Source organism: Lactuca saligna, chromosome 8 (assembly GCF_052625555.1).
Source record: "Lactuca saligna cultivar CGN05327 chromosome 8, ASM5262555v1, whole genome shotgun sequence".
Classification (NCBI taxonomy): Eukaryota; Viridiplantae; Streptophyta; class Magnoliopsida; order Asterales; family Asteraceae; genus Lactuca; species Lactuca saligna.
Window position 1 is genome coordinate 287,129,013 of NC_136424.1, and position 72,089 is coordinate 287,201,101.

Below are 72,089 nucleotides of genomic sequence, written 5' to 3' on the forward strand. Positions count from 1 at the left end.
AATGCAGGGATGGAATCTTGGATTTCTAGTTTGATTTTGAGTTATGTGGTGGAAATTCATCCCGGGGGATGTTTGGAGGTGTCATCAGTGTATTGAGTTTTCCCAACCCGAGGATGCTAGGGCCAGTTCAGTGTGGTTATTGTTGGATAAGGTGTCTAAGTCCATAACTATTTCTGGTATGTACTTGACCCGACCCGGCATGGTCCATTTGGGTTGCATGGCACCATGCAATTGGATAGACTAAATGAGAGAAATAACACTTGGAGATTATTAATATATTATAAGTTCTAATATATTAATAATATTATTTGATTAGTTTGATCAAGAATTAATTTAGAATTAATTAAGTGATCAAAAGATAACTAATTAAATATATGGGTTGATTATGTAAATCAACCATATCTTGTATAGTGGGCTAAAAGGCTCCATGGACCATCAAGTTGGGTTCCACCCATAGGATGCTCCATGGATGCTCCATGGGAGTTACAAACCCATGGGTCATGGAAATGAAGAGTCATGACACATTAGGGTTTAACCCTAGATGTGTCAACACTATATAAGTAACATATTCTCCACCCAAAATTGGCTACACTAAGAATCAAGAGGGCTTGGCCGATTTTGAAGAAGTGAGTATTCTCTCATAAGTTCTTCCAAGAGCATTTGGTGTTGTGTGAAGCATTTGAGGCATCACACTTGGGGTGCTAGGCTCACAAGGTTTCAAGGAACACAAACAACAACAAGGTAAGTTATTCTATCTATACTTTATGTTAAAATTGTTCCCCATGTATACTAGATAGGAATATAACCTTGGAATTCAACTTTGCATGACAATTAGACAAACATAGATCCAAGGTTATTAGGGTTGCATGTACACTTAGGAAGTGTTAGAATGCTCAAAACCCATCAGTGGTATCAGAGCCTAGGCTTGTTTGTTCTTATTTGTGCTTAAAAGTTGAAAACAGAATCGGAAATTTTGCTGTCTGCGAATGGACTCGTCGAGTCTATAGGGGGGACTCGTCGAGTCCATGAGTATCTTCAACCAACTCGGCGAGTCAGTTTATGCACTCGGCGAGTAGGGTCGAATGAGTGCAGAATTTCGATTCAGTTGCTGAAAAATGAATTAGAAACATTACCCTAAACTGTTTTGGTAATTGAAAACTTGTTTTTTATGGTGTAATGTCTTTGCTAATTCATTTACAACAACTAGTTATCAAAATTACAAAGTTTTATGTAATTTTTGATTGTGTTCATATTCATGTTCTTGTTCTTATGATGTTTTAGATGATCATAGGAATTATTTGTAACCTATTTGGTAGTTTAATTCTTGATCATAATGTGTTTTAATGGAGTCCATAACTTATCCTTAAGTTATGGAAAACCAAGAGTCACACTTGAGTTAAAACCATTAAGAAAACACAAGATTTAGAAAAATGAAGAGTCTTCATTTTTATTACTCTATTAAACTCATAAGTTACAAGAAATGAAAAGTTTTGAAAGTTACAAAACTTGCCCTCAAGTTTTGGAACAAGTAAAGTTAAGTTAAAACTTTAAGTTCCAACCCCTAGAATTTTAAAAGTTAAAATTCAACCCTTATACTTATATTATGATGATTTTATAATTATATATATATATGTATAAGAATAAAGTCGTCTTACCGCTAGTACGCCTCATTCATGAAGCCGGTCTATAAGGTGGGTATAAGGTTGTTGCCTATAAAATGGTGACTTAATGGGTGAATATTCTCACCCACCGCTTGCTTGACTAGTGGAGGGTCGTTAGCCGAACGGGTAAGACAAGGACTTATAAATTCTCATTCAAAGTATGATGAATATAATAAAGTAACTAAATGTTTATTAAATTCCCAATCTTAGTTACTTTAGGAAAAAATGTGAATAAGGTGCTAATCCATGAAATTACACTTTACACTTTGTCTAAGTCGTTGGTGGAGCGTGTGTGGTTAACCGGCACACTAACTTGGACTTAACAAGGTAGGTAAAGGGTGACTTAAAGTTTATTATAGTATCGGTGGAGCGTGTGTGGTTTACCGGCACATCGATTGAGTGATAAACTTTAAGGGTACCAAGTGATTTGCATGGTTACTTCACACCTCGTTTTGTGATCCTCGGCATCCCAGTCACAAAACCTGGAGGGCACTCCCGAGATTGAAACATGCCTTTGAAAAGTTCATTGGATCTCAAAGAATCTAGGAATTTCTAAAAAAAACCAATAAAAACCAAATATCTAATATTTCGGTTTTCGTGGTGGAAATTGGTGAATCGTCATTCACCTACCTTTCAAATATGGTATAGCTTAGATTACGACATACCTCTTCTAGGTTATATTATATTGTGATTGGATCCTAGCCTTAATATTGCATTTGGGTGTTTTATTAAGGACTCTCTTAAATCTAAAACTAAACTTGTTCTTCTTTTTCAGATGTCTTCAAATAATGCTTCTGGCTCGAATCCTAATGGCTCCTTTACTCTTATGAGTCTGTGTGGGAAAGTCACCTTTGATGGATCCAACTTCAATAAGTGGATCAGAAACATCAGGATGATTACCCGCTACGAGGACAAAGAATATGTCCTTGACAAGGAGCTTAAGGAAATTGACGAGTCCACTGCAACTCCCCAGGAGATCGCTGACTTTCATACTCATGAAAGAGATGCAACCAAGGTGGCTTGCATCATGTTGGCCACCATGACAGCTGAACTCCAAAAGTCTTATGAAGATTTCTACCCTTATGAAATGCACCAAGATTTGATGGAAAGATACCATCAAAGTGCACGACAAGAGAGGTACGAAGTCATCTGCTCCATGATAACAACCATGATGAAGGACGGAGAGTCCGTCACGAGCCACATGAAGAAAATGAAAAGGTATGTGGATCGTTTGCTGAAGCTCAATGTGAACTTCCCTGAGGAGCTTGCAATAGATATCATTTTGCACTCCTTACCATCGTGCTATGATCAATTCCGCATGACATGTCACATGAACAAGGAAGAGGTCACCCTCAGCAAACTTCAGGGACTTCTCAAGACCGCAGAAACAGGTCTTAAGGGGAAGTCGGTTGCTATCACTCCTACTCCAGACTCAACTCCGGTCTTGGCAATCGGGCAAAGTCGAGGGAGGAAGAGAAAGAGATCTTCAAAGGGTACCAAGGCTCGGACCCTTGATGGCTCTTCTTCAAGTGGAACCAAGAAAGGTTTCATTACTCCTTCTTCTGACCCAAAAGAGGCTGAATGCTTCTATTGCCATGAAAAAGCTCATTGGAAGCGGAACTGCCCAAAGTACCAGCAGGATGTAAAAGATGGGAAAGTCAAACCCAACCATGCAGGTATTTACACTATCATTTCTAATAACTCACCCCATTCGAAATCTTGGGTCCTTGATACCGGTTGCGGTATTCATATTTGTTGTGAGTTGCAGGGACTAGGAAGAAGTGAGAATGTGGAGCAAGGAAGAATAAACTTAATCATGGGGAATAGGAAAGTTACACCTGTCACCAAGATTGGAGTTTATACTTTATCGCTAAGTAGTGGGTTAAATTTAGATTTGAATAAATGTTGTTATTCGCCAGAAATGGCAAGAAATATTATTTCCTTTCATGCATTGTACAAACAAGGTTTCACCTTTTCGTTTGATAATGAAGTTGGTTCGATTAATGCTTTCTTTAATAATGTACTTTATTTTAAAGCATTACCTTGTGATGGTGTGTATGAAGCTGTATCTATTGTAGATAACTTAGGAAATAATGTTTTGTGTATTGATTCTACTAATAATAATAACTTGGATAAAGCATCATTATGGCATTGTCGTCTTGGACATATAAGCAAGAAACGCATAGGCCAACTCCAAAAAGATGGAGTCTTGGAGTCGTTTGACCTAAAGTCAAATGATAGTTGCGAATCATGCTTACTTGGAAAAATGACAAAGTCACCCTTCACAGGCTCGTGTGAAAGGGGTGAAGGTTTGTTGGACCTTATACACACGGATGTGTGTGGACCATTCAAACATGCCACAAGGGATGCTAATCGTTATTATTTGACTTTTACTGATGATTACAGTAGATATGGATATGTCTACTTAATCAAGCATAAGTCAGAGACTTTCGAGAAGTTTAAGGAATTTAAACAGGAAGTCGAGAATCAATTGGGCAGGAACATTAAGATGCTTCGATCCGATCGAGGTGGTGAGTATCTTAGTTCAGAGTTCCTCGACTATCTAAAGGAATGTGGGATTGTCTCACAATTGACACCTCCCAGGACACCGCAGTTGAATGGTGTGGCTGAGAGGCGTAATCGAACCTTGTTGGACATGGTTCGTTCCATGATGAGTCGAGCTTCGCTACCAATCTCATTCTGGGGGTATGCCTTAGAGACTGCCGCCCATATCCTTAATCTAGTCCCTACAAAGAAAGTTGCCAAAACTCCTCACGAGATGTGGACTGGTAAAGTACCTAAACTAGACCACATCAAGATTTGGGGTTGCGAGGCTTTCGTGAGACGCGAGACTCATGATAAGCTCGAACCCCGAAGCGAGAGGTGTATTTTCATCGGCTACCCACAACAATCCTTTGGTTACCTCTTCTACAGACCTAGTGACAATGTGGTCTTTGTAGCAAGAAGAGGAGTCTTTCGAGAAAGAGAGTTTATAAGCCAAGGAGACAGTGGGAGGCAAGTTGATCTTGAAGAAATTCAAGAGTCAAGTGGTGAAGGAACTTCAAACTCTAGCCCTCAACTTGAGGAGGAAACTCCTGTTGAGCCAATTGACGAATCTATACCTCTGAGGCGTTCCACGAGAGTTAGGAGTGCACCTGAGCATTACTATGGATTCCATATTACTGTAGAAGGTGAGACACTAATTAGTGATGAGACACTAGTAAGTCAAGATGACCCTAACAGCTACGAGGAAGCCATGGCAGGCCCCGAGTCTGCTAAATGGAAAGAGGCTATGGATAGCGAGATACAATCCATGTATGACAATCAAGTTTGGAACTTGGTTGAGAATGTACCAGGTCGAAAGACTGTAGGGTGCAAATGGGTCTTCAAGAAGAAGACCGACATGGATGGTAAAGTACACACTTATAAGGCTAGACTGGTTGCAAAGGGCTTCTCTCAAATTCCTGGAGTGGATTATGATGAGACCTTTTCTCCGGTAGCCAAGATTAAGTCTATTCGGGTTCTGTTAGCCATAGCCGCATTTCATGACTATGAAATTTGGCAAATGGATGTCAAAACCGCTTTCCTTAATGGGAAGTTGGCTGAAGATGTTTACATGAGTCAGCCAGAGGGTTTTGTCAGCAACGAGTACCCTAATACAGTGTGTAAGCTTGAGAAATCCATTTATGGATTAAAGCAAGCACCTCGCAGATGGAATCTTTGCTTTGATGAAAAGGTCAAGGAATTTGGCTTTTCTAGGAGTGAAGATGAATCTTGTGTATATGTCAAGGCTAATGGGAGTATAGTTAGCTTTTTGGTATTGTATGTGGATGACATACTACTCATAGGAAACGACATTCCAACCCTGCAGGAAGTAAAGTCCTGGCTTGGAACGTGTTTCGCTATGAAGGACCTTGGTGAAGCTGCCTATATTTTGGGGATAAGGATCTTGAGAGATCGGAGTAAAAGACTAATTGGACTTAGTCAAAGTACCTACTTGGATAAGGTTCTGAAGAGATTCAGAATGCAAGACTCCAAGAAAGGAGAGTTGCCCATCCAGAGTAGTGCCAAGTTGAGTAAGACACAAAGCCCTAGCACTGAGGCTGAGATAGCACAAATGAGTCGAGTACCTTATGCTTCGGCTATAGGTTCGATCATGTATGCTATGACGTGTACTCGACCTGATGTAGCCTTTGCTTTGAGCATGGTTAGCAGGTTTCAGGGGAACCCTGGCAAGGCACACTGGACTGCGGTAAAGAATATTCTCAAGTACCTACGAAGGACTAAGGACTGGGTCCTTACCCTCGGTGGGAGTGATGACTTGAGAGTTGTAGGGTATAGTGATGCTAGCTTCCAGACTGATAGGGATAACTTCCGCTCTTAGTCGGGCTGGGTCTTTACCCTAAATGGAGGAGCAATTTCTTGGAAGAGTTCCAAGCAAGAGACAGTGGCAGATTCTACTTGTGAATCAGAGTATATTGCAGCTAGCGAAGCGGCAAAGGAGGCGTTATGGCTGAGGAACTTCATTGGAGACCTTGGAGTTGTACCAGCTATTAAAGAGCCAATGGAAATTTTCTGTGATAGTGAAAGTGTTGTTGCCTTAGCCAAGGAACCAAGGGATCACGGGAGATCCAGACACATCGACAGAAAATACCATTTCATCAGACATCGGATCGAAGAAGGACTCCTCGTGGCAAAGAGGGTATCATCAGATGAGAATCCGGCAGATCCCCTCACGAAGGGACTGACTCGGGTTAAGCATCTCCAGCATGCTCGGAGCATAGGGCTGAAGGATGATATTAGATTTAGTAGTTAGATAATCTCGAAATTTGTAAAGTGTAATTGACATTTGATGATGAATAAAAGTGTTTTATTTATGAGTAAAGTGTTGCTATCTCTTGTCGATCGTTTACTATATTTCTTTTGCATGTTTTGACTTCCAGAATAATTTTGTTTAGTATAACATATTATTCAAACCTCCACAGTCGGTCATATGTCGGAAGTAGGTATGAATCAAGACTGTCATGTTTGGTTGTAGAGGTCTGAGACAAGGCTACAACAATCATGAGTGCTCATAAGTTCTGAGCATTGGACTCAACCCACGCTCACTGGAATCACTTCATGGAATTCTATCTCGAGTGATCGTGAGACGGTAATATCATATAAGTCTTTAAACCTAGAGATATGATTTGTTACTTACAAGTTGGTTATGCATTGATTGTACGAAAAACGCATTGGTAACTCGATGTTATAAAATCACGCTCTTATGTGTAATCCAATGAGTAGTAGAACAAACATATGAGTCGAAGTTTATCTGTTCCTTCTTGGATTAGAAGCTGATATCTGGGCCCCTCGATGATTTTGTTTTGACCTATGTATCGGGCCCGGTCAGAACTAAATTGATGTGTTCAATGAAGTTCTTTGTCAAACAAATCGGAAATCGGGAAACAAATGTTGGACAATAAGTAAGACATTGTTCCATGTATTTGTCCGACTGATATCTAGAACAGAGGATTATATGATCACTTATCTTAAATGGCGTACCATCATTTTCTCAGTTTCGAGAAACCTTGTAAAGAGCTACGATTGCCGATCGGTTCCTGAAGTCATACTTGCAGTAATAGTTATTAGACTTATCCAAGTGGGAGACTGTTGGATAAGGTGTCTAAGTCCATAACTATTTCTGGTATGTACTTGACCCGACCCGGCATGGTCCATTTGGGTTGCATGGCACCATGCAATTGGATAGACTAAATGAGAGAAATAACACTTGGAGATTATTAATATATTATAAGTTCTAATATATTAATAATATTATTTGATTAGTTTGATCAAGAATTAATTTAGAATTAATTAAGTGATCAAAAGATAACTAATTAAATATATGGGTTGATTATGTAAATCAACCATATCTTGTATAGTGGGCTAAAAGGCTCCATGGACCATCAAGTTGGGTTCCACCCATAGGATGCTCCATGGATGCTCCATGGGAGTTACAAACCCATGGGTCATGGAAATGAAGAGTCATGACACATTAGGGTTTAACCCTAGATGTGTCAACACTATATAAGTAACATATTCTCCACCCAAAATTGGCTACACTAAGAATCAAGAGGGCTTGGCCGATTTTGAAGAAGTGAGTATTCTCTCATAAGTTCTTCCAAGAGCATTTGGTGTTGTGTGAAGCATTTGAGGCATCACACTTGGGGTGCTAGGCTCACAAGGTTTCAAGGAACACAAACAACAACAAGGTAAGTTATTCTATCTATACTTTATGTTAAAATTGTTCCCCATGTATACTAGATAGGAATATAACCTTGGAATTCAACTTTGCATGACAATTAGACAAACATAGATCCAAGGTTATTAGGGTTGCATGTACACTTAGGAAGTGTTAGAATGCTCAAAACCCATCAGTTATGAGATTACGGTGGAGAACTCGTGGGAGTTGCTCTGAGGCTGAAGCATGTGTCATCCTATCAGCAAGAAAGGGAAAGTTGGGTTTCGGGTTTCGATGGTCGTGTCTTGAGGAACCTGGTCCGGTGAATGCCAGATGGTGCATTGCGGGGGCAGTTCGGGAATTGAGTAGCAGCAGGCTTCGAGAACGAAGCCTAATTTAAGTGGGGGAGAATTGTAAAACCCCGTTCTTAAAATATTTAATTATGTGTCCCTGAGATTTAAGAGGAAGAGTAATTTTGGTCCTTTTATGGGAAATGGGCTTTAGCCGATAAGGTTTTGGACTGGTGTATGTTGATAGAAGCATGGGGCTTCTTGCCACCCTCGTGTGAATGTAAAGTTTATCGAGAGTGGGTTTAAAGTTGAGGAGTTACGGCGTTTCGAAGGTGATATCAATTATAGCTCCTTAGGGGAAATTAGAAAAAGGTCCCATGCATGCCATGCATGCGTGCTTGAGTTTGGCTGGGTACGCCCAGCGTAAGCTGGACGTACGCCCAGCGTAATGAGGGAAAGAAACGCGGGTGATGGTCGAAGTACGCCCAACGTACTAGAGGTACGCCCAACGTACTCTCAGAATCCCCAAAACCCTAATTTTAAGGCAACCACTATATAAAGAACGTAAAGGCTTCCTCCTTAGCCTCCATAAACACTCTCTTAACCTCATGAACCCTAGATAGCCGTCCCACCTCCATTGTTGGGTGTTTTTGGTCTTGGAAAGCTTATTTTGGCAAAAGAGAAGCTAGAAGAAGAAAGGAGAAGTTGTCAAAGAAGGAGAGGAACGATTGGAGCTTATAGATCTGGAAAGACATCATCCTTTGGAGTCTATTTGAGGTATAATGCTTCTTGATTGACATTCATATTGTGTAGATCAATGTATTGTGAAGCTTTAACATCATTCTTGTCCCAAAAGTCCTCATCTTGTTGCATGTTTCGAGTTGGTCAAAATTATTTGTCCTTTCAGACCTTAGGAGAGGTCTTGAGTGAGAAAAATGAGGTCCCAAGGGCTGTGGTTGTTCCATGTGTGAGATAAGTAGGTCTTAATGGATTAAGACCATAGATTAAGAGCTTTATGGACATCCCAGGTGATAAAGTTCGAGACTTTATGGATCCTAGGCATATTTGGCCTAAGGATCTGAAGTTTGGGCTTAAGAGCTTAAGCCATTAAGCAGTTGTATGAATTTGTTGAGCCACATGGTTACTCCCCACGTAACCTATGAGTACGCCCCGCGTAGAGAGTAAGTGCCCCGATCCCCTTTGCGAATCAATTTTGTACGCCCAGTGTACCAAAGAGGGTACGCCCAGCATACTCCCCCTGTTGGATTTTCATTTTGGGCCTTAGAGCTTGGGTTGTTATTGGGCTGTTGGATTTATGGGCCATGATTGGACATTATGGATAGAGTACTTTGGGCCCAATTATTATTATGGACCTTGGATCTAGGCCCATTTGGTGAGGAGGGCCCAATTTAGTAAATTGGGCCAATATTGGGCTTTGTAGAAGATTTGGACTTTGGCCTTGGCCCAATAAATGGATGTATGTTTGGCCTCATGATTATTTTGTTATGATGGTTAGTTCAGGATTTTCGGTGAGTCGGTGATTCAGGAATCTGCTTCTTCAGTTCAAAGCTTCGGCAATCTCAAGGTGAGTTATCCTCACTATATCAACAGGGTCTAAGGCACCAAGGCCGACCCTTTATCGGATTGTAATCCGGGTATCATTGTTATGGTGTTTCCTTGTTATGTTTGCATCCGGGAATTAGGATGGTATATGCTAGTGACCTATTAGGTCGGTATCCTGTTTAGAGCATGTTATGATACGTGATCCGCTAGATCGGTTTGATTGAATGAAAATTGTTATATGATTGTATGTTTATGTGCACATGGTTGTTTGACTGGGGTTGGGTGTGCTGTAGGCCAACATACCCAGGGCGGACCAGTTATTCCGAAGGCCCAACGAGCGATCCAGATAGGTTGTAGGCCCCACGAGGGCGGACCAGACATGCTGAGGCTCGGAGAGTAGACCAGGCTGACTGAAGGCCCGATGCGGGCAGACCAGTCATACTGTAGACTCAGAGAGTGGACCACGTGGGTTGAAGGCCCGGTGCGGGCGGACCAACCACACTGCAGACTCAAGGGACATGACTAGACTCGGAGGGTGGACCCGGTGGACTGAAGGCTCGATATGGCGGACCAGTCACACAGTAGACCCGATAAGCATGGTTGTTCCGTGATTTGTTATGATATAGCATGTTATGTTTGTATGATATATGTGGTTGGTATTTTGGGGGTATCTCACTAAGCTTTCGGGCTTACAGTTGTGGTTTAATGTTTTTCAGGTTCTTCAGGAGACCGTGGCAAGGCAAAGGCGTGATCGTATCACTCATCGCGTTTATGTTTTATGTTATGGTTCTGGGAAGACTCTGATAATAATTGTATTGAAAACCTTTTTGTAATAACATTATGAAAATAGGTTGTTTTTGAAAAGTTAAAATTTATTGAAAATTTATGGTCGTTACAACAGATCTGAGTTCCCAAGGCTCAATAACTACGTAAAGGTTCAATCTTTACACCCATTTAACACATATAAGACTCCTTTTGGTGAAATAGCTTCTAAAATGGAAACCTAGGTTCATATCTCTAATGAAACAACATAAATCAGGGAGGTTGGAGCTCTCTGGACCTCTCAAGGTCAAGATCCAGTGTTTAACACTCAAGGGACATCATAAGCATCATATCCAAGCCAATAAAGGGTAGAGAAAACCCTAAATTCAAGGGTTCTACACCAAAATAGAAGAAGGATCGATTTAATACCTCAAAGATGGAGTTCCTTGCTTGAAACCACATAATAGCAACCCCCTTGACCTTCTTTTGCTGGAATCTCCTTCTTCTTTGCGACAACCACACCAACAAGGATCAAAATAGCCCTTCTTCTCACACCACACGCTCAAGCTCACTATGGTCTCTCTCTGGATTGCTAGCCGCAAATGAGGGTCATAAGGTCCCTTAAATAGGGGCACAGGCCCGAGGATTTAAGGTTTCTACCCACAGCGTGGAATCGTCGAGTCCACCCATCGACTCGTCGAGTCCATTCATTAATCCAGTCAGCAAATCACGATCCTACTCGAAGAGTCTAGGCGTCAACTCGTCGAGTCCCTCCTCATAACTCAAAATAAACAATTAAATACGGTACCTGGAAATCCGGATGTTACAATTCTCCCCCACTAGAATCAGACTTCGCCCTAGAAGTCTCATTCTACAAACAACTCTAGGTGTTGTTCCTGCATCTCCGCCTCCGGCTCCCAAGTCAACTCGGACCCTCTCTGATGTTGCCACTGGACCTGAACCAGGGGCACCTTCTTGTTTCTCAGAACCTTGATCTTTCGATACAAGATTGAGATTGGCCTCTCGACATAATTTAGGCTCGCGTCCACCTGAATATCCTCTAATGGTACTACCACCGACTCGTCGGCTATACACTTCCTCAACTGAGACACATGGAAGGTATCATGTATCTAGCACAACTCTGCAGGTAGCTCTAAACAATACGCTACCCTGGCCACCTTCACGGTCACCCTGAAAGGACCAATGTACCGGGACCCCAACTTTCCCCTCTTCCTGAATCGGATCACTCCTTTCCAAAGAGATACCTTCAGGAGTACGAAGTCTCCAACCTGAAACTCAATGTAACACTGTGAAAATTTACAACTAATTTAAACTTTTCAGCAATGTTTTAGTCAGCCAAGAGTATGGGCTGGTATGAGTAAGTGACAGACAAATGGGGCAGGGAGCAAACCACGGTTTTAGGAAAGGTAGTGGTCGATGTGAGGCCTGGGTCTAGGCCATGGAAAGGATTACAAGAACGGAACGGGAGTTCGGAACCCCAAGAGGGCTAGAACAGTATGTACGGGAGAGATTCCTGGGAAGGATGGTTCAGGATGACGTAAGAGAGTTTTGAGCGATCCGGACAGACTGAAGGCCGGAAGGCATACCAGTCATACCGAAGATTCGGGGAACGGTTCGGACATGATGAAGGCCCAGGAGGGCGGTCCAGACATGCTGAAGGTTCTGAGAGTGGTCCAGATAGGCTGAAGGCCTGGTAAGGCGGTCCAGTCATGTTGAAGACTCTGTATGTGTTAGTGGATCGGTATGAAGAGAATGAAGGAATATATCGCTAGGAAATGGTAATTGATATGGTCTGGCCCCAAGTATTGATCATGTTTATGGAAGGCAGTGCATGGAACTGAGAGTCCTTACGAGCAAATTCAGAGTATATGGAAGTTCGAGGACAGCAGTTGCTCTATATGGATAGTGTAGAGTGAAGTTTAGCTCAGTGGCACGTGCAGGTGCGCTGAGTTGTTGAGTGGATTTCCTGGAAAGGAAAGGTACGTAGCTTCGGAAGGAGCGAGGGTCCTCCGTAAGGGGAGGAAGTGGATTAAATGGAAGACCGACATGCTTCGGTTATTGGTAGTAAGTACAAAGCTTGTACCAGATGTATGGAAGCACCTATGAGTTGGCCGCTCGTGGAGGTAGTGGTAATGTTGAGTGATGTGTAGGCATGTTTCAGTTCCCTCAGAAGAGGATGATGATAGTGGTTCCAGAGTGGAGACCGGAACAAAGGAAGGTGAGACAGCGGGTTAACAAACTCGGGGGTAGTCTGGACCGATGTTGAGGACCGTAGGAGGATATTATGGTCGGAGGTCAAGGACCTAGAAACCGTGATAGGGAGGTGTGAGTGATGCTTGCGGGAGTTGAAGGATGCGGTATTCTACCCTCGTGCAAAGGATTGATTCAGAGGGGGAAACATGATTAGTTCCAGGTTGCAAAATATCAGAGTTATCGCCAATTTTGGGGCAAAAGGAGATGGATTAGTGTCTTAGCAGAGCTCAGTGGGTGAGTGTGGTATCTAGCGATTCACAGGTTGCGATAGTGTATCCCTGAATTGGAGGGACAGTATCTTTGGGTGATACGTGGACGAAATGTGGTGCATCGAGGTATCCGAGTTTAATGCCTTGGGTTTTGGATAATTTTGAGTCTTGAGTGGAGACGGCAAGTGATGTGTCTAGCATCTATGGATCCAGTGGGAGCCCTTCGGCCAATGGCATCAAATGAGATTATTTAGAAATGAGGATTACAGAGGGGAAAAGTCTTTTGGTTATGGCGGTTGTTGCCAGAAATATTGATGCATGATTTGGATGAGTGTGGGCATCTATTTATGTTAGATCGTAGAGCATGAGTTAATGGACGTAGTGTGGTGATGCTACGGGGAGCCGTAGTACTCACTAGTCAGAGGGTGTGGTAATGATACGGGGAGCCGTAGTACTCACTAGTCAGAGGGAGGTTGTTGTAATACTACAGGGAGTCGTAGTATTCTCTAGTCAGCGAGATGTGGTTATGAGGGAATACTCTTTGATCACAGCACGGCACATGAGAATTTTAGGCTTGGGTAGCCCTAATGGTTGGGTTTTGGGAGCCTGGCGGTCAAACCAGGGGTGAGACTGGGGTCTCCATACTTGTCGGAAATCGCGATATTTCAAATTAAGTTGTGGTTGTCGCAACCAAAGGGATTTAGGGAGGTGGTTTGTGCGCACGATGCGAGTCATGAGTTATGTGATGGGTGTTTTGTTGGAATGAGTAATTCCAACTTTGGGGCAGCCCCAAACTCCCAAGATGAGTTGGGTTGTGGTGATGCGTCAGGCACGCGGTGTGAGTTTTGGATGTAGAGGTGAATTCCGTGTTAAGAGGGGGGTTATTGCTGTCACCCGATATCTTAGACCTGAGCAGGGTCAGTTCGTTGGTACGGGATATACCATGGGGTACATGAGACGATTCTATTTGAGAGTATAGTATTCGTTTGGAGTAAAGAGAACTTTGTGACTTGTGCGTTACTGAGCAAAAAGAGATGATATAAGAGGGAATTTCGTGAGACATTGGATCATGGGATGGGTAACCATGAAGGTTCAATGTGTGGGTTGAGGTCAGACCTCGTGTGGTGTCAAAAGGGATATGGGGACTGAAGTTGCGGCTTATGAGAGTGATGTCTGAGGACACTTTTGATCGAGCATGGTTATTATTTTGTTCTGAGGGCAAAGTGTTAGGGGTTCCTTTCGGATGGGTGCAAATAGCAGTTAGTGGGTGTATGATCCCTAGTCAGGTGTGGACCTTTCTGTGCTTGGGCTGAGATTCGGATCATTTAGCAGGGTTGGTATGAGGGAGCATTAGCCGATTTTGGGTTTCAGTCTCGTCAGAGTCAGAGGATCAGTGAGTTCAGGGTTTGACATTCGAGGATCGAGTATCATGGTGATCATTGGAGTAGGCGGTCTGGCGATGGATCAGGCCACTAGAGTTTCCAGATATTGGGATTGAGCATATCAGCGTTAGACTGGTTGGATTAGTTTTGATTTTGGGAGTTCTGTGTGGGTTCAGTTGTCCATGGAAGAAGTTTTCGGTGTGGTATGAGATTCATTCGGTACGTGCCTTCCAGAGATTGAAATATATGTGGTTAAGGAGTGATTTCGAGGGTGAAATATAATTCAAGTGGGGGAGAATTGTAACACCCGGGAATTTGGAGTATATATATTTTTTAACCCTTCTTCTTCTACTAAATTGTCAAGTTTGACCCATAGATGAGAATTGTCATAGATGAGTATGTTGGGCGTACAAAGGAGTACGTTGCTCGTACTCATGCGATCAAGGTGGATGCGAAAGCCACATGGTACGTTGGGCGTACCTTAAACTACGTTGGGCGTAGTGAGCCCAGACTAAAAAACCCTAATTAAGAGAGGTGCCTTATACGTAGAATGAGAGGGTCTCATTTCCAGCCGCATTCTTCAGTCAAAAACCCTCTCAAACCTTTATATACTCGTTCTTGAGCTTGTTATGTCCTTGTTGAGCTTATATGTGTTCTTGTGGACTCTTAAGAGTTAAGAAGGAGCATGGAAGAGAATGAAGTTGAAGTCTAGGCTTTGGATATGAGCTTTCCTGGGGCTAGAGCACCATTTGAAGGTATAAAGTTCCAAGCTTTCCCTTTTTTTTGTTTTGTGCATATTAGGGTCCATTTTAGGGTTTTTAGTCCCAAATTTTGAAGTTTTGTGAGTTGTTAAACTCCAGAGCCCTTTAGTTGTCCTTTTGAGTGTTTTTGATGGAGTAGTTTCATAAAAATGAGATCTTGAAGGTTAAGATCAAGTCATGCATGAATGGAGAGCTTAATGAGTAAAGAGAAGGAGTATTGTGTGTGTTGCGATCACTTCAACCATGCAAAGGCTAAAATTTTATGACTTTATGGAATAAGGACTGTTAGGAAGCCTAGATCCAAGAGATGAGCTAAGGTATTAATGGGTTAAGACCCATAAAATGGATTTAGCAAAACCGAGGTTACGCGCCGTGTAATTCTAGTACGCCCCGCGTACTGGATTGAAGTCCCCGATCAGTCCATGGGCGTTTGTGTGTACGTTAAGCGTACCAAGGAGGTACGCCCCGCGTAACCCCTCTGTGGGCTTTTGGACTAGACTTGATATTTGGGCTTTAAGTATTGGGCTTGAATCCTTGGGCCTGCGTAGTTGAGCATATGAGCAGAGAATTAATTGATGTCTTGGGCCTCATGTTGGGCTTATCTTGTAGGGTGAGGTTGGGCCGTGGGGAAGCCCATTTATTATTGGACCTTAGTGGGCCCAATGGATTTAGGGCAAGAATGGGTCGGTAGATGGTCTATCTTTAGACCTAGTAAGCGAGAGGTTGGACTTAGTTCCTAATTGGGTTAATTGTGGGATTTGACACAGAGTTAGAGATCGGTGTTTAGCAGCAGCGTGACTAGAGGTTGATTCTTCATGCAAGGTGAGTCTTCTCACTATACTGTACCTAGAAGGGTACCTATGTGTGGCCGGAAAGTCTGGTATGCCAAAAGATATATGCATTGTATGTTATTAGTTGCCTGATTTGTATGCGTTATGTATGCTATGCTTGACATGGGCCGGAAGACATTATGTTATGGGCCAAAAGGCATTATGATGTAGACCGGAAGGTCGACACGGGAAGGACCGGTAGGTTTACTTGGTTGGGACGGAAGTCCCCTAAGACACATGGACCGGAAGGTCATGGCCTGGAAGGGCGTATGTGTGTAAATGGTATATTGGGGAACTCACTAAGCACTTATGCTTACAGTTGTTATGTATGTGTTTCAGGTACCAGTGATGATCGCGGGAAGGCGCCGGCTTGACTCATACACACACCTGAGGGATTTGATATGTTTTGATCTTGGGAGTTGATATATTTGTTATGAATGAAATTACGTTTTTATAATGAAAAAATTGTTTTGAAAAATCCGAGCGTTACAATGTGTATATGATAGGGTATTATGTGGTAGTGGTAAGGGTGAAATAGTCCCCGACTACCAGTTGAAAGAGACCGAAGGGGTATGCCAGCACCCTGATATGCTAGGCGGTTACCGATTGAAATATACCAAAAGGGTAGGCCAACATCCTGATATGCTAGGTGGTTACCGGTTGAAAGAGACCCAAGGGATAGGCCAACAACAGGATATGCTAAGCAGTATGTGTATTCTATGGTATGTGGTATGATGGGAGAACTCACTAAGCTTTGTGCTTACAGTTTTCAGTTTTGGTTTTAGGTACTTCCTCTTTCGCACATGAGATCTTTGGGAGTCATACTCTGATATTGTTTTAACATGACATGTTTTGACTATTGATACATTGGTTTTGATATGAGTTGATATTATGGATGTTTTCAAACAAATGGTTTTATAATTAATAAATTAAGAATGAAATTTTTGTCTTGAATTTTGGGATGTTACAATAAGGTGGCAATCCCAACCCAACCCGAACCTAACCTAATAAATAACAGTTTGGGTTGAAATTTTAAACTCATTTACTTAAATGGATTAACTCATTCAATTAAACGAGTTGTGTTAGGGTTGAATTCCTAACATGTTTACAACCAACCAATCTGTTTGAAATTTTTAAATATTTTTTAATTTATATTTATTTGGTATTATTATAGTTGATCATTATATTTTAATTATTTTTTATTTATAAAATACCATGGGTTAGTAAAAGTGATATCGAGTTGTATAGAATTTAAATTAGAAATTAAGCATTTATAATGTTTTATGGTTGTAAACACTTATTTGTATTTGTGTTATAGACCTATAAAATTATTGTTGTATAATTTGTAAACTTGAACAATTATTAAACTTTTAAATTGTATATAATTTTATTGGATGGATTATTTGATTTTTAAGGGTAGTTTTGTGAAATTTTAAACATATCAACCCTGGTTTAACATACCTAATAAATAGGATGGGTTGAAAAAACGATTATTCAACCCATTTACTAAAAAAATGGGTTAAATTGGGTTGGGAATTCTCAACCTATTAAATTATTAAATTGAATAGAGATTTTCAAAGATCAATCCGACCCAACCCAACTTATTGCCACCCCTACTTTTAGGATGAGATGATAGCAATGAAATCATTGCCATGATATATATATATATATATATATATATATATATATATATATATATATATATATATATATATATATATATATATGTGGTAGGTCGAAAGAACTTGAGCCCACCCAGTATAAAAGGAATGAACAAACTCAGACACGCAGTAGTATTTATACATGTATAAGCGACCACCTAGAGTATCAAATCACATAACGTGCCACTAATTTATTGAATTGGGAGTGCGCGTACATATTTACTATATAAGAAAATAACAAACAAACATAAGAAAATCATATGATTACTTAACCTACTACCTCTACAGCTTTGGCAATTTTGTCAAAATGTTACAAAACCAGAATACGCAGAGAATGCGACAATTTGGTGAGATGGAATCTTAAATGGTTGGGTTGTAGCATCAGGATTATTAAGCCGGTTAGCCATGTATGTGATATTCATATGTAGTTGTTAAAGGGGGCAGGCAAGAAAGAAGCTCTCTAATCATCAAACTGATAAGTTTGGTAAACTTGAAGCAAAAGGTCGCGGCAAGGTACAACAGCACCAATCTTTATGCAAGCAAGGAAAGCACCAGCAAGCTTGCGATGTAGACTATAGACCTCATCAGGTGGTGGTGTCAATCTGTGTCTCAACATGGTCCCACCAATGTTTGAAAGGCTTTGAGTTATGTTGTTAGCACGGAAATCATAACCCCCAGGATGATTTGCTGCAAACGGCAACCCTACAACAAAAGCTGCCTGAACATGAGCCTCCAACATTATCTCTGATTCCTTCCCTGTCAGAAAACCAAGCCTCTCCGACATCTCCACTACCCCTTCCCGGTCACTATTTGCACACGCAACCACCTAACAAGTAACAATTCACCACACACACCTAATAAGATATCATCTTATATCTTTTTTTTTTTAATATTACTTTTTAAAAAAAGTAACATAACACGTCATTTTACACAAGTTTGGTAGGGACCATTCTTGTAAATTACTCTTATTTTTTATCAACTTCTGTTTGAATCCCTTATCAGAATGAGAATTACAGAAACAAAGAAAACCTACCATCCTCAAGTAATCATCAACAAAACGCTTGGGGTAATTTCGAGCTGCTCCAAAGTCTATGAGATTTATTGATTGTGTAGCCTCATCGTACAAAAAATTGCTCCAGTTGGGATCAGTCTGCATAAGATACATCAAAAAAACTCAAGGGGGGGGAGCTGTCCAAATAATCAGTTCTACATAAAGGTGTGCTAGTATATTGCCATTTAAAAAAAACATGTATTTTTAGAGAAGTTGAATGCGGAAGCTTAGACAAAATAGAAAACTAGCATAAGAATTTCAAAAGATTTATCAGATGGCTACAAGTTAAAGTTGAGGATCTTTTTCACATGGAAAGAATTAGACAAGGAGGAATTAATTCACACAATTGAAAGAGTTAAATATAAAACATGCCTGCATGAATCGGAAGACAAATAGCTCCATCAGTGTGAGCTCGAGCAACTTTTTCCCAACATTATTACGAGTCTCTTGATCCAGAACTGCAACCTTATCAATAGGAATTCCTGCAGCATGAAAAATATCAAAACAAGTTCATTTCCTAACAGAGATAGCATAATATTGAAGTGTGTAAAATTACTTAAGACCTCAGGACAGGAAGCATAGTTGACTTTACCATGAACAAGTTCCGTAGCCAGAACTTTTTTACTTGATAATTCATCTACCACCAATGGAACATAAAACCCTTGTACATTTGATAGTAATCTGCGGAATGTTTTCTGATTTGAAGACTCCAACTCGTAGTCGCATTCACGTGATAACTCTTCTTTCGCCACCTGTTTTCAAATGCAACATAAATTATGCTTCTTCAGTCTTCATAATCTAATAAAGCTCCTTGCACTTGTGTAGGAGGTGGTTATAGTCTTTTGGCTATCTGCTCTAATCTTTATGTGTGTATGGGAGATAGCATTTGTGATTAGTAAGTAAGTTACCTTCATAGCTCTATCGAGATACAAATTCTCCGGAATCAGATTTGTATAGTCTAAGAGCAATTTTACGTTGTCAATGTCACTCTCAATGCTATCTGCGACACCAGGATATTGAATTTTCATTGCAAGTTGCAAACCATCCTTGGTGACAGCTTTGTGCACCTAAGAATTCATTTCAAGCAGTTAGCAACAAAATATAAGAAATTAATGCATGTGTTATTAAATGACAAGCATTTCAGCATTCAAGAAGATATTGTTTCATTACTATGAAATACTCATATTACTACAACTTATATTTCAGAAGAAGGTGAGACCTCTATTTATGTACAAAACTAAAAACCAAATACCAAAATAGGAAACTAGGAACAACAACATTATGAATAGATATATACATATTCTAATACTCCCCCTCAAGATGGAGTATAGATGTTAACCATGCCTAGCTAAGCTTGTTAAAAATGGTAAGAGATTCAGGCAACGCTTTCATGAAGACATCTGGCAGCTGACTTCTTCGATGTGTTTAGTTGTTTCATGGGATTATTTGCAATGTGAATGGTCGCCTCATTATCACACCAAGAGGTTCATCAGTTTAGATTTTGTGATCAAAACCCAATCTCACCTTAGCAGGTTTACGTAACCATATCAGCTCACAAGTGCCATACTTGTATTCAAATTTTACACTTGACCGGGAAACATTTTGTTTCTTAATTTTCCATGAAACCAGGTTTCCTCTAACCAACACGCAGTAATAATAGCCTAGCCTGTTTCTATTATAGTCGGCATCTATATACCCTTCAATCACGTGATTACCATGATTTTGGTATAACATACTTCAGAATGTGAATAACCATGTCCCAATGACAACAAGTCCTTGGAGATGACATAAACCGACTTACAGCACTCACCGGGAAAGCAATGTAATAGTCAAATAATTTAGTTTTCCCAATTCTTCTCTATATTCTCAAGCCTATCTCCATCTTCTGATTTCAACTTCACATTTACAAGCATATGGTTTTGTCTCAATCATATCAGTCATTCAAAATATCGAGACAAACAAATTCCTTTACGAGTGCAAGAGACCTCTCAATCCCTTAAAAGTAGTACTTCAAAGGGCCTAGCCCTTTTTTTTTGTTTGTTTGTTTAAATTAAGATCCAAGAAACTCTTCCAAATTCTCAATCCAAGTCTCATCACTCCCAGTAATCAACATATACAACCAAAAAAGTGGATGAAGTAAGGAAAACATGATGATCATATGCGTTTTTTCATAATCCAAACTTAGCCACCACAATACTAAATCGCCCAAACCAAGCTTAAGGAGAATGTTTTAAGTCATATAAAGATTTTCTTAGTATGCAGACTTGAGCAACAAACCTAGGTGGTTGCTCCATGTCATGTAACTCACCATGAAGAAATGCATTCTTAACATCAAGTTGATGAAGTGCTGAGTGGCTAGAGAAATGAATAGGTGCACTGCACATAGGATAATTTAGCTATAAGAGAAAATGTCTCGGAATAATCCTCCGCTCTGAGCATAACTTTTGGCAACTAGAATTTCCTTTAAACAAATATGGATTAACTTTTATAGTAAACCTTGCCTTTTTTATTAAGAGGTAACTCGACCAAACTCTTGATATACATTTCGTCAATCATAACCAGCACGCCAGAATGGGCTAAAGCCTCACAAACAGTTTTCGTGATCGATATCGAGTCTAATGTTGCAACCAATAAATGGGAAGATGTAGAGAGCTTGTCATATGAAGCAACAAGGTAAGTAAGTACATGAACGCTAACATTTCCGAAAAGCTATAGGAATATCAAGATCCAAAAATTATGTATGGGAAGTTGGGGCCTCATCGATTGTTGTATCAGAGGTATCATTTGTCGATATTCTATATATATACATGAATCATTAATGGTCTTGCATGCTTTGGTTTGGTGACGGCTGAGAGTTAGATGGTGATAGGAATTAGATAGTTAAATACCTAAAGGGGTAAAAGGGTAATTCCTAAGAGAGTTTGGTAAAGGTTTGCTACTAAATAGAGGGTAGGATTGCATTGTTACTGAGGCAGAAATATTGTTAGATTTGAGTTAGTCTCTAGAATGAGATTGGCTCTTTGAGAGAGGGATTCATCCTATCAGGAGATTGTATTCTCTATTTTGTTTCATTCATTCAATCCTCAATATCAATTCCAGTTTTCTCTAATCAATCATCCATTGTTGTTTGTTCTGTTTCAATTCTTCATTAACCACCATTCAACTGTTTTTTTTTTTTTTTTTCAGTGAGTAATGATGGATAACAGGTATAGCAATGGGGATCCGAAGCACTGAATTCCTGTTCTGATAGCAAAAAGAGAGAAGTCATGGGTTTTGTAAGCAATGAAGTAAGAAGGATCAGATGCATCTTGATAGGGGAAGAGAAATCCCTCTTGGTACACAATGAATCTCCATTAGTGGTTTTTGGGCCATATGTAAGCTTCATGGACCCCCTGAAGTTGGAAGCATACCAAAACTTAGCCCAGAAAATTCCATTTGGCCACCAACTGAGCCAATCCCTAAGATGATGACTCACTCACTCCTTCCAAACTAACCCTTGAAGATGAGCCGACACTCCTTGATATCTCAAACATGAGGTTTTGAGCCAAACCCTTCTTAAAACCATGTCTAAATGCCCCTCATCACATATCCAAAATATAGCCTTCAATGATAAGACAATCAATATAATTCAGGCCTTTTTGACCAACAATCGAGCAGCCCCACTTGTTTTCTTCCCCCATTATTTTTGCCATTAGAGACCAATCACAAGTTTCATTGACTTTTGAAAGTAGAATCTCCTAAACTTCTTTTTATAAAATTTCTCTTCAGAATTTAACCCATCTTCCCCACAATTCAGTTATTGCACAAAACATATGTCCACTGATACACAACTAAAGTCACCCATACCATACAAGTTAAGATCTCATAACACAGATAAGAGCAAACTTATAAACAACAATATCTTAGCTACGTAGCAATGAAGGGACTCTCAGGTCTGAAAGTTGATTAAGGACCCCAATAGAACAAGCAGCAAAATCAACAACTAAAAGGAAAACCAAAACATCAAGAGTGCGTTCAGTTGTGGAAAATTTTCCAGTTTTCCATGTAAATGTGTTTGGTTGATTCAATTTTCAAATAATCTGTTTTCCAAACTGTATGTAAATTATTTCCAAAGTTTTCTAAAATTCTAAAACAGAAAACGAAAACTCCACCGGTTTCAACCAAACACATTTTCATTGAAAACTAAAAACGAAAATTCAAGTCTGTTTTCTGAAAACATTTTTCTAGAAAAATGAAAACAAATTTCCACAACCAAATGCAGTCTAAGCAAATGAATCGACTTTGACTCCCACTGACCTGGCCTATGCTTGCAGCAGCAAGAGGTTCATAATCAAAGCTTTTCAACTTGGAGGACCAATTGGGGCCTAATTCAGATTCCAAAACTTGATTAAGCTGACTTCTTGGCATAATATCAGCACCCTGACGCACAATATCCAAAGCAGCCAAGATCTACAAGGAATAAATAATACATCAAAGATTCAGAACCATAAACCAACCACAAATAAGATTTGCATGTTCTGGGAACAAGAATTACACCTAGTTAAAAAATACTACCAGTCCAGTTTGTACATATTAAAATACATATACACACACAAATTACATCTAATTTACATAAAAATTTTGTGTCTAACAGATATACAATGTGTGTGTATAGTCATATAATACTTAATTTTGGGTGGAGTAGTCAACGGTTCTTCAATCAGCTAGTTATCTTGGGTTAATGACTCAGTTTCGTACGCATTTAATTTTGGGATGTCATTCATCAACATCAGTCTGCATGGTCGTCGATTTGTTGGGTTCTCATGCCCACCGCTTTTGGGTTTTCATGCAAGACTCAAGTTTTTTAGGTTTTCTCATTCAGGTTATAAGGTTTCTGATTCATCAGTGTAATGCATGTTTATCTTACTAATGGAATCTAAAGATATTCGTAAAGCAGCAGCCTTTAAAATCATTATGGACAGAATAAAAATTTCTTGCCTTTTGGTCTTCCTAATGCACCCTCCACTTTCTAAAGTCTGATGAATAGTGTTTTCAAGCCTTACTTCTTACTTAAGGAAGTTCATGTTAGTCTTTTTTAATGACATCCTAATATATATATAGATATATCCTTTGCTCCTTTGATGAGATACATGAATACGAATACATAAGCTTTAAACTTACCAAGTAGTTATGGTTTTAACATTTAGCATAAACATTTAATCAAATTTAATGCAAAAATAATAAATAATGCATTCTTTCTAGGGCAATCAAAGAAGAAGAAATTACGGGAGCAGGAACAAGGGATTCATCTTGGATGCTCAGCATCTGTCCTAGTTTGAGTGCTGCCCCACGCATCCTACATAGAGCCAGGGCCAGCCGTTCTGCATTTTTTTCGGATAAAAAAGGCGAAAGGGCAGACTGCTTGTTTTCTGATTTAGTTGTACCAAAGACGAGTCTCTTAGCAGATTCCTGTACAGTTCCCCAGGCAAGCCCAGCTCCTAGTCCAGCAAACCTTAACAACTTAAGTTAGCAATCAAGGCAGCAGTTTGCTAAAAAAGTAATAAATATTAGCATGCAATGCAATGCATATCAGACTGGACTTGTAAGTTGCATCTTGTTCCCAATCCCCCCGATTCCAAAACATATACAGCATGTCATTAAAAAGGTACAAAACATTAAAAGGAGGCGTACAAATAAGTAGAAAAACTCTTGATCTATATTCAGTGTAATAAAGGTAGAGCGGTTACTTAAAGGCTCAAAAAGAAGGGGAAGTGATTTGTACACAAATTTTTTTTGCCGTGCACAACAATTTATGCATTATAGAGTTGTACAATACAATACTTTAAAGCACAAATTGTTGTAAACCATTTGTTGTAAAACCAGAAGTTCATTAAAAAAAACTGACAGGTTATATAGTAGAGCATTCCATGGATATGAGAGGAAATACTAAGCAATAGAACAGCGCAATCCAAATTGTGCTAATGTCTATGTTCGCTGTGATGATATTGGAAAAAAATAGCTAGTGCCTAGTAGCAAGAGATAAAGTAACTCACCCAAGCGCTCTCGAGAACGGGGTGGAAGGAACCCTCCTCTCCTTGCGCCGCCTCTGTTTATTTATTAGTGATGGTGCTTTAGGCGGCGGGGAATTGGTCAAAGGAACAGCCTTTCCTTCTCCAACTCCAATTGCAGCAGCATTGTTATCCAAAGTAGCCGGAGGAGGAGTAATGATCATAGTCTGAAGGGACCCCGATTCGACATCACCTTCCCACTTTGCATTTTTTGGATGGTTTATACGAGCATCCGCGTGGACATTTCCATTGTCATATATAAGGGTAGGGGTAGGGGTAGGAGAAGGGAAATGTCTCTGCGCTTCTTTGGGGGTGTTTGGGTCAGAAGTAGTAGGCGACAGTGCATTATCGGACGAAGAAGCTACCTCCTCCCCAAAATAGACAACGCTGCTGTCTTGTTTGATACCGTCCGTATCACCAATGGGTTTGTTACCGGTGATCACGAAATTGCGAACCTCGCCTTTAGTGAGACCGGATATGTCGGTGGCTGATAAGATGGCTCGCCGGATTAGGGATTGCAAGTCTGGCTTATCGATACCCCGTCTCATGGCCTCCTTGGCGACCAGGGAAAATCCATTCACGAGCTTGCCGAGGTCTTTCAACGATGCCATATCCAGACAACGATTTCAACAACGCGGAGGCGTCGTATCGATCAATTAGTGTTTATTCAAAGGCAAAGACGGTCGTATAGGGATTTCTACTGTAGAAACCTATGATAAAAAGGGGCAACCCAACGGTGGCTAGTGTTTTTCAGCGAAAGGTTTTACGATTTATTAATTATATTTTAAATTAAATTTATTTATGTGTTAATATTTTTATACATATTAGTAGTTGTGGCATCATATATATATATATATATATATATATATATATATATATATATATATATATATATATATAGTTTCATTTGAGATCACCTATATTTTGTGAGACCGTGAGATGCATTTTTTTATTTTATTTTTATTTTTTTTAGTTAATTCAAGTTCCGAAAATAATATTTAAAAAAAGAATTTTTAGATTTTTCCATTTATTTTGCATTTTAAAACTATTTTTTAGAATATGTACAGTGTAATATTCTATTAAAATATTTCATGTATTTAAAAAAAAAAAAAAAACGGGATTTTTTTTATTTTTTTTAGTTAATTCAAGTTCTGAAAATAATATTTATAAAAAGAATTTTTAGATTTTTCCATTTATTTTGCATTTTAAAATTATTTTTTTAGAATATGTACAGTGTAATATTCTATTAGAATATTTCACGTATTTTTCAAAAACACTGGGATTTTTGTTGAATTTTTTTTATTATTATTATTTTTTTTAGTTAATTCAAGTTCCGAAAATAATATTTAAAAAAAAAGAATTTTTAGATTTTTCCATTTATTTTGCATTTTAAAATTATTTTTTAGAATATGTCAATGTAATATTCTATTAGAATATTTCACGTATTTTTCAAAAAAAATAGGATTTTTTTAATTTTTTTTTATGTTTTTTTAGTTAATTCAAGTTCCGAAAATAATATTAAATTTTTTTTCCATTTATTTTGCATTTTAAAATTACTTTTAGATTTGGTCTCACGGTCTCACAAAATTAGAATGGTCTCAAATGAACCTGGAACTATATATATATATATATATATATATATATATATATATATATATATATATATATATATATATATATATATATATATATATATATATATATATATATATATATATATGGAAAAGTGAATACACCCTTAAGGGTATATAAGCTTAGGTACCCAAACTCACAATATTACATCGTTTTGTATGATACATACACATTGTAATTGTCCAATGTTCTTCTAATTCAACTTTTAACTTGATTTAATTCTAAGATTTTTACAAATTTTACATTTATCTTCCTTTTATATAATTTTTATTTTTAACTATAATATATATAGCCTAGTAGGTGTTCTGCATAAATATGTGATGTAAGAGAAAAATAATAGTGAAATTTCGAAAATCCTAGAAGTACATCAAGTTAGGGGTTGAAGTTTAAGAACATTATAATGATTATATCAAACAAAATGACGTATTATGGTGAGTTTGGGTACCTAACCTTATATACCTTAAGGGTATATTCACTTTTATATATATATATATATATATATATATATATATATATATATATATATATATATATATATATATATGATGGTTCAATTGAGAAAAAAAAAGTTGAGAATGAGGGAATCATTCTCAGCCACTCATTTATTTTTGCCGCAAAAGATTCCGTTATACCAGCAGAAATGGGAAAGGAATAGACATGTGTTTTCCAACAAAACATGTTTCCTTAAACTATGCTAATCATTACCTTAATATATATACAAAAACATAATTTTTTTCGTTTTTTTTTAATCTTTAAGAAACTATTTTTATCGAAAAATGATTTTAAATATACCAAAATTCATGATTTTTTATTCTCTACAAATAGACATCCATATTGATATAGTTTTAAGATAAAATAAAAAATTTATTTTTCTTATATTTTCAGCTATCGTTATTCATAATTGAATAAAAATGAATCAGGTTTTTACTACAGTACATTCGTTATTCAGTTATGAATAAAAACTATGATTAATTTTTTTTTTTACAATTTAAGTATCATTCATATATGAATATAGCATATAATAAACATAGTATATTCATATTTAAATATTAGACGATGCATTCATTATGAATATTACATAGTAATTCACTTGTGAATATTAGATGGTATATTCATTTATGAATATTAGATAACTAGGTGTAAGACCCGTATGTTATACGGGTTTGATAAAACAATAAACTTAAATATGAAAGTTTAAATAAAATTGTATTTAAATTTGAAATTTTAGATTTGAAATTTAAAATTTAATATTTGAATTTAAAATGAAACATATTAATACTATATCAATACTAATATTGTAATTTATTGGTTATTTTCAATTAAGACAATTATTATTTGAGGTGTAAATATGATGTGTTAATTAAAAAAAATTATAAAAAAATGAGAAAATGATAAAGGGAAAAAACAATTATTCAAAAATACCAAAAAATGACATGTGTCCAAGTTAATGAAAGAATGACATGTGTCAAAATTATTTTTATTTATTAGGAATGATATTTTCATATCTGAATATTACATAGTATTACATTGTATATCACATGTGAATATTACATAGTATATTAATTTGTGAATATTAGATGATATATTCACTTATGAATATTACACAGTATATTCACATATGAATATTACAAGGTATTTTCACAAATATATATAATTTTTATATGTTATTTACATATGAATAACATACAGACTAGCATATTTGTTTTTATTGTTTTAATAATCATATACTGAGAAAACATATTCATATATGAATATAACGTGGTAATTTAGTTTATGCATTTCATCAAACATTTGGAGTGCATACAATTTAACTTTTTTTTTTTTAAATGTTAAAAACATGATATTTTGACTATTTAAATCTTACAAAAGAGTCGATTGATAGAGAATTATATGAAATTTTTCAAAAAAAAAAATGATTTGATCTTTTTCTAACCTCAATTTTGAAGTTTTATTTGATAATCGATGTTGAATGAATGATATGAAGCGGATTTTTGGTTGATTATCGATGATGTTGATCTAATAACGTTGGGAGTATAATTAATCATAGATGTTGAAGATCTAATCGTACTCAAGCACAATTGAAGGTTGAATTAAAAGAACCAAAAACAAATTTTTGTTGTTAACTATTGAATCATGTTGATTATTGACGAAGATCGATGATTGATTAGCATTGGATGATGTTGATGATGGTTTAATTGAAGAAATCTAGATGATTGTTGACAGTTGGAGAAGTACTTTGGATGATGAATGATGAATGGGTTTGAACTGTAATCTAATTCTCTACAGATACGTATTTGAGATTGAAGGTTGTTATCATATTTACAAGTTTGCCACCGTGTCTTTTTATGCTTAGATAAAATGAGTGACTGAGAATGATTCCGACATTCTCAATTTTTATTTTCTCAATTGAACTCACCTCTCTCTCTCTCTCTCTCTCTCTCTATATATATATATATATATATATATATATATATATATATATATATATATATATATATATATATATAAAGCTTTGAATTTATAAAAAATAAAAAATAATGAATTATTATAATGAACATGTTTTTTATCTTTTAAATTTAAATAAATAAATAAAAGAAACTAATGAATTTTAATTTTGAAAATTTTGAAATTAAAAGGTAAGTTAATTAATGAAATTGATATATATATTTATTAATATATTTATTGCAATTATTATATTAAATATTATGTGAAATTAAAAAAATAGAAAAACTTATAAAATTACATGTGGAAAAAAAAGTTTAAGTCAAAATAACCATAAAATGATATTTGGCAAATTGAATGAGAGTGTGACAATTGGCAAAAAAAAAAAAAAAAAAAAAAAAAAAAAAAAAAAAAAAAAAAAACTACATTTATTAGAATATATTACATTATTAGATAACAAATCTCCATTTGAAATGGGAGGGGGTTGTGAGTTGTAACTCATAAACAAAATATTAAGGTGGTGTTCACTATATAACCTTGTTGGCATCCACATCAACATGTAAACAAAAATATTGAGATGGTGTTCACTATAGAAGTCTGATGGCATCCATACCAGCATAAACATCTATTTTGTCTCACATTGAAGTCTATAGAAGTTTGATGACATCCATACCAGCAGAAACATCTATTTTTGTCTTACATCGAAGTCTACCTGGTATCTTTGGAATTGCTATCAAGAGACATCATTTAGAAGTTACATACTAGGAGACTCTCCTACCTCCTATTGGTATTTGCTTCGGATAATAGTTTTCTTCTTCTCTTGCTACGTTCCCTCCAATATATCCATCATATTCCCCATTTACTAATGTTTTAAAAATTGGTCTTTTAGTGGAACCGGATCAGACGTTGCCTTAACCTTATTTTTTTATTTTTCTATATATATGTTAAAGATCAAATGAGAACCCCTAAAAGTTAAGAACTTTAAGTGTAACACCCGTTTTTTCAGACTGGATCGATTTAGAGTTTTTATGAGTCAACATCTTGACTTTTGGAGAGAATCGAGTGTCACGATGTGACCATAAGGTGATCACGACGTGACAAGCAAAACACAAGAGGTGCGTTTTGGAACCATCCTCACGACGTGAGACATAAGGTGTCACAATGTGAGACCTGCTGCAACCCAGTCCCATGCTCTTTTAGGGTTTTCTTTGTATTTAAGCCGCTGTAAGTTGATTTTAGGGTTTATTATTAGCCTCCAACACCCTTTTACCTTAGAAAAAACCTAACCTAAACTATTTTGATGATTTTTGGCCTTTTGGAGCATTTATTGGCTTGAGGAAGAAGAGAAGAAGGGGGAGAAAGTGTTCTATTAGTGGAGCTCGCAAGGAAACATCATCATCATCATCTTATATTCTTGATGGTCATTGTAAGTGGCAAAGGCTGAAACTTTATTACTTAAAGTAGTTAGATCTAAGTTGTTGTCCCATGTCATTCATGTTTAAGCAAGTTTGAATGGAATGAATACATAAAGTTGGAAACTTTATGCATTCTAAGGGTCCGTTGAGTATGATAATGTTCAAATATAGTAGTTGGTTGATTATTGGATTCATGCATGAGAATTTTGGTATAATATATTCATTGTGACCTAGAATGTATGGAGGACATGCATGATGTGACAACTGTGAAAATTCGAGTCAGTTCTAGATTTGATAAATTTAGTTATACATGTAGGCACGACACATATTAGATTTAGTAACTATAAACTAAGTTATAACCTACTAGAAACTTGTAAACAATTAGAATCAATGGATAGTACACTTAAATTTCACATTGATATGTGAATTCTACAACTACTTAACTGTAGTGAATATCCATATTCGGGTCACTCTTTGACTCGAACACCTTCTCATGAATCATATACACACATCATGAATTTGACCTGGTAGTAGAAATTAGGTCCGAGTCTCATTGGAACTTAAGTTAAAGTTGAAATCTAGGACTAGTATACTTGATTCCTCAATTTCACTTGAATCTAGAAACCACTACATAGAATGCCAAAAAAACGATAAAATAAGTTACAAAAATTATTTATAACTATAAAAGAGTTACAATACCATAAGATAAATTGAAGTCTAAAAGATACTATTAATTTTGATATCCAAAGATTTATTAAATCTCAAAACCCTAAAAGCCCTAAAACCTAAATTTTATAAAGTTTAACATCAAGAATTCTATAAAAATAGTTATGAAGCTTATAATATTAACTTAAAATAATTAAATTCAGGGAAATATAATCAAGGAAAATAAAATTTTAAGTCATTAACATTTACCCTTAATTTATAAGTCAAAAATCAAGGTTTCATGAATAAAAAGTAGGTTAGGGTGTATATTTTATAAAAAGTTTAATATTTTTATAAAATAATTGAAATTTTTATAAAAATAAAAGAGAAGGAGGACATTATACCCCCAAAATTTTGGCCTCCCCTCTCCCAAAACACTCTTCCTCATTCCTTTTCAAGACTCATAATCATTCTTCACCTCTCTTACACTCCATCTTCTCTCATCTCTCTCTTGTTTCTCTTTCACAATCCACCACACATTTTCTCTCATCCTTTCTCTATACCCATGAATTTTTCTAGACAATATGTCCAAAAACACACCTCAAACTCGAAATATTCATCATCTTGTGGTGTTCTTGAAGGTAAAATCGATTTCTACTTCACTTTTCCTTCAAGTTTTGTTATTTTTCTTACACTTTCTTCTTCTTCTACTCCGTTCTATTGTAAAATCATGAACACTTACACCTACTCACAGTTTTGATGATGATGGTGGTAGGATTTCACCCAAAAACAACATGTATGTTGTAGATGGTGAAGTCCCATGACCTAAACCTAAGTCAAAATCAAGGAAATGCACTTTTTGTAACGTCATGTTCTAAAAAGTGTTCGTTATGGATTTCAGAGGCCAAGGCTAGGGGCATTTTGGTCTTTTATAGGCATTGAGGTTATTTGAGAAAGTTTCGGGTCGGGGTTGTGTTACTAGAAGCGTAGGTCTTCTCACCACCTTTTCATGGATATAAAGTTCGTCGAAAACGGACTCATAATGAAGACGTGGCGATACTTTGGAAATGTTGCCAATAATAGTCCTTAATAAGGAATTATGACAAGGTGGTCTTATGCATGCATGGAATGCATGTCTGTGAAGTAGCTGGGTACGCCCAACGTAAGTTGGGTTACGCCCAGCGTAGAAGCGGAAGTGAACGCGGGTGCGGAGAAGCGTACGCCCAATGTACGTGTAGGTATGCCCAGCGTACGCTCAGACTCACTAAACCCTAATTTTTAGGGTATGTCACTATATAAAAAATATAATGCCCTGGATATCAGCCTCCCTCTCATCCTAAGACAGCTACCACTAAACCTTAATCCTCCCTTAAGTGTTCTTGGAGCTTTGGTGGCCATTAGTGAGCATCTTGGTGTTATAGGACCATTTTCCAAGCAAAGAAGAAGCAAGAAAGGTGGTGGATCAAAGAAGGAGGTGTAGATCTGGGAATTGATGGGTTTTGGCCATAAGAACATCCTATGTGCTCATACAAACCCTAATGCTTGGATCTAGGTTTAGTAAATGTTATTCATCCAAGACTATAAACCCTAGATCTAGCATATGATAATCAATATTATATATAAGAATGGGTTTAAGATGTTACCTTGATTGTTATGTAGCAATAACAATCACAATTCCTTCTTGTATTGACTTTAGAAAGCTTAGAGTCACAAATGTCACTCCTCTAATGGTTCACAAACACCAAGAGCAAGAGGATGAATAAGAGAAGAGAAGGAGGTTGCCCAAAACGTGTGGAAACCCTAGAGAACAAGTTCACCACGTTTTTGGGGCTTAAGGGTTCTTTAAATAGTGAGGCTATTAGGGTTATCTAACAAGGAAACCCTAATTTGGATGCTTAGGCCCTAAGCAACCCATGGACTCCTTCCTTAAAGGACTAGGACGATTTCTAATGGGTTTCCCCATAGAATTCGTGCACCCCTTTAATATAGAGTCCATTAGCTCAATATTTAACTATCATACAATTGACAGTTTTAGTCCCTTAAGTTTAATTAATGTCTTTTAGCCACAAACTTAATTCTTGTTAATTCTTGACTAATATTAATTAATCAATATGATTTTTCCTTTAATATATTATTCTCATAATATATTAATAAATCATAATTAATCGTTTCTCTCCATAATTCATCCTATCAAGTTGCTTTGGTGAAGGCAACCCAAAATGACCATGCACCATCGGGTCAAGTACATACCAAAATAGTTATGGACTTAGACACTAATCCAACAGTCTCTCACTTGGATAAGTCTAATAACTATTCCGCATATGACTTTAGATCCTGATCTGCAATCATAAATTTCCAAAGCCACTGTCAACTTTGATCTTATCAGATACGCGTGTCCTTTAGATAAGGGATCATATATTCCTCCATTCTAGATATCGTATAGATATAAGACATGAATTCTAATCATTCTCTCTATACTATTTCCCGACTTCTGATTTATGATGACTGACAACAGACTACAATTGAACACATCAATTTAGTCCCGGCTTGGCCAAGCGCTTAGTGCCATCACTAAATCATCGAGAGGCCCAAAGATATCGCTTTTATCCTACTTTGGATAAAAGGAACGGATAAACTTTGACTCAATGCTCGCTTGCACTTACTCACCAAATCACACACAACAATATGTTTTATAACACCAAGTTACTAGTGCGTTTACATATTATCAATGTGCAACTGACTTGCAAGATACAACTCACACATCTCGGTTTCAAGAATATAAGATGTTATCGTCTCACCAATCACTCGTGATAAAATCCATGAAGCGATCCAAGTGAGCGTGGGTTTAATCCAATGCTCAAATCATATTCATAAGCACTCATGAACGTTGCAGCAACCATTTGCTTATGTCTAATGCTCTTTAGACAATCCACACACTAATTCACGACAGTCTTCATTCATACCTACTTCCAACATATGAACGACTGTGACCCGTTTAAATAATTTGACTATTCTTAACCAATTAAATTATTCAGGAAGTCAAAACATGCAAGGTGAAACACAAGAATAATACTAATCCCATATGGCCTCAAACCTTTGAGTATAAATAAAACACCTTTTATTTATCACCATATCGATTACTTATTATTTGTCGTTTCGGGTAATCAACTTCTTACTTGAATTATTACACTTGTCCCATGATCTTAGCATGCACACAATGTTTACCTATGGTTCTTACTTTGTGAAATGGATCAAATGAACACATTACCAATCATACTCATTTCACAACTCCCAATCCTTTCTACAAGTGTAAAAATATCAAATTCTTGCCACTTATAGAATATGTTAGATTCTAACATTTTATGCAATGATCCTTTTGTAATGTCACTACACTAAGGTCACAATGACTATTCCCAATGAAATTACAAAGTTCTCTATTATTGTTATAATACAATTCCATAGACGTGATGCCTCTCACTCAAAGTACATTCCTTTGAACATCCTTTTGCATAAAAGTTTCTAATCTAGACATAGATTCTCAATATCTAACTCCCAATATGGAAACATTTCCATATTTTCCATATGACAACTCATTCTTAATAGAATCTTTTCTATTCATAATAATGTCGATATGGTCCATCCAATACTATACTTCCAACTACTCACAAGCGACCAATTCTCGGCAAACTTTGGATTGTCCTTTGATAGTTGTTTAATTATCTTAGTCAAAACTGATTCTTGTTCTTTTTCCCTCTAAATGCGCTAGACATTTGGAAAATTTTAGAATGGTCAAATATTATAGCATTTGCAATCGATCCTATACCCGAAGCGTATGGGACACGATGCATAATGTCTTACGTGAAGAAGTAATATTTTATCAATCTTCTGCCATAATATTTTATGTGCTAGGTTCTCATAATTCGAACTATGAAGAGGAATGCCGTAATTATAATCGAAATTTAAGAACACATCTATGTATATTTGACCCAAAAATATATTAACATTCCACAACCTAAGCCTTTAGATTTGAAATGAAGCATAATATTCTCTCCCTTAATTATAGCAAAACAACTATTCAACCCTTATAACTTTGCAAAGTATGACTCTAGTTTTCTATAATTAATATTGCTAACTTGCAATACGTGCCTTAATAATCATACAATCATAACATTTATGCTCCCATTATCATGATGATTATTATAAACATAACACTTATGCTCCCACTAGTTTTGACATGTATTCAGAAACAACCTAACTTTCAGAAAAACAATACCTATTGAATTTCTCAAGTTCATATTTCTAATACTTAATGTTATGATAATCCTTTATCAAGGCTTCTTGAACTTATAAACTCTTCTTTTAGATAGCTCATATGTGTGTTTAAGACAATTTAGACTAATTGCCAAATCTCACAATTCAAATCATGGAAAGGGATACCGTAACCATAATCGAATTCGATAATCCAATTTTCACAATCACTATCTTCTCAAAATCTCTTTTCAGTGAAAGCATTTCCTCACAGTCATTTTCATGAAGGAGGGAATCTTATGACACTTAGATTTTAATGGTGTATGTGTTTCTATCCATGTGAATTTGTCAAAAACAAGGTTTGCGACAAATTCAAAATCATATTGTAACGACCCAAAATTTAAGACCAAAAATTTCCTTTTAATAAAACATTACTTTAAGCAAAGTCATCATTCCAAAACATAATCAGAGTATTAATTTTCAAAACACATGTTCGTTATCAGAGTAAACATTCCCAGGCTGTCTAATCTATGGTGTGTGCTATGCGATCACCCAAGCTCTTCCCTTCGCTACTGGAAGTACCTGAAACCAAAATTGAAAACCGTAAGCACGAAGCTTAGTGAGTTCCCCACCCTACCACATACCATGTATAACCACATACTGCACATATTGGGCCACGTCCGCCATCCTCGGGCCTCGCCCGCTATAACGGCCCCGACGCTCCAGGCCCCGCCTGGCTTCGAGCCCCGCTCGGATACAGATCTGTTTCACTTAGGCCTCACCTGTCATAGGGCCCCACCCGCCAACAAATAATAACACCTAAACATATCACAACACATAAGCTAAACTCGTACGACTGATCCTGTCCTAAGGCCTCGCCTATCCTGGGCCTCGCCCTTGTCCTGCTACTAATGAGTCATGGAGCCCCGTACACGCTCCTACTGGTAGTGAGATACGGGCCCAGCCCACTCTCACTCCTTCCCTAACTCGGGCCTCGCCCCTGTTCTGCTACTAATGAGATGTGGAACCACATCCACACTCTGCTATTGGTGAGATACGGGACCTCGCCCACACTCACCTCCCTACCATGCACATACATGTATCACACAGACCACAAGTATAAACTACCATATAAACAAATCCTTGGGCACCCGCCTGCTATTAATGGACCTCGTCCTAAATATCATACTAGCATACTGTGCCTAGGGCTAACCCCCGAGCCTTCTACTCACAACTACATGGGCCGACATTGTGGCGTTTGACCCATTCACACAAAGGGAAACCCGCACTGGCTGAACTTGCTGATGATCTCACTAGCTGCTGCCCGGAAACTCTCTGAACTCTTGTTCCCCTTGCTCCCCAAACTACCAATACCAGCAACACTAAGTCTAACTGACCCCCGAGAGACAACCAAGTCAACTCTGGTTAAAGTCAAAGTCCTGGCCAAGGTTAACCTCCCAGGTCAACCCTACTCGCCGAGTCAACCTACTGACTCGCCGAGTTCATATATTCAGAGTCCTTCCTTTCGTGTCTCGACTCACCGAGTCAGTCCATGACTTGCCGAGTCTACCGATTTCTGAGTCCTAACCTGTCTAACTCACCGAGTCTCCACTCAATTCACTGATTCGATTCTCAACTTGAAGGGTTTGGGGTTTCGCGACCTGACTCGCCGAGTCCAAGAACAGACTCGCCGAGTACAAGGCAATCTTCATCTGTCTCGACGAGCTGTTCATCCCACTCGTCGAGTTGCTCCTGCTCTTCATGCTACTTACCGAGTCCATTCAGATCTCCTTACATGTAGAGGACTTTTTAGTCATGCATGGACTCCAAACTGTAGATCTACCCTTCCCAAGCCTATTCCTCACGTAAATTTGCAAACTTTACATGTAAAGAAGGAGATCTAGGCAAAATACACCATAAACTAGGGTTTAAGGCAAAGAGGCTCCATAATCAACTCAAGGTTTGATACTTTATGCTTCTCAAGATCATAATATGCTTAGATCCGAAGTAGCAACTTCAGATCTGGCTTCTAACTCAAAAGGGGTAGCTAATCATGGCTAGAAAACCCCCAAAACTCACAACCATACTAGATCTAAAGGAGAGAACGACTTAATACCTTCAATAACTCAGAAATTTCCCCCAAATCTTTAGATCTAAGGCCAATCCTTGAAGCTTCAGTGATTCCCCTTCTTCTTCTTCCTTCAAATCACCCTAAAAATGGCTTGGAAGCTTGAATGAGCAACAATGGGGCTTAGGGTTCGATGTTCTGACTGAAAGAGGCAGTAAAGGAACCCTAGGGGAGAGAATGAGACGTTTAAATATGCTCCAAGTCCCGAATTTAGGGTTTTCCTCGCATAGACCAGACTCGCCGAGTCCCCTTGTCCGACTCGCCGAGTCGGTCACTTACTCCTCGACCCGGATCCCGCTCGGACTCGCCGAGTTCCTCCTTGGACTCGCCGAGTCACCCTTTAAAATTAGGATTTTCTTTCCTTTCTTTGCCTTCATACTTTGGGTGTTACAACTCTCCCCCACTTAAACTAAACTTCGTCCTCGAAGTTTGCTATGATCCACCGCCTGCGATCTGCCTCCAATACCATACCAATTATTCTAACACCAGCTGCCTACCTTCTCTGGCCTTTCGTTCCGTCATTCAGACTAACATCAATCCTTGCGGATAATAGTCTCGGGTCAACCCTGACTCTGAACATTTTGGAAACCCAATTTACTCAACCGACAATCCTTCTTGTACTCTCCGAGTACTGCGATTGAACCCATAAGGGTTCACCCCTTCTTTCCTTGCATGATTTTCTTGCCTTTCTAAGGCAATGCTCCATAACCATTTATTTCCTCTGCCACTATGAAAACACTGTCTTCACCAAATCTATTACTCTCGCTACTCCCAGTACGGGTCATTATCGCCAGTATCCACTGGGTATTCTTTCTACTATCATTTGGTGTCGAGCACCCCACGATCAACTAACTGAATTCCACCATACGCTCGCACTGCTACTGACTGGAAATTCTACTATTCCTTATCTGGCTTCCGGATGAACTGAGACCACCCTGGTCCCTACCAACCTATCAATATCTGGATTACCGGCTCCTACCGATCGCTGACCCAACACAACTACTAGTTGCTCCCAGCGACTTTCGAAGAAACTTCAACCACCTATAACTGCTCAATCTATTCTACCATGCAGACACTACAATTTCCAGGGATCCCCGATCCCCTAACCAGACACTAAGATCCCTACCAGGTCCCACCTGTGCTGCTAAAACTTACGGACGTCGCCCACGGGTCTCACCCAACCATACTACTGAGCAACCCTACTCTCAGGTCTCACCTATACTGCTATTCTCATACGGGCCTCGCCCGCGGGTCTCACCCAACTATATCCTAGAGCGGCCTCTCCCAAGGTCTCACCTCTCAAGGCTATACAAGCAAACTCCTTACCATTCTCATCCATTACCCCTTTCTGATCTCTATCTGAATGCTAGGAGATAAGGGCCTCACCCCAACTCCGCCAACGAAGCTACTATGGAATGCTACGGCTTACCCGTAGTCTTACATCACCTTCTATCGCCGTCTGCTAGTGAATGCTACGGTTGCCCCGTAGTCTGACAACACTTCCCACCACTGACTGCTAGTGAATGCTACGGCTGTCCCGTAGTCTTACATCACTTTCCACCACTAACTGCTAGTGAATGCTACGGCTTCCCTGTAGTCTTACATCACTTTCCACCACTAACTGCTAGTGAATGCTACGGCTGCCCCGTAGTCTTACATCACTTTCCACCACTAACTGCTAGTGAATGCTACGGTTGCCCCGTAGTCTTACATCACTTTCCACCACTGATTTCTACTGAAGAAAGCTGAGTCTCTCCCGGCGCTCTTCCATGCTCAACATGCTGCTTCTGCCACTGTCTACTAACACAAAAGCATCCCATTCTATCTGACCTCAAGATCTTCATTCCGACTCACACGAGTCCTACAGGCGATCCTTTAACCTAAATTCCAAACCACGTACTCACCATCACCATTACACGCACGGACTGATGGGGAGTTTCTCAAACTCCCAACCCTGAACTACTCAATCCATCAAACGCTGAACTACCTCTTTTCCTTCTCAGAAATCGCGTACTCATTTTGGATTTGCGTGCTCTTACCCTTGTATACTCAGAGGATTCTCCCCACTTCGATCCTGCTTAACCCTTGCTGCTTAATGCTCGAAAAGAAATCCCAATCCTCGCTACCATTCCATAATCAACCTGCTGAGGAATCCTAAGCTTACCATAGCTAGGGATCTAACCAGTCCATTTCTAAAACTTATACGACTCCGAACTAGCGAGACATACCGAGTCCCTCCAAGGCATGCTACAGTTACTGCACCCTAAGTAACCTTCTCCAATAGAACCCATCCCCTAACTACTATCCAAATATCCAAGGTATGCAGATGGCATATAACTCGATCGCAATCAAACCGCTCAAAAATAAAATACTCATACTGATAATGATGCAGAACCATAACAATATAATCATGCACAAATAAAAGAGCTGAAAACGGAAGTCGCATACCTGCAACGTTCGGCGGTGCTCGTGTCTCCAAGGTAGTCATCTGAAAAGCCTTGCCTCCTACCGCAGGCGCCTCTGCACGGCCCTGACGGCCGTCTGTGATCCTTAAGGTTGCAGGGGCAGGTGCCATCACCCGTCCTGCTGAAAACAAACTGGGGCACTGGGCCTTCTTGTGGCCCCACTTATTGTAGTGAAAACATATCAAGTCTGATCCCTGAGTGGTGGTAGCAGTACAATCCCTGCTAAAATTTCAAGTACGACCGCACTTGATACAACCCGACTCACCACCGCTACCACTCCTGCAAGCGCCCCCGTGTGCCCTGCCACACTTCCCGTATCGGCCGTGGTCCTGATAATCCCTCGATCTCGAATCCGATCCCGTGGGCCTTTTGCCCGAACTCGCGGCTACCTGAACCTCATCCGGCTTCCTCTTCCGGATCTTTTCCAAATCAATTTCCCTCTCCCTGGCCTGAGAAATCATATCTTCCAGTGTCTTACAGCCGGACCTGCTCACGACCTCCCTGATGTCAGCCCTCAACATCTCGTGATATCGGGCCTCCTTCATCTCCTCATCTGCGACATACTGCGGTACAAGAAGAGCCCTCTCCCTGAACTTGGCGGTGATCTCCGCCACAGTCTCAGTGGTCTGCGTTAAATCCTGAAACTCCCGTGCCAACTGCTGCACCTCAATAATTGGCGAAAAGTCTGCCCTGAACCTGGCTGAAAAATCACCCCATGTCATCGCGTCCAACGCGGCATCATCACCCAAAGCATGACCAATCTCTTCCCACCAATCCCTCGCTATGTCCTTTAGAAGACAGGAAGCGAGTCTGACCTTGTCCTCCTCAGGACACCGGCTCGTACGGAATGCGTTGGTAACATCAGCCAACCACCTGCTGCTAGTAATGGGGTCTCTAGCCCCATGATAATCTAGTGCCCCTTAAGCCCTAAATTCCTGAAATGTCAAGGTACGCGCTCCCATCAATGCCATCATCTCAGTACGGAAGGCTCCCAGCCTCTCATCCAAAATCTCCAATATACCCTCATTGACCGTGCCAAAGATCACAGGAGTCTGATCTAGAATACTGTGCGTAACCTGAGCTGATATCAACTCCCTCATCCACTCCTCGAGCTGCTCGGGCCCTGAACCTGAGCCTGATCCCTCTCCGGCGCCTGATTCGCCCACTGGCCTCTCTCGCAACGTCACCATGCTGAAACATATAACATAACCACCATCAGAATACTCCTCACTGCTGCGAGACCAAACATACGCACTACCAGGTTCCCAGTCTTGTCTCGGCCTTTCCCGAATCGAGTACAGATCCTCTTCTTTTAGTAGTACGGGCCCATACTACCTTCCACATCTATCCATACTTTCCTCAAAAACTGCTTCGACTCCACCAGGTCCCTTTTCTACTACTACTGCTCCCAATACTATCTCATCCTAGGCTTACCCTAGGGAAACCTCTGACTCCACTCAAACCAGTCCTCAGCTGCTGAAGGTCTCCTTATGATGCCAATTAGCCATCACTTGGATACCATAACTGTTGGAATAGTGTCTAAGGCTGCAACTATATTAGGCAAGTATTTGATCCGGTTGTGCATGGTCCTTTTGGGTTGCCTTCACCATAGCAACTTGATGGATGATTTGTTAAGAGAGAGTAAATATTATAAGGAATAATATATGGTTATTTGATTAATATAAGTCATAGATTAATTGGAATTAATTTGGTGACTTAAAGAGATTAATTAAATAAGAGGGTATAAACTGTCAATTGTTTGATAGTTACACTTTAGACTATAAATCCTTATCCAAGATAGGATGGACGATTTCTAGGGCTTGGATAAGCTAAAATCGTCCATAGGGTTATCAAGGAAAGGATATGGATTAACTTAAAGTCTAAGTTATCCAATTAGGGTTAAAGCTGTAATCCTTAAGGAGTCTACAAGTATAAATGGACCCTAGGGGTGAGGGAATTCGACACACCATCTAAAGTAGAGATACTCTGGCCGAATTCCTCCCCTATCCTCTCTCCTAAATCATCTTACTTGCTATTGGTGTTTGTAAGCCATTAGAGGAGTGACATTTGTGACTCTAGAAGCTCCAAGACAACAAGATCAACAACGAATTCAAAGGTATGGTTCTAGATCTATTTCAATGTTGTTATTTAACCTAATTAGCCATTAGAAGTCTTGGATTCAAAGCATGTTTAATTAGAAAGCCTAGATCCGAGCATTAGGGTTTTGCATGCGCACATAGGAAAGTTCTTATGGCTAAAACCCATCAGTGGTATCAGAGCCTAGCTTGGTTTTCTTTAAATTGTTGCTTGATTAACTGAAACAAACCTGCAAAATTCGATTTTTTGGTTTCTGAGTCATGGACTCGGCGAGTAGGCCTGACTCGGCGAGTCCCTTTGTGTACTCGGCGAGTCCGGGCGTCAAAATTAGGCAAAACTGGGATTTTTTCATGTTTATCTTATGGAAACTTACCTTAATCATATTAGATCAACACTAATTCGATTTTTTGATATATATGACTATAATCTTGATCTAATTAAAGATATTTATCATCTAATAAAATATTTAATTTCCTTATATGATAAATGATTAATTATTTTGATAATTATCTTAAAAGAAATCTTGAATAAATCAAATATCGATAATTAGGATATTAATTGTTAATTGGAATTATTTGTTATTTGATCCTCCATGTTTTAAATGTTTAAAACTTACCCTCAAGTTTTGAAATTTATATTTGTGACTAAAAAGTTTTAATTTAGACAACTTAAATTTCAAACCCTACGTTTTAAAAGGTTTAAAACACAACCTTATACTAATATGATATTACTAGAATAATATATGTATGTATAACTAAATGCTAGTCTTACCATTAGTAGGCCTCATTCACGAAGCCGATCTATAAGGTGGGTATAAGGTTGCGGCCTATAAAATGGCGCTTAATGGGTGTACACTCACACCCACCGCTTGCTTGATTCGTTAGCCGAACGGGTAGGATAGGGCAACCTCATCCTCTCATTAAAAGTATAATAAGAAATACAAAGTAACTACACGTTTTAAAAATTTCCCAATCTTAGTTACTTTAGGAAAAGTGAATTGAGTGACAAGTATTAGGAAGGTTGAAAACATTCATCAAATGTGGAAAGTTGTGATGTCTTGGATAAGACAAAGATCAACTAGGACAAATTTTATGAAATGTTTGTCTTGATAAAAGCTACACTAACTCTTGAATATTTATTTGTCAAGAAATGTTTATTGACAAGAGAATCTTATATGTCAAGGAGTCAGTGGGAGTCTTAATGATCTTGAAAAATTTCAAGAACTAATCAAGAATAAACCTTATCAATCATCACTAGCACACGACTTGAGGTTCATAACCTATCGTGTTGACACTATCTTGTTTCTGTGTCGTTCCATTCGATTTAATTATGCATGTGAGTTCTATGAGTTCTCATTTGAATGCATAAAAGGCAAGGACCTTAATTAATGAAAAGTACATTGATAGGAAAGGGTGAGCTGCTTAACTACTTGGAACACATGGTGGGCAATCGTGTTACCATAAGGCAGGTAATCAAGATTAAGAAAGTTCGGTCCATATGTGTAACACCCAAAGTATGTAAGGCAAAGAAAGGAAAGAAAACCCTAATTTTAAAGGGCGACTCGGCGAGTCCAAGGAGGAACTCGGCGAGTCCGAGCGGGATCCGGGTCGAGGAGTAAGTGACTGACTCGGCGAGTCTGGTCTGTGCGAGGAAAACCCTAAATTCAGGACTTGGAGCCTATTTAAACGTCTCATTCTCTCCCCTAGGGTTCCTTTACTGTCTCTTTCAGTCAGAACATCGAACCCTAAGCCCCATTGTTGCTCATTCAAGCTTCCAAGCCATTTTTGGGGTGAATTGAAGGAAGAAGAAGAAGGGGAATCATTGAAGCTTCAAGGATTGGCCTTAGATCTAAAGATTTGGGGGAAATTTTTGAGTTATTGAAGGTATTAAGTCGTTCTCTCCTTTAGATCTAGTATGGTTGTGAGTTTTGGGGGTTTTCTAGCCATGATTAGCTACCCCTTTTGAGTTAGAAGCCAGATCTGAAGTTGCTACGGATCTAAGCATATTATGATCTTGAGACGCATAAAGTATCAGACCTTGAGTTGATTATGGAGCCTCTTTGCCTTAAACCCTAGTTTATGGTGTATATTGCCTAGATCTCCTTCTCTACACATAAAGTTTAAAAATTTACGTGAGGAATAGGCTTGGGAAGGGTAGATCTACAGTCTGGAGTCCATGCATGACTCAAAAGTCCTCTGCATGTAAGGAGATCTGAATGGACTCGGTGAGTCCTTTGAGTGGACTCGGCGAGTAGCATGAAGAGTAGGAGCAACTCGACGAGTGGGATGAACAGCTCGTCGAGTCAGATGAAGATTGCCTTGTCGAGTGGTGAGTCTGTTCTTGGACTCGGCGAGTCAGGTCGCGAAACCCCAAACCCTTCGAGTTGAGACTCGAATCAGTGAGTCGAGTGGAGACTCGGTGAGTTGGACAGGTCATGACTCAGAAATCGGTAGACTCGGCGAGTCATGGACTGACTCGGAGAGTCGAGACGCGAAAGGAAGGACTCTGAATATATGAACTCGGCGAGTCAGTAGGTTGACTCGGCGAGTAGGGTTGACCTGGGAGGTTGACCTTGGCCAGGACTTTGAATTTAACCAGAGTTGACTTGGTTGTCTCTCGGGGGTCAGTTAGACTTAGTGTTGCTTTGGTATTGGTAGTTCGGGGATCAAGGGGAGCAGGAGTTCAGAGAGTTGCCGGGTAGCAGCTAGTGAGATCATCAGCAAGTTCAGCCAGTGCAGGTGAGTTTCCCTTTGTGTGAATGGGTCTAAGGCCACAATGTCAGCCCATGTAGTTATGAGTAGAAAGCTCGGGGGTTAGCCCTAGGCACAGTATGCTAGTATGATATTCAGGACGAGGTCCATTAATAGAGGGCGGGTGCCCAAGGATTTATTTGTATGGTAGTTTATACTTGTGGTCTGTGTGGTACATGTATGTGCCTGGTAGGGAGGTGAGTGTGGGCGAGGTCCCGTATTTCACCAATAGCAGAGTGTGGATGTGGTTCCACATCTCATTAGTAGCAGAACAGGGGAGAGGCCCAAGTTAGGGAAAGAGTAAGAGTGGGATGGGCCCGTATCTCACTACCAGTAGGAGCGTGGACGGGGCTCCATGACTCATCAGTAGCAGGACAAGGGCGAGGCCCAGGATTGGCGAGACCTTAGGACAGGATCAGTCATATGAGTTTAGCTTATGTGTTGTGATATGTTTAGGTGTTATTATTTGTTGGCGGGCGGGGCCCTGTGACAGGCGAGGCCTAAGTGAAACAGATATGTATCCGAGCGGGGTTCGAAGCCAAGCGGGGCCTGGAGCCGCGGTGCCGTTATAACGTGCGAGGCCCGAGGCAGGGGGCGAGGCCCAGGATGGCGGGCGTGGCCCAGTATGTGCAGTATATGGTTATACATGGTATGTGGTAGGGTGGGGAACTCACTAAGCTTCGTGCTTACGGTTTTCAGTTTTGGTTTCAGGTACTTCCAGTAGCGGAGGGAAGAGCTCGGGGTGATCGCATGGCACACACCATAGATTAGACAGCCTGGGAATGTTTACTCTGATAATGAACATGTGTTTTGAAAATTAATACTCTGATTATGTTTTGGAATGATGGCTTTGCTTAAAGTAATGTTTTATTAAAAGGAAATTTTTGGTCTTAAATTTTAGGTCGTTACAAGTTGGTATCAGAGCCTTGGTTTGAGGGATTCGAACATCCTCTCGGGTGTGTCTAAACTCAAACTGAGGAATTGGTAAAGAAGTTTTCAAAACGAAAAGACAGTTTTGTAAAAAGAGAGTTTTGAGAAAGAAAAAAGTTTTACAAAAGAAAAAATAATTCAGAAAGAAAAGAACTTTGAATAGAGAAAAGAGGTGTGGTGCATGCAATCAACCGAGCTCAAGTAAGTACCCCAAAATACCCATACAAGTCTATGTTTTGATTATCAGTTAATAGAACAGCATGCTAGATTAGGACTAAGGATCTAGGGAGGATGCCTTATGTGCCTGTTATATGTGCTTTGAGTTGCATAATAGTGCTGACTAGATAGTAGTAGGATAGCCTGTTTAGGTTATGCTTGTGTTTATGAGTTTGTGTTGCATGCTAGTTCAGATTCTTGGTATGGTATTATGATTGCTTGAGCATGTTATGGTTAGATTTTCCCTTTGTCTGAATGATGCTTGCTTTGTGCATTGTGGGATTCCGAGTGATGGGAGTTAGCCATTAGGTGGATATGACATGTCACATATGATCAGGGTTGAATAATCTCAGAGTGTTGGATTTAGTCCTATTACGCAGATCTTGTTTGAGTCCAACCGTTGTAGGGACGAGTCTTCTACTTAAAGGATTATCTGAGCCTCATCACATGTTATTGATGGGTTTTAGCCATAAGAACTTTCCTATGTGCGCATGCAAAACCCTAATGCTCGGATCTAGGCTTTCTAATTAAACATGCTTTGAATCCAAGACTTCTAATGGCTAATTAGGTTAAATAACAACATTGAAATAGATCTAGAACCATACCTTTGAATTCCTTGTTGATCTTGTTGTCTTGGAGCTTCTAGAGTCACAAATGTCACTCCTCTAATGGCTTACAAACACCAATAGCAAGTAAGATGATTTAGGAGAGAGGAGAGGGGAGGAATTCGGCCAGAGTATCTCTACTTTAGATGGTGTGTTGAATTCCCTCACCCCTAGGGTCTATTTATACTTGTAGACTCCTTAAGGATTACAGCTTTAACCCTAATTGGATAACTTAGACTTTAAGTTAATCCATATCCTTTCCTTGATAATCCTATGGACGATTTTGGCTTATCCAAGCCCTAGAAATCGTCCATCCTATCTTGGATAAGGATTTATAGGCTAAAGTGTAACTATCAAACAATTGACAGTTTATACCCTCTTATTTAATTAATCTCTTTAAGTCACCAAATTAATTCCAATTAATCTATGACTTATATTAATCAAATAACCATATATTATTCCTTATAATATTTACTCTCTCTTAACAAATCATCCATCAAGTTGCTATGGTGAAGGCAACCCAAAAGGACCATGCACAACCGGATCAAATACTTGCCTAATATAGTTGCAACCTTAGACACTATTCCAACAGTATCCCACTTGGATAAGTCTAGTAACTATACAAGTACAATTTGGTTTGCAATCGTAGCTCTCAAAGACGCTGTCAAACTCTGATCTAATCAATCTTGTCCTTTAGATAAGGGATCGTACAGTCCTCTGTTAGATATCATGCTGAAAATCCTATGGAATGGTTAGTCTAGCATTTGATTTCTCGATCTCCGATTTATTCGACATAGAACTTAATCAAACACATCAATTCACTTCTGACCGGGCCCGGCACATAAGTCAAATCAAATCATCGAGTGGCCAAGATATCTCTTCTACCCTCTTAGGATAAAATTTACAGATAAACTTCGACTTATATGCATTTACTTATTCATTAACCAACTATACACAACAGTGCGTTTTATAACACCGAGTTACTGATGCGTTTTCGCATTATCAATGTACAATCAATTAACAAATAATAAACCATATATCTAGGTTTTAAGACTATATGATATTATCGTCTTGCGATCACCTTTTATATCGTATTCCATAAAGTGATTCCAGCAAGCGCGGGTTTGTTCCAATGCTCAAAACCAGTTCATAAGCACTCATGAACGTTGTAGCAACCCTTGCTATGTCTAACACCATTTAGACAATCTACACACCAATTCATGACAATATTCATTCATATCTACTTCCAACATCTGAACGATTGTGGACAATTTGAACAATTCGATTATTCCTAATAAATTCAATTATTCTGGAAGTCAAAACATGCAAAGTGAAACAATAGTTAAACAATTAACATATGATAGTAACTTTACTTATAAATAAAACTCCTTTATTTAATCATCAAATGTTAATTACATTTATCTATTATACGTTTCTAATACTATCTAATCTATACTAATATCATCCTTCAGCCCAATACTCTTAGCATGCTGCAAGTGCTTATCCCTACTCAGTCCCTTCGTAAGCGGATCTGCTGGGTTATCTTCTGATGATATCCTCTTAACTATGAGTTGTCCTTCTTCTACACGATGTCTAATGAAGTGATACTTTCTGTCGATATGTCTTGATCTACCATGATCCCTCGGTTCCTTGGTCAAGGCAACCGCACCTTCGTTATCACAGAAAATCTCCATGGGCTCCTTTATGGCAAGTACAACTCCAAGATCTCCAATGAAGTTCTTTAGCCATATTGCCTCCTTCGACGCTTCGCTCGCTGCGATGTACTCTGATTCGCACATTGTGATTCGCACGTTGAATCAGCTACGGTTTCCTGCTTGGAACTCTTCCAAGTTACTGCTCCTCCATTTAGGGTAAAGACCCAGCCCGACTGCGAATGGTAGTTGTCCCTATCGGTCTGAAAACTGGCATCACTATACCCTCGCACCTTCAAGTCATCACTCCCTCCAAGGACTAAGAACCATTCCTTCGTCCTCCGAAGGTACTTAAGGATGTTCTTTACCGCAATCCAATGTGCTTTGCCAGGGTTCCCTTGATATCTGCTAACCATGCTCAAAGCGAAGGCTAGGGCGAGTACAAGTCATAGCGTACATGATTGAGCCAACTGCGGAAGTATATGGTACTCGGCTCATTTCTGCTATTTCAGCTTCGGTACTCGGACTTTGAGTCTTACTCAACTTGGCATTTCCTTGTATCGGTAGTTCTCCCTTCTTTGAGTTTTCCATACTAAAACGTTTTAGTACCTTCTCTAAGTAAGTATTCTGACTAAGTCCAATTAGTCTCTTACTTCTTTCTCTTACTATCCTTATTCCCAAAATGTAAGAAGCCTCTCCAAGGTCCTTCATAGCAAAACACTTCCCGAGCCAGGACTTGACTTCCTGCAGAGTCGGGATGTCGTTTCCTATGAGTAATATGTCATCGACATATAGAACGAGGAAGCTTACTATACTCCCACTGGCTTTGACATATACACAAGATTCGTCTTCGCTTCGTACAAATCCAAACTCTTTGACTTTCTCATCGAAGCAAAGACTCCATCTGCGAGACGCTTGCTTAAGTCCATAAATGGACTTCTCAAGCTTACACACTCTATTTGGATGCTTCGGATCCACAAACCCCTCTGGCTGAGCCATGTAAACATCCTCAGCCAACTTTCCGTTAAGGAAGGCGGTCTTGACATCCATTTGCAAAATTTCATAATCATGAAATGCGGCAATTGCTAGCATCACTCTAATAGATTTAATCTTCGCAACTGGTGAGAAGGTCTCATCATAGTCAACTCCTGGAGTTTGAGTAAAGCCCTTCGCAACCAATCGCGCTTTATACGTGTGTACGTTCCCATCCACGTCGGTCTTCTTCTTGAAGATCCATTTGCACCCAACGGTCTTACGTCCGGGCACATAATCAACCAAATTCCAAACTTGCTTATCGTACATGGATTGGATCTCGCTATCCATTGCCTCTTTCCATTTCGCAGACTCCGGGCCTGCCATGGCTTCCTTATAGCTATTAGGTTCATCAAGATTTACTAGTGTACCATCACTAATATACGTGTCCCCTTCGGTAGTAATATGAAAACCATAAAACTGGGGATGAATTCTAACTCTATCGGAACGTCTAAGAGGTAAGGACTCGTCAATTGGTTCAACCGAAGTTTCCTCCTTGGGTTGAATGCCAGCGGTAGAGGTTCCTTCATCTATCGACACTTGAATCTCTTCAAGTTCGATTTGTCTCCCACTGTCTCCTTGGCTTATGAGTTCTCGCTCTCGGAAAACTCCTCTCCTCGCAACAAAGACAACATTGTCCTTCGGTCTATAGAAGAGATATCCAAAGGATGTCTGTGGGTAGCCGATGAAAATACATCGCTCACTTCGAGGTTCAAGCTTGTCGTGAGTATCTCGTCTTACGAAAGCCTCGCAACCCCAAACCTTGATGTGTGCCAACGAGGGAGCTTTCCCTGTCCACATCTCGTGAGGTGTTTTGGCAACCTTATTAGTAGGGACTCGGTTAAGGATATGGGCGGAAGTCTCTAAGGCATACCCCCAACAAGAGATAGGTAGTGAAGCACGACTCATCATAGAGCGAACCATATCCAATAAGGTTCGATTACGCCTTTCTGCCACACCATTCAACTGCGGTGTCCTAGGAGGCGTTAATTGTGAAACTATTCCACACTCCTTGAGATAATCGTCGAATTCAAGACTTAGGTACTCTCCTCCTCGATCGGATCGAAGCATCTTGATTTTCCTGCCCAATTGATTCTCCACTTCATTCTTGAACTCTTTGAACTTTTCAAAGGTTTCTGACTTTTGCTTGATTAAATAGATATACCCATATCTACTATAATCATCGGTAAAAGTCACATAGAAGCGGTTCCCATCCTTCGTGGTTGATCTAAAGGGTCCACATACATCGGTATGTATTAGGTCCAATAGCCCCTCACCCCTTTCACAAGTACTCGTGAAGGGTGACTTAGTCATCTTTCCAAGTAAACAAGACTCGCATGTGTCATCTTCCCTAAAGTTGAATGACTCCAACACTCCATCCTTTTGGATTTGGGCTATGCGTTTCTTGTTGACATGTCCAAGACGACAATGCCACAAGGATGCTTTATCCATACTAGTGGAAGAATCAATATTCAAAACATCATTTCCTAAGTTATCAACAATCATAACAGTTTCATATATTCCAGTACATGGTATAGCTTCAAAGTAAAAGACACTATTTAGATAAGCCAAAATAGAACCATTCTCATTATTAAAAGAAAATCTAAATCCTTGTCTATATAAACCATGAAATGAAATGATGTTTCTAGCCATTTCTGGCGAATAGCAACAATTGTTCAAATCTAAACATAAATTATTCCTAAGCACTAAAGAATACACTCCAATCTTGGTCACAGGCGACGATCTTCTGTTCCCCATGATTAGATTGATCCTTCCTTGCTCCACATCCCTACTTCTTCATAGTCCCTGCAAATTTGAACAAATGTGATAACCACAGCCGGTGTCAAGAACCCAAGAAATAGCATGATTAGAATCGTTAGATTTAATTGTGTATATACCTGCGAAAGATGGCTTGATCTTTCCTTCTTTGATTGCTTGCAGGTATTCTGGGCAGCTTCTCTTCCAATGTCCTATCTTGTGGCAGTGGTGGCACTCTGCCTCCTTTGGGTTAGGATAGGGCTTAGTGGGATCAACTTTGGTCCCACTAGAAGAGGCACCATCTCGGGCTTTAACCTTGCGATAGTTCTTTGATGAAGCCTTCCTCTTCTTTCCCTTTCCTTGACCAATTGCCAAGACAGGAGCAGCAGACGGATTGGGAGTAGGTGCAACAGACTTGTCTTTGAAGTTGCTCTCAGCGACCCTCAAAAGACCTTGGAGTTTGATTAGGGTGACCTCCTATTTGTTCATGTGGTAGGTCATCCTAAATTGGTTGTACATCGGAGGCAAAGAGTGAAGCACCATGTCGATCGCCAAGTCTTCCCCAAAGTCAACATTTAACTTGCGAAGGCGGTCGACATACCTTTGCATCTTTTGCAGGTGCACGGTAAGAGATTCTCCATGACCCATCTTAGCGGAAATCATGTTAGTGAAAATCTCGTAACGCTCTTGTCTCGCGTTATGGTGGTATCTCTCCAATAAGTCTTGATGCATCTCGTACAGGTACATGTCCTCGTAGGACTTTTGGAATTCGGAGTTCATGGTGGCAATCATGATGCAATGTACCTTCGTTGCATCTCGCTCATGAGTCTTAAAAGCGGTGATTTCGGCCGGAGTAGCGATTACGGGGTTGATCTTCTCAAGCTTTTCATCGAGGACATACTCCTTATCCTCATAGCGAGTAATGGTGCGAATGTAACTTATCCATTCGCTAAAGTTCGTTCCATCGAAGGTGACCTTTTGGCAAAGGCTCATCAACGTGAAAGAACTAGCAGCAGCGTTGTTTGCGTTCGACATCTATAGAAAGGACAAAGATAGATTAGAATAAGAATCCCTAATTATCACCCAATAAGAAAAATTAGGGTTAGGATCCAACAATAACATTTACATGCTAGAAAAGGGATGTCGTAATCTAACATGAAAATAAATTGAAGGTAAGTGAATGACGATTCACTAATTCTCCATTACGAAACCTAGACTATTAGTCCTAAGTGTATTGAGAATTCCTAGGTTTGGATGAGATTCATTGAAACTGTTCAATGGCATGTTTAAATCTCGATATGCCCCTCTTGTTTGTGACTGGGATGCCGAGGATCACAAAGCGGGTGTGAATTACTATGCAAATTTACATGGTGCCTTCATTGTAATGATCATCTATTCGATGTGCCGGTAAACCACACACGCTCCATCGAACTATGATAAACAATGAATCACCCTTTGCCACCTTCGCTTAGAACCAATTAGTGTGTCGGTAAACCACACACGCTCCACTAACATCTTAGCAAGGTGCAAAGTGTAATTTCATGGGATTGCATCAATTCACTTTTCCTAAAGTAACTAAGATTGGGAAATTTAAAAAAAAATTTAGTTACTTCGTATTTCTTATTATACTTTTAATGAGAGAATGAGGTTGCCCTATCCTACCCATTCGGCTAACGACCCTCCACCAATCAATCAAGCAGTGGGTGTGAGTGTACACCCATTAAGCGCCATTTTATAGGCCGCAACCTTATACCCACCTTATAGATCGACTTCGTGAATGAGGCCTACTAGCGGTAAGACTAGCATTTAGTTATACATATATATATATATATATATATATATATATATATATATATATATATATATATATATATATATATATATATATATATATATATATATATATATATATATATATATTATTCTAGTAATATCATATAAGTATAGGGTTGCATTTTAAACTTTTTCAAAATCTAAGGTTTGAAATTTAAGTTGTCTAAATTAAAACTTTTAATCACAAATATAAATTTCAAAAACTTTAGGGTAGGTTTTAAACATTTAAAACATGAAGGATCAAATAACAAATAATTCCAATTAACAATTAATATTCTAATTATCTTTATTTGATTTATCTTGATTTCTTTGAAGATAATTACCAAAATAATTAATCATTATCATATAAGGAAATTAAATATTTTATTAGATGATAAATATCTTTAATTAGATCAAGATAATAGTCATATTTATCAAAAAATCGGATTTACATTGATCTAATATGATTAAGGTAAGTTTCCATAAGATAATTATGAAAAAAATCCCGAATCTGGCCATTCCTGACGCCTGGACTCGCCGAGTGCACAAGGGGACTCGCCGAGTCAGGCCTACTCGACGAGTCCACCTTGGAACTCGCCGAGTCAGTGACTCAAAACCCAAAAAATCGAATTTTGCAGGTTTGTTTCAGTTATTCAAGCAACAATTTAAAGAAAACCAATCTAGGCTCTGATACCACTAATGGGTTTTAGCCATAAGAACTTTCCTAAGTGCGCATGCAAAACCCTAATGCTTGGATCTAGGCTTTCTAATAAACATGCTTTTGAATCCAAGACTTATATTGGCTAATTAGGTTAAATAACAATATTGAAACAGATCTAGAATCATACCTTTGAATTCCTTGTTGATCTTGTTTGTCTTGGAGCTTCTAGAGTCACAATTGTCACTCCTCTAATGGCTTACAAACACCAATAGCAAGCAAGATGATTTAGGAGAGAGGAGAGGGGAGGAATTCGGCCAGAGGTTCCTTGCTTAAGGTTGTGTGTCGAATTCCCTCACCCATAGGGGCTATTTATACTATTAGACTCCTTAAGGGCTTCACCCTAAACCCTAATTGGATAATCTTCTCTTAAGGTTATCCAAATCCATTCCATAGATAACCCTATGGACGATTTGAGCTATCCTAAAGCTCTTAGAATCCGTCCAAGGTATATCCTAATGGATTTATAGTCTAAAGTCTAACTATCAAACAATTGACAGTTTATACCCTCTTATTTAATTAATCTCTTTAAGTCACCAAATTAATACCAATTAATTTATGACTTATATTAATCAAATAGCTAAATATTATTCCTTATAATATTTACTCTCTCTTAATAAATCATCCTTCAAGTTGCTATGGTGAAGGCAACCCAAAAGGACCATGCACAACCAAATATAGTTATAGCCTTAGACACTATTCCAACAGAAAGGAGCTTGGAAATCGAGTTGGGGCTTGTAGATCTGGAGATCTTACTTCATTTTCAGCAGCTTTAAGGTATAATGCCCCTGTCTTGACTCATCTATGTGTTTATTCATCTTTAACATGGGATCTCCATGGTTTTCTAAGTCATTTTTCAAATTTGGAAGTGTTGAGTGAGTTTTGAGTTCAGATCTGGGCCTTAAGAGGGGTCTCATGGCATAAAGGTGCCAACTTTAGGGCCATGAGAGCCCCATGCACTTTGTAGGACACTTCATATGGATTTTTGAGCTACAAACCCCATGCATGTGCATCAAGTTTGGAACTTTCCGTATAAATTAGACATTAGGAGGCCAGATCAAAGGTTTTGTTGTGTTAGACCTCATTTAAATCGACTGTATGGAATTGGTCAAGGTTGGACTCGATGATTTCTTCTTGACACTCGACGAGTCGGTGACCATTGTGCACCAAACCCTTTCGGTGAATGGATAAGTGTTAGGAAAGAAGTCCTTTGTGGGTTTAGATGCGAAAAGGGACCTGGAAGCCATGGGACTCGGTGAGTGGTATGAGCAGACTCGGCGAGTCCATAGCAATCTCCCAATCTTTGAAGATGGACTCGACGAGTTGTTCATATAACTCGGTGAGTCATAGACTGGACAAGTTCTTAAGTTGGAGATGAACTCGACGAGTCGGATGAAGATGGTCCTGATGTTATTTTTTAAGGAGAACCCATCGAGTTTTTGCTAGACTCGACGAGTGGAGTCGGGGTTTTGTGTGGGATTAGAGATGTTGGATAAGGTGTCTAAGTCCATAACTATTTCTGGTATGTACTTGACCCGACCCGGCATGGTCCATTTGGGTTGCATGGCACCGTGCAATTGGATAGACTAAATGAGAGAAATAACACTTGGAGATTATTAATATATTATAAGTTCCAATATATTAATAATATTATTTGATTAGTTTGATCAAGAATTAATTTAGAATTAATTATGTGATCAAAAGATAACTAATTAAATATATGGGTTGATTATGTAAATCATCCATATCTTGTATAGTGGGCTAAGAGGCTCCATGGATTATCAAGTTGGGTTCCACCCATAGGATGCTCCATGGGAGTTACAAACCCATGGGTCATGGAAATGAAGAGTCATGACACATTAGGGTTTAACCCTAGATGTGTCAACACTATATAAGAAACATGTTCTCCACCTAAAATCGGTCCTACACTAAGAAACAAGAGGGATTGGCCGATTTTTGAGAAGTGTGTGTTCTCTCATAAGTTCTTCCAAGAGCATTTGGTGTTGTGTGAAGCATTTGAGGCATCACACTTGGGGTGCTAGGCTCACAAGGTTTCAAGGAACACAAACAACAACAAGGTAAGTTATTCTATCTATACTTTAAGTTAAAATTGTTCCCCATGTATTCTAGATAGGAATATAACCTTGGAATTCAACTTTGCATGATAATTAGACAAACATAGATCCAAGGTTATTAGGGTTGCATGTACACTTAGGAAGTGTTAGAATGCTCAAAACCCATCAGTGGTATCAGAGCCTAGGCTTGTTTGCTTTTTATTTGTGCTTAAAAGTTGAAAAAGAATCGAAAATCTTGCTGTCTGCGAATGGACTCGTCGAGTCTATAGGGGGGACTCGGTGAGTTCATGAGTATCTTCAACCAACTCGGCGAGTGAGTTCATGCACTCGGCGAGTAGGGTCGACTGATTGCAGAATTTCGATTTAGTTGCTGGAAAATGAATTAGAAACATTACCCTAAACTGTTTTGGTAATTGAAAACTTGTTTTTGGTGGTGTAATGTCTTTGCTAATTCATTTACAACAACTAGTTATCAAAATTACAAAGTTTTAAATGTAATTTTTTGATTGTGTTCATATTCATATTCTTGTTCTTATGATGTTTTAGATGATCATAGGAATTATTTGTAACCTATGTGGTAGATTAATTCTTGATCATAATGTGTTTTAATGGAGTCCATAACTTGTCCTCAAGTTATGGAAAACCAAGAGTCACACTTGAATTAAAACCATTAAAACAAACACAAGAGTTAGAAAAATGAAGAGTCTTCATTTTATTACTCTATTAAACTCATAAGTTACAAGAAATGAAAAGTTTTGTAAGTTACAAAACTTGCCCTCAAGTTTTGGAACAAGAAAAGTTAAGTTAAAACTTTAAGTTCCAACCCCTAAAATTTTAAAAGTTAAAATTCAACCCTTATACTTATATTATGATGATTTAATAATTATATATATATGTATAAGAATAAAGTCGTCTTACTGCTAGTACGCTTCATTCACGAAGTCGGTCTATAAGGTGGGTATAAGGTTGTTGCCTATAAAATGGTGACTTAATGGGTGTCTACTCTCACCCACCGCTTGCTTGACTGGTGGAGGGTCGTTAGCCGAACGGGTAAGACAAGGACTTATAAACTCTCATTCAAAGTATAATGAATATTATAAAGTAACTAAATGTTTTATTAAATTCCCAATCTTAGTTACTTTAGGAAAATGTGAATAAGGTGCTAATCCATGAAATTACACTTTACACTTTGTCTAAGTCGTTGGTGGAGCGTGTGTGGTTAACCGGCACACTAACTTGGACTTAACAAGGTAGGTAAAGGGTGACTTAAGGTTTATTATAGTATCGGTGGAGCGTGTGTGGTTTACCGGCACATCGATTGAGTGATAAACTTTAAGGGTACCAAGTGATTTGCATGGTTACTTCACACCTCGTTTTGTGATCCTCGGTATCCCAGTCACAAAACTTGGAGGGCACTCTCGAGATTGAAACATGCCTTTGAAAAGTTCATTGAATCTCAAAGAATCTAGGAATTTCTAAAAACCAATAAAAACCTAATATCTAATATTTCGGTTTTCGTGGTGGAAATTGGTGAATCATCATTCACCTACCTTTCAAATATGGTATAGCTTAGATTACGGCATACCTCTTCTAAGTTATATTATATTGTGATTGGATCCTAGCCTTAATATTACATTTGGGTGTTTTATTAAGGACTCTCTTAAATCTATACTAAACTTGTTCTTCTCTTTCAGATGTCTTCAAATAATGCTTCTGGCTCGAATCCTAATGGCTCCTTTACTCTTATGAGTTTGTGTGGGAAAGTCACCTTTGATGGATCCAACTTTAATGAATGGATCAGAAACATCAGGATGATTACCCGCTATGAGGACAAAGAATATGTCCTTGACAAGGAGCTTAAGGAAATTGATGAGTCCACTGCAACTCCCCAGGAGATCGCTGACTTTCATACTCATGAAAGAGATGCAACCAAGGTGGCTTGCATCATGTTGGCCACAATGACAGCAGAACTCCAAAAGTCCTATGAGGATTTCTACCCTTATGAAATGCACCAAGATTTGATGGAAAGATACCATCAAAGTGCACGACAAGAGAGGTACGAAATCATCTGCTCCATGATAACAGCCATGATGAAGGACGGAGATTCCGTCACGAGCCACATGCAGAAAATGCAAAGGTATGTGGATCGTTTGCTGAAGATTAATGTGAACTTCCCTGAGGAGCTTGCAATAGATATCATTTTGCACTCCTTACCATCGTGCTATGATCAATTCCGCATGACATATCACATGAACAAGGAAGAGGTCACCCTCAGCAAACTTCAGGGACTTCTCAAGACCGCAGAAACAGGTCTTAAGGGGAAGTCGGTTGCTATCACTCCTACTCCAAACTCAACTCTGGTTTTGGAAATCGGGCAAAGTCGAGGGAGGAAAAGAAAGAGATCTTCGAAGGGTACCAAGGCTCGGACCCTTGATGGCTCTTCTTCAAGTGGAACCAAGAAAGGTTTCATTACTCCTTCTTCTGACCCAAAAGAGGCTGAATGCTTCTATTGCCATGAAAAAGCTCATTGGAAGCGGAACTGCCCAAAGTACCAGTAGGATGTGAAGGATGGGAAAGTCAAACCCAACCATGCAGGTATTTACACCATCATTTCTAATAACTCACCCCATTCTATATCTTGGGTCCTTGATACCGGTTGTGGTATTCATATTTGTTATGACTTGCAGGGACTAAGAAGAAGTGAGAATGTGGAGCAAGGAAGAATAAACTTGATCATGGGGAATAGGAAAGCTTCACCTGTCACCAAGATTGGAGTTTATACTTTATCGCTAAGTAGTGGGTTTAGTTTAGATTTGAATAAGTGTTGTTACTCGCCAGGAATGGCAAGAAATATTATTTCCCTTCATGCTTTGTACAAACAAGGGTTTACCTTTTCGTTTAATAATGAAGTTGGTTCTATTGATGCTTTCTTTAATAATGTTCTTTATTTGAAAGCATTACCTTGTGATGGTGTGTATGAAGCTGTGTTTGTTGTAGATAACTTAGGAAATAATGTTTTGTGTATTGATTCTACTAATAATAATAACTTGGATAAAGCATCATTATGGCATTGTCGTCTTGGACATATAAGCAAGAAACGCATAGGCCAACTCCAAAAGGATGGAGTCTTGGAGTTGTTTGACCTAAATTCAAATGATAGTTGCGAATCATGCTTACTTGGAAAAATGACAAAGTCACCCTTCACAGGCTCGTGTGAAAGGGGTGAAGGTTTGTTGGACCTTATACACACGGATGTGTGTGGACCATTCAAACATGCCACAAGGGATGCTAATCATTATTATTTGATTTTTACTGATGATTACAGTAGATATGGATATGTCTACTTAATCAAGCATAAGTCAGAGACTTTCGAGAAGTTTAAGGAATTTAAACAGGAAGTCGAGAATCAATTGGGCAGGAACATTAAGATGCTTCGATCCGATCGGGGTGGTGAGTATCTTAGTTCAGAGTTCCTCGACTATCTAAGGGAATGTGGGATTGTCTCACAATTGACACCTCCCAGGACACCGCAGTTGAATGGTGTGGCTGAGAGGCGTAATCGAACCTTGTTGGACATGGTTCGTTCCATGATGAGTCGAGCTTCGCTACCAATCTCATTCTGGGGGTATGCCTTAGAGACTGCCGCCCATATCCTTAATCTAGTCCCTACAAAGAAAGTTGCCAAAACTCCTCACGAGATGTGGACTGGTAAAGCACCTAAACTAGACCACATCAAGATTTGGGGTTGCGAGGCTTTTGTGAGACGCGAGACTCATGATAAGCTCGAACCTCGAAGCGAGAGGTGTATTTTCATCGGCTACCCACAACAATCCTTTGGTTAGCTCTTCTACAGACCTAGTGACAATGTGGTCTTTGTAGCAAGAAGAGGAGTCTTTCGAGAAAGAGAGTTTATAAGCCAAGGAGACAGTGGGAGGCAAATTGATCTTGAAGAAATTCAAGAGTCAAGTGGTGAAGGAACTTCAAACTCTAGCCCTCAACTTGAGGAGGAAACTCCTGTTGAGCCAATTGACGAATTTGTACCTCTGAGGCGTTCCACGAGAGTTAGGAGTGCACCTGAGCATTACTATGGATTCCATATTACTACAGAAGGTGAGACACTTATTAGTGATGGGACACTAGTAAGTCAAGATGACCCTAACAGCTACGAGGAAGCCATGGCAGGCCCCGAGTCTGCTAAATGGAAAGAGGCTATGGATAGCAAGATACAATCCATGTATGACAATCAAGTTTGGAACTTGGTTGAGAATGTACCAGGTCGAAAGACTGTAGGGTGCAAATGGGTGTTCAAGAAGAAGACCGACATGGATGGTAAAGTACACACTTATAAGGCTAGACTGGTTGCAAAGGGCTTCTCTCAAATTCCTGGAGTGGATTATGATGAGACCTTTTCTCCGGTAGCCAAGATTAAGTCTATTCGGGTTCTGTTAGCCATAGCCGCATTTCATGACTATGAAATTTGGCAAATGGATGTCAAAACCGCTTTCCTTAATGGAAAGTTGGCTGAAGATGTTTACATGAGTCAGCTAGAGGGTTTTGTCAGCAACGAGTACCCTAATAGAGTGTGTAAGCTTGAGAAGTCCATTTATGGATTAAAGCAAGCACCTCGCAGATGGAATCTTTGCTTTGATGAAAAGGTCAAGGAATTTGGCTTTTCTAGGAGTGAAGATGAATCTTGTGTGTATGTCAAGGCTAGTGGGAGTATAGTTAGTTTTTTGGTATTGTATGTGGATGACATACTACTCATAGGAAACGACATTCCAACCCTGCAGGAAGTAAAGTCCTGGCTTGGAAAGTGTTTCGCTATGAAGGACCTTGGTGAAGCTGCCTATATTTTAGGGATAAGGATCTTGAGAGATCGGAGTAAAAGACTAATTGGACTTAGTCAAAATACCTACTTGGATAAGGTGCTGACGAGATTCAGCATGCAGGACTCCAAGAAAGGAGAATTGCCCATCCAGAGTAATGCCAAACTGAGTAAGACACAAAGCCCTAGCACTGAGGCTGAGATAGCACAAATGAGTCGAGTACCTTATGCTTCGGCTGTAGGATCGATCATGTATGCTATGACGTGTACTCGACCTGATGTAGCTTTTTCCCTGAGCATGGTTAGCAGGTTTCAGGGGAACCCTGGCAAGGCACACTGGACTGCGGTAAAGAATATTCTCAAGTACCTACGAAGGACTAAGGACTGGGTCCTTACCCTCGGTGGGAGTGATGACTTGAGAGTTGTAGGGTATAGTGATGTTAGCTTCCAGACTGATAGGGATAACTTCCGCTCTCAGTCGGGCTGGGTCTTTACCCTAAATGGAGGAGCAATTTCTTGGAAGAGTTCCAAGCAAGAGACAGTGGCAGACTCTACTTGTGAATCAGAGTATATTGTAGCTAGCAAGGCGGCAAAGGAGGCGTTATGGCTGAGGAACTTCATTGGAGACCTTGGAGTTGTACCAGCTATTAAAGAGCCAATGGAAATTTTCTGTGATAGTGAAAGTGCTGTTGCCTTAGCCAAGGAACCAAGGGATCACGGGAGATCCAGACACATCGACAGAAAATACCATTTCATCAGACATCGGATCGAAGAAGGACTCCTCGTGGCAAAGAGGGTATCATCGGATGAGAATCTTGCAGATCCCCTCACGAAGGGACTGACTCGAGTTAAGCATCTCCAGCATGCTCGGAGCATAGGGCTGAAGGATGATATTAGATTTAGTAGTTAGATAACCTCGAAATTTGTAAAGTGTAATTGACATCTGATGATGAATAAAAGTGTTTTATTTATGAGTAAAGTGTTGCTATCTCTTGTTGATCATTTACTATATTTCTTTTGCATGTTTTGACTTCCAGAATAATTTTTGTTTGGTATAACATATTATTCAAACCTCCACAGTCGGTCATATGTCGGAAGTAGATATGAATCAAGACTGTCATGTTTGGTTGTAGAGGTCTTGGACAAGGCTACAGCAATCACGAGTGCTCAAAAGTTCTGAGCATTGGACTCAACCCACGCTCACTGGAATCACTTCATGGAATTCTATCTCGAGTGATCGTGAGATGGTAATATCGTATAAGTCTTCAAACCTAGAGATATGATTTGTTACTTACAAGTTGGTTATGCATTGATTGTACGAAAAACGCATTGGTAACTCGATGTTATAAATCGCGCTCTTGTGTGTAATTCAATGAGTGGTAGAACAAACATATGAGTCGAAGTTTATCTATTCCTTCTTGGATTAGAAGCTGATATCTGGGCCCCTCGATGATTTTGTTTTGACCCATGTACCGGGCCCGGTCAGAACTAAGTTGATGTGTTCAATTAAGTTCTTTGTCAAACAAATCGGAAATCGGGAAACAAACTGTTGGACAATAAGTAAGACATTGTTCCATGTATTTGTCCGACTGATATCTAGAACAGAGGATTATATGATCACTTATCTTAAATGGCGTACCATCATCTTCTCAGTTCCGAGAAACCTTGTAAAGAGCTACGATTGTCGATCGGTTCCTGAAGTCATACTTGCAGTAATAGTTATTAGACTTATCCAAGTGGGAGACTATTGGATAAGGTGTCTAAGTCCATAACTATTTCTGGTATGTACTTGACCCGACCCGGCATGGTCCATTTGGGTTGCATGGCACCGTGCAATTGGATAGACTAAATGAGAGAAATAACACTTGGAGATTATTAATATATTATAAGTTCTAATATATTAATAATATTATTTGATTAGTTTGATCAAGAATTAATTTAGAATTAATTATGTGATCAAAAGATAACTAATTAAATATATGGGTTGATTATGTAAATCATCCATATCTTGTATAGTGGGCTAAGAGGCTCCATGGATTATCAAGTTGGGTTCCACCCATAGGATTCTCCATGGATGCTCCATGGGAGTTACAAACCCATGGGTCATGGAAATGAAGAGTCATGACACATTAGGGTTTAACCCTAGATGTGTCAACACTATATAAGAAACATGTTCTCCACCTAAAATCGGTCCTACACTAAGAAACAAGAGGGCTTGGCCGATTTTTGAGAAGTGTGTGTTCTCTCATAAGTTCTTCCAAGAGCATTTGGTGTTGTGTGAAGCATTTGAGGCATCACACTTGGGGTGCTAGGCTCACAAGGTTTCAAGGAACACAAACAACAACAAAGTAAGTTATTCTATCTATACTTTAAGTTAAAATTGTTCCCCGTGTATGCTAGATAGGAATATAACCTTGGAATTCAACTTTGCATGATAATTAGACAAACATAGATCCAAGGTTATTAGGGTTGCATGTACACTTAGGAAGTGTTAGAATGCTCAAAACCCATCAAGAGAATCATGGACTCGACTAGTTGGTAGGCCAACTCGACGAGTCAGGTCAACTGAATGTTGACTTTGACCAATGTTGACTTTGACTGAACTTGGACTGACCCTGTTTAGGGTTGTATGTGATGTGGGTTGACTTGAAGGTTGACGTGTATGGATCGAGGAGTCGTAGGGAGTCGACTTGTGCGCCGAATATAGTTCAGACACTGCACGACATTGAGGTGAGTTACATTCCAGTTAGGGTGGGTCTAAGGCCAGAATGTCGGCCCACCAAAAACGGGTATTTAGAAGATAATGGTCATTATGATAATTAAATTGGTCGGGTTATCTAGGTAGTATGTTATATGTATGGTAGGGATTAGTTTCCTTGACAGTGGTCCTTGGGACCCAAGGATAGGTCAGTACCTAGATATGCCTGACTGTTTGCTTATATCTGTTGATTGTATGGAAGTAGTAATGGGTGAAACAGTCCCCAGTTACCGGTTGAAAGATACCGATGTTGATTACCGATTGAAAGATACTGACGATGGTTATCGGTTGAAAGATACAAATGAAGGTTACCGGTTGGAAGATACTGATGAAGGTTACCGGTTGAAAGATACCGATGATTTTATGTGGTATGATGGGGCAACTCACTAAGCTTTGTGCTTACAATTTTAGTTTTTGTTTCAGGTACCTCTTCGTCGAATGGGAAAGAGCCGGCGGTTTTGCAGCACATCACACACACACACACATGTTTTCGCAAGAAGTTTTTGGGACTGTACTCTGATTTTCAATACTTATGATGTTATGGTTTGAAATACAACATTATGATGTTGTAATGGATGTTTGATTGACAATGTATTGGTAAAATGTTTGTTAAATGCATTAATTCAAAAATGGAATTTTTGGCCTTGAAAATTGGGTCGTTATAATGGCAGCTAGGAAAGATTAGGGTTAGGGTTCCATGTCTTTTGAATGAATGAGCTGCAAGGAGGGTCACAGGATTAATCCCCGTCTCCAATATAAAGTTTGTGCTTTTTGGCTTTTCCAGCCCCTCCTTCCTCTATTCCTTTCAATTTAAATCCAGATATTATGATTCAACCCTCGAAACTTCAATATCTTTTCAATTTAAGTCTCAATCTTACCAAGCAGCCCCTGACTCCTGAAAATCTTCACAAAATAAATCCTAAAATTAAACTTTAACCGCTGTAGTCTAAAATATATCATTTGGCTTCCCGAAACCAACACCCCACTAATTATTATTTGATTTTGGGCTTTAATACTATAAAATAATGATAAAATTACTTCTCGGGGTTTCGAGTCTATTATTTAATTATTCTATTTTAAACGGGATGTTACACTAAGTATCTTTATTTTCCTGCCCAATTGATTTCCGACCTCATGTTTACACTGTAACGACCCAAAAATCAAGGGTAAAATTTTCATTTTTAAATGTAGCTAAAACATTCATACCATTTATCTCAAACATTTCAAATCATCATTAAGTAAAATATTTATCAGAGTTTGTCCATAAATCACTCATTGCGGAAATCATAGGTGCGTGCACTGCGATCAACCCGAGCCCTTCTTTTCCAAATCGATGATACCTGAAACCATAAACAAAACTGTAAGCACGAAGCTTGGTGAGATCCCCATAGCATACCCCACACAATCTACATAACCACATAAGTCATATCAACAATAACAACTACATAAACCACAGGAATCGCATAAGCATGCATATACACATATAAAGATGCCATGGAAACCATCCAAGTTCTTATTCACATACTCACATATATCATAACAACTACACCAACCATACATATAAACATATAGGGAAGCCTTGGATACCCTCCATGGTCTTACTCCGGGTGCCATCGAAACTATAATGACCCAAAATTCATGACTAAAAATTTCATTTTTAAGACGTTACTTAAACCACATTTATCAATCCATAACATAATTCATAACATAAAGTTAGAGTGATAATTCAAAACGTTTTCTTAATATCACGGTATTACATCCCAGGTTGACTACAATGATGCGTGTCATGCGATCACCCCAATCTCTTCCTTCCGCTACCAGAAGTACTTGAAACCAAAATAGAAAACCGTAAGCATGAAGCTTAGTGAGTTCCTAACCTACCACATACCATACATAATCACATACTGCACGCCCACTACTTCGGGCCTCGCCCACTACATCGGGCCTTGCCCACTACATCGTGCCCCGCCCGATCCCAGAACTCGCCTATCTCTAAGCCCTGCTCGGTATACAAATCTGCTTTACATTAGGCCCCGCCTGTCTCTGAGACCCGCCTGCTAAACACATGCAAACATATAACCATAACACATAACACATAAACTGAACATACCATACTACATTACTGTCCTAAGGCCTCGCCGGTTTTGGGCCTCGCGCCGGTCCTGCTACTAGTGAGTCATGGAACCCCATGCACACTCCTACTGATAATGAGATATGGGCGCCCGCCCACACTCACTACTTCCTAACTCGGGCCTCGCCCCTGCTATGCTACTAATGAGATGCGGAACCCCGTCCATACTCTGCTAGTGGTGATATACGGGACCTCGCCGACACTCACCTCCCTACCAGGCACATGCAAGTATCAAACAGACAATGAGTATAATCTAACTTGCAACTTTCCTTGGGCTTACCCTGGTATCGCATCCTGTTTATGAATAACTAACGCATAAATCTTCCTCAGGAACACGCCGAGCATCAGACCTCGGTCCGGAATAACATACTAGCATATAGTGCCTAGGGCTAACCCCTGGGTTTTCCAACTCATAAATACATGGGCAGGCATTGTGGTCGTAGACCCATTCACACAAAGGGATAACTCACCTCGCGCTGCTGAACCCTATTGATACTCCTATGGCTGCTGAATGGCAATTCCCGAACTGATGACCCTTTGGCTTCCCGACTACCAAACCCAAACATCACTTAGTCCCACACGATAACCCTTCCGGGGGTAAAATGACCATTCTACCCCTAAACCAACTTGGTCAATATCTAAGTCCCAAGACTAAGGCCCAACACTATGTAAGCTTTCCAAGCCTACTAATGGCCCAATTTGCTGTATTGGGCCCAATCCCTCTTATTGGGCCTTACACCAAGCCCAAAAATTTCCTTGGCCCATAATATCGGACTACTGATGGCCCAATAAGGCCCAAGAACCCAAATCATAGCCCAAACCGAGTCCCAAAATGTTGGATTAGTGTCTAAGTCCATAACTATTTTGGTATGTACTTGACCCGATTATGAGTATGGTCCTTTTGGGTTGCCTTCACCATAGCAATATGTAGGATGATTTAAGGAGAGAGAGGTTTATTTATGATTTATTAATATATTATAAGAATAATATATTTTAGGAGAAATCATAATATTTGATTAATATTAGTCAAGAATTAATTAAGAATTAATTTTGTTGCTAAAAGAGATTAATTAAACTTAGAGGACAAGAATTGTAATTATAAGATAATTGCATTTGGGCTATGGATCACCTTGGAATAATAGGTTGGACGAATTCTATGGGGAAGCCCATTAGAAATCCTCCAAGGCATGTTACAGAAGGGGTCCTTGGGCTGTTTGGGCTTACGCAGCCAAATTAGGGTTTCCTTGTTTGATAATCCTAATAGCCTAAGTATATAAGGAACCCTTGGGCACCAAAAATGTGGCTAACACTTGGATTAGGGTTTCCATCCGTTTTTGGTGCCTCCCCTTTCTTCCTTCTTTATCCTTGTTGGTTAGTGGTGTTTGTGACTCCATTAGAGGTGCAACACTTGAGGCACTAAGTTTTCTGAAGCCAAGGATTGATTGTTATTGTTATATAACAATCAAAGGTTAGATCTAAACCCTATTTTATGCTAATATGATTAATTGTATGCTAGATCTAGGGTTTATATCTTTGGATATTCAATTGCATGTTCATTAGACAAACTAGATCCAAAAGCTATTGGGGTTTGCATGTACACCATAGGATTGATGTGTTGCTCAAAACCCATCAGTGGTATCAGATCCTAGGGTTGTTTGTTAGTGAATTTGATGCTTATTTTGATTAAAAGTCGAAATTTTTGACTTTTTGGAGCTGGACTCGCCGAGTCCATGACTGAACTCGCCGAGTCCACTGGGTACTCGACGAGTCCAGTGCTGACTCGATGAGTCAGCGAGTCTAACAACTATATTTCACGATTTTCTTGCGTTTTTGTTGTGGGATAATTACCAAAACGTTTTTGATTGATAAAAAATCGAATTTTTATGATATTAGGTGATTATCCTTGCCAAAATAAAAGATATCTTCATATTAATTTAATAATTACTTTCTTATATGATTAAATTTAATTATTTGAATTATTTGGTGAATTATCTTGCAAGAAATTAGACTAGGTCAAAATTAGATAACCATCAATTAATTGTTAATTGTCTTATTTGAATTTTGATCTAGAATGTTCTTGATAAAGTTTGAAAAAAGTTTCAAATTACTCCCTTTAGGTTTTATAGTTTAAAATTGAACTTAAAAGTTATGTTTTTGAAATTTTAATAAGTTAAACCCTAATGTTTTGGAAAGTTTCAAAACTGGCCCTCAAGTTTTGGATTTTAAATTTTAATTAAAAGTCTTAATTTGAAAATTTTAAATTCTAAAACCCAAGTATTTTGAAAAAGTTCAAATTACACCCTTATGGTTTTATTAATTAATTAAGGTGTATAATTAAAAGAGATTTAATAAACCCATAAAGTTTTGGTTTACATTTAATTAAATTAAAAGTATAATTTATTAAATTTGACCACCTAGTATTTTTAAAAAGTGTAAAATACAGCTTATACTATATATAACATTAAAAGTCTAATATTATATATATATATATATATATATATATATATATATATATATATATATATATATATATATATGTATTAGTAAAAAGTCAGTCTTACCATTAGTAGGCCTCATTCACGAAGCTGGTCTATAAGGGGTTTATAAGGAAATTGCCTATAAAATGACTATTGAATGGGTATCCACTCTTACCCACCGACTAGTGGAGGGTCATTAGCCGAACGGGTAGGATAGGACGAAACCTTCCATTATATGTATAATGAAGTACAAAGTAACTAAATCTTTTTCAAATTCCTAAATCTAGTTACTTTAGGAAAAATGTGAAATTGTATGCTAATCCATGGAGTTACACTTCGTACCCTTGCCGAGATGTTAGTGGAGCGTGTGTGGTTAACCAGCACACTAATTTGGGTTTAGCGTTGGTGGCAAAGGGTGGCTCAATGTTTTTCATAGATCAATGGATCGTGTGTGGCTAACCAGCACATTGATTAGGTGATAGTAGCATTGAGTGCACCACATAGATTCGTATGGTTATTCACACCTTGTTTGTGATCCCCGGCATCCCAGTCGCAAACTTGAAGGGCATAATCGAGATTAAACATGCAATTGAAAAGTTCAATGAATCTCAAAAGATCTAGGAGTTTCAATTCATTTAAAACTTAAAGTTCATTTTCATTTTTCTTGGTGGAAATTGGTAAATCGTTATTTACCTACCTTCAAATATCCTGCAACTAGATTACGGCATCCCTCTTCTAGGTTGTAGAGTATTGTGCTGGATCCTAGCGTTGATGTTTCATTTTGGGTGTTACATCAAGGATTCTTATCAAATGACTTGAATTTTCTCCCATTTTGTAGATGTATGAATCTTACAATGGTCTTACCAAATCCTTTGGAACAAGTTTTCCAAATAAAGATGACGTTCCAAGATACGATCAAGGAAATGAGAGTCATGCTTCACTTCCTCCACCTCCTCCAATTATTCTCCTTGACCCACATGTTCAAAGGCTTGAAAAGTTCAAGCTTACTCAAGACCTTTTTTCAAGTAAATACGAAGACATGAAACCTGTGTGTGTACACATCTTAGAGATGAAGTCAGACATTCATAGGTTAAGGATGTTGGGTGTCAAGATTTAAGGTGAGTTGGATGTTGACTAGGTTCTGTAGTCACTTCCTGAATCATATAGTGAGTTCGTAAGGGAGTACTATATGATGGAACACAACGTGACCCTAATTGATCTCACTTATTTAATTATAGTTGCTGAATCAACGATGATTTGGCATGCTGGACAAGCAAATTTGTCTGGTGAGTCAAACTCCCAAGATTCAATGAACACTGGCAAAATTGGAAGTCCAGAAAGGACTGAGCGTGAGATTGTCCCATGTAATGTTCCAAAGGAGTCCATTTGCTTTTATTGCCAAGAGAATGTGCATTAGAGACGAAGCTGCCCTGTTTACCTGAGAGATCTAAGAGATGGGAGAGTCAAGATGTATGGCTCTACATCAGGTAAAATCCATTAATTAACTCTATAAGTTCCTATTTTTGATCCTTAATACATGATGTGATAAGATTACATTTTAATGTTTTGTAGGATCGAAGAAAAGAAAGGAAGCTTAAGGAAGAAGCGTGATGAATCTGATCACGAAGAAATGGATTTCGATCGCATGGATTCAAAGATCGGATTTTTGAGCTGCAACTTTATAGTTAGAGTAGATTGCTAAGAAATATGTAATAGCATAGTTTTTTTAGTTGAATTGCATTGTAAGGAAAAGTTTTTCCGCAATAAAATAAAATTTTGATTATATCTTATTTATTTATCCTTGCAATGGCATGTATGAAAAATTGATGTTTGGAGGTTTCTATTATAATCAAAATGGATTTGATTCTTAATTAGGTTATTTGTGGAAGTGTCGATAATTTACCAAATAGGGAGAGTTTCTCATCCCCCAAGTTTCAAGTGGATAGAAACTTGGAATCATACAACGTGTATTGTATGATGAGTGAAAAACTTTCACATTTGGGAAATTTAGACTAATTCTTTGACAAAGTGTCAATTGAAGGACGAGGAGATCGAGTACACTAGGTTGTACGTTGACCAAGTCTACCACAAGAGTGACAAAGATATTCATCATGGTTTTCTAAAGTTTAGTAAATACGGTTATACTTATAAGATTGAGTATAATTCTGAGTTCATTGAAAAAGTTTCAATCAATAGCAGAACGAATAAGAAGCATCTAGTAGGAAGAAAGATAAAAGTTTATCTATTCTAAGAAGAAGGGAGAGTAACTTTTATTGTGTTTTATGATTGGTCTTAATGATTAAGAACCATGTCTCAATTGATCCTCTAAGTAAGTCTTATTGCAATTGCATGTCTAAGAAGAGGAATCGAGAATTGTAGAAATGGTTAAATCAAGAAGTCAATCATACTTTGTTCCAATATCAAGTCTTAGAGTCATGATTGTGACTTGAGTGAAAGGTCTTAAGTAGGTTTGGAACACTCATCAAATGTAGAATAGGAAAGTTTCATATTTATGTATATTTGAAATTGGTAAGTTGTGATGTCTTGGATAAGACAAAGACCAACTAGGACCAATTGAGTGAAGTGTTAAACTTGATAAGAAGCTACACTAACTCTTGAATATTTGTTTTGTCAAGAAATGTTTCTTGATAAGAGAACCTTATATGTCAAGGAGTTAGTGGGAGTTTGAATGGTTTTGAAAGGTTTCAAGAACAAATCAAGAGTTAAACCTAGTTAGTCATCACTAGCACATGACTTAAGGTTTACAACCTATCATGTTGACATTGTTTTGTTTCTGTGCCATTCCAATTGAATTAATTATGTATGTGAGTTTTATGAGTTCTCATTTGAATGCGTAAAGACAAAGCACCTTGATCAATGGAAGGTACATTGACAGGTAAGGGTGAGAGGCCTAACAAACTAGAAACAATAGTGGGCACTCATGCTACCATAAGGCAAGAAATCAAGATTAAAAAGGTTCAATCCATATGAGATTGGATGTGTTGTAAACTTTGGTTTTAGCAAATTCAAATGGATAGGGACTCATACACCATAAAATCTAAGTGTAATAAGATTCCCACCTTCATGAAAATGACTATGAGGAAATGCTATCACTAAGAGTGATTTTAAGACGATAGCAATTGTGAAAATTGTATTCTCAAATTCGGTTATGGTTATAGCATCCCTTTCCATAGTTCGAATTGTGAGATTTGGCAATTAGTCTAACATTTGGGATTTATTGATATAAGTTCTGAATTGTTTAGATACATATATGAACTATCTAAGGCAAAGGTGTATAAGTTGAAGAAGCTTAGATAAAGGCTTATCGAAGCATTTGCTATTAGAAATATGAACTTCAAAAATTCAATAGGCATTGTTTTCGGGAAGTTCAGTTGTTTTCAGTATACATGTTAAAGCTAGTGGGAGCATAAGTGTTATGCTTATACGATAATAATCATCATGATAGTGGAAGCATAAGTGTTACGCTTGTATGATTATTATGGCAAGTATTGCAAGTTAGCAATATTAATCATACAAAAACAAAGATTAAATTTGCAAAGTTGTTGGATTAGTGTCGAAGTCCATAACTATTTTGGTATGTACTTGACCCGATGGTGCATGGTCCTTTTGGGTTGCCTTCACCAAAGCAACTTGATAGGATGCATTATGCAAAGAAAGGATTAAATATGATTTATTAATATATTATGAGAATAATATATTAAAGGAGAAATAATATTGTTTAATTAATATTAGTCAAGAATTAATAAGAATTAAGTTTGTGGCTAAAAGAGATTAATTAAACTTAAGGGACTAGAATTGTAATTATAAGATAATTGCAATTGGGCTATGGATTACCTTATAATATAAGGTTGGACGAATTCTATGGGGAAACCCATTAGAAATCGTCCAAGGCTTATTAAAGAAGGGTCGGTGGGTTGCTTAGGGCCTAAGCATCCAAATTAGGGTTTCCTAGTTGAAAACCCTAATAGCCTACATGTATATATAGTACCCTTAAGCCCCAAAAACGTGGTGAACTTGTTCTCTAGGGTTTCCACACGTTTTGGGCAGCCTCCTCTCTCCTTATTCTTCATCCTCTTGCTCTTGGTGTTTGAGAACTATTAGAGGAGTGACATTTGTGACTCTAAGCTTTCTAAAGTCAATACAAGAAGGATTTGAGATTGTTATTGCTACATAACAATCAAGGTATGATCTAAACCCTAATTCATATGTTATATTGATTATCATATACTAGATCTAGGGTTTATAGTCTTGGATGAATTGCATGTACAATAGAGAAACCTAGATCCAAGCATTAGGGTTTGTATGAGCACATAGGACGTTCTTTTGGCCAAAACCCATCAGTGGTATCAGAGCCTTGATTGGTTTCTATTGTATTGATGCCTTGTATGTTTGTTCAAGTTGCAAAATCGATTTTTAGCCAACCTGCCTTATGAACTCGGTGAGTCCCATTGTGGAATCGGCGAGTAGGCCCCTACTCGGCAAGTTCATAGGGGTACTTGGCGAGTTCGAGCATCAGAAGGTGGGGATTTCAGGATTTCTTGCTATT

The 72,089-nt window shown here is 38.7% G+C and overlaps 1 protein-coding gene across 1 annotated transcript; it reads right to left on the reverse strand.

The window, feature by feature from the left end:
* Window positions 1–17,722: 17,722 nt before the first annotated feature.
* Window positions 17,723–25,438, reverse strand: ABC1 (ABC transporter 1). Its single transcript, XM_078967954.1, has 8 exons — window positions 24,697–25,438; window positions 23,930–24,155; window positions 22,961–23,113; window positions 19,573–19,731; window positions 19,257–19,416; window positions 19,037–19,146; window positions 18,647–18,763; window positions 17,723–18,439 (listed from the first exon to the last, which is right to left on the reverse strand). Exons 1-8 carry the CDS (start codon window positions 25,320–25,322, stop codon window positions 18,074–18,076), a joined length of 1,917 nt encoding a protein of 638 aa, XP_078824080.1. The 5' UTR covers window positions 25,323–25,438; the 3' UTR covers window positions 17,723–18,073.
* Between the last annotated feature and the right edge of the window lie 46,651 nt (window positions 25,439–72,089).

Excerpts from the sequence above, each read along its gene's own strand:
- ABC1 (XM_078967954.1), bottom strand. The coding sequence starts at position 25,322 with ATGGCATCGTTGAAAGACCTCGGCAAGCTCGTGAATGGATTTTCCCTG. Across the intron at positions 24,156-24,696 it reads CCGTTCTCGAGAGCGCTTGG|GTTTGCTGGACTAGGAGCTG; the intron begins GTGAGTTACTTT and ends TAAGTTGTTAAG. Across the intron at positions 23,114-23,929 it reads AATCCCTTGTTCCTGCTCCC|ATCTTGGCTGCTTTGGATAT; the intron begins GTAATTTCTTCT and ends TATTCCTTGTAG.